General features: G+C 42.7%; 2 protein-coding genes and 1 long non-coding RNA gene across 7 annotated transcripts; 2 read left to right on the forward strand and 1 right to left on the reverse strand.

Annotated features, from left to right (window-relative positions):
• Window positions 1-30253: 30253 nt before the first annotated feature.
• On the reverse strand, window positions 30254-31984 carry LOC145421399 (uncharacterized). Its single transcript, XR_013902747.1, has 2 exons — window positions 31739-31984; window positions 30254-30969 (listed from the first exon to the last, which is right to left on the reverse strand). It is a non-coding gene; the product is annotated as an uncharacterized LOC145421399 (long non-coding RNA).
• Window positions 31985-36187: 4203 nt separating this feature from the next.
• Window positions 36188-53365, forward strand: LOC113009818 (plexin-C1-like). 2 transcript variants are annotated; one of them, XM_080291448.1, is made up of 16 exons: window positions 36188-37242; window positions 39314-39436; window positions 41593-41727; window positions 41802-41902; window positions 41979-42084; window positions 42163-42328; window positions 42592-42694; window positions 42870-42945; window positions 43400-43441; window positions 43562-43695; window positions 50731-50910; window positions 51770-51917; window positions 52085-52255; window positions 52332-52499; window positions 52850-52949; window positions 53122-53365. In XM_080291448.1, exons 1-16 carry the CDS (start codon window positions 36238-36240, stop codon window positions 53178-53180), a joined length of 2817 nt encoding a protein of 938 aa, XP_080147574.1. In that variant the 5' UTR covers window positions 36188-36237; the 3' UTR covers window positions 53181-53365. The 2 variants fall into 2 exon arrangements, with proteins under 2 accessions (XP_080147574.1, XP_026004176.2); XM_026148391.2 differs by having other exon boundaries at window positions 36189-37242; window positions 51809-51917.
• Window positions 53366-56590: 3225 nt separating this feature from the next.
• Window positions 56591-60722, forward strand: LOC145421330 (uncharacterized). 4 transcript variants are annotated; one of them, XM_080291507.1, is made up of 6 exons: window positions 56591-58268; window positions 58389-59275; window positions 59443-59613; window positions 59689-59856; window positions 60207-60306; window positions 60479-60722. In XM_080291507.1, exons 2-6 carry the CDS (start codon window positions 59189-59191, stop codon window positions 60535-60537), a joined length of 585 nt encoding a protein of 194 aa, XP_080147633.1. In that variant the 5' UTR covers window positions 56591-58268; window positions 58389-59188; the 3' UTR covers window positions 60538-60722. The 4 variants fall into 4 exon arrangements, with proteins under 4 accessions (XP_080147633.1, XP_080147635.1, XP_080147634.1 ...); XM_080291509.1 differs by having other exon boundaries at window positions 59128-59275; XM_080291508.1 differs by having other exon boundaries at window positions 59167-59275.
• The last annotated feature ends 11367 nt before the right edge of the window (window positions 60723-72089 follow it).

The following is a 72089-nucleotide window of genomic DNA, read 5'->3' on the forward strand; positions in this document are numbered from 1 at the left end:
TTTCAGGCGAGTTTCCCATTCAAATGCATGTAACAGTGAGAAACGCATTGTCTTGGCGAAATAAAGCGTTTTTGAACAACTTCATATAAATCGCTGTAACTTTTGATAGAAGACTCAGACAAACATGTTTATGGCTTTATCTTATAGAACTCAATATCCCCGTGCTGGGCAAACAGGTTTTGCAGCCGTTTGAGCTAAGATTTTAAAATTATTCACATAATGAAAACCTATACTTTGTTTCAGGCGAGTTTCCCATTCAAATGCATGTAACAGTGAGAAACGCATTGTCTTGGCGAAATAAAGTTTTTTTTGAACAACTTCATATAAATCGCTGTAACTTTTGATAGAAGACTCAGACAAACATGTTTATGGCTTTATCTTATAGAACTCAATATCCCCGTGCTGGGCAAACAGGTTTTGCAGCCGTTTGAGCTAAGATTTTAAAATTATTCACATAATGAAAACCTATACTTTGTTTCAGGCGAGTTTCCCATTCAAATGCATGTAACAGTGAGAAACGCATTGTCTTGGCGAAATAAAGCGTTTTTGAACAACTTCATATAAATCGCTGTAACTTTTGATAGAAGACTCAGACAAACATGTTTATGGCTTTATCTTATAGAACTCAATATCCCCGTTCTGGGCAAACAGAACAGGTTTTGCAGCCGTTTGAGCTAAGATTTTAAAATTATTCACATAATGAAAACCTATACGTTGTTTCAGGCGAGTTTCCCATTCAAATGCATGTAACAGTGAGAAACGCATTGTCTTGGCGAAATAAAGCGTTTTTGAACAACTTCATATAAATCGCTGTAACTTTTGATAGAAGACTCAGACAAACATGTTTATGGCTTTATCTTATAGAACTCAATATCCCCGTGCTGGGCAACCAGAACAGGTTTTGCAGCCGTTTGAGCTAAGATTTTAAAATTATTCACATAATGAAAACCTATACTTTGTTTCAGGCGAGTTTCCCATTCAAATGCATGTAACAGTGAGAAACGCATTGTCTTGGCGAAATAAAGCGTTTTTGAACAACTTCATATAAATCGCTGTAACTTTTGATAGAAGACTCAGACAAACATGTTTATGGCTTTATCTTATAGAACTCAATATCCCCGTTCTGGGCAAACAGAACAGGTTTTGCAGCCGTTTGAGCTAAGATTTTAAAATTATTCACATAATGAAAACCTATACGTTGTTTCAGGCGAGTTTCCCATTCAAATGCATGTAACAGTGAGAAACGCATTGTCTTGGCGAAATAAAGCGTTTTTGAACAACTTCATATAAATCGCTGTAACTTTTGATAGAAGACTCAGACAAACATGTTTATGGCTTTATCTTATAGAACTCAATATCCCCGTGCTGGGCAAACAGGTTTTGCAGCCGTTTGAGCTAAGATTTTAAAATTATTCACATAATGAAAACCTATACTTTGTTTCAGGCGAGTTTCCCATTCAAATGCATGTAACAGTGAGAAACGCATTGTCTTGGCGAAATAAAGCGTTTTTGAACAACTTCATATAAATCGCTGTAACTTTTGATAGAAGACTCAGACAAACATGTTTATGGCTTTATCTTATAGAACTCAATATCCCCGTTCTGGGCAAACAGAACAGGTTTTGCAGCCGTTTGAGCTAAGATTTTAAAATTATTCACATAATGAAAACCTATACGTTGTTTCAGGCGAGTTTCCCATTCAAATGCATGTAACAGTGAGAAACGCATTGTCTTGGCGAAATAAAGCGTTTTTGAACAACTTCATATAAATCGCTGTAACTTTTGATAGAAGACTCAGACAAACATGTTTATGGCTTTATCTTATAGAACTCAATATCCCCGTGCTGGGCAACCAGAACAGGTTTTGCAGCCGTTTGAGCTAAGATTTTAAAATTATTCACATAATGAAAACCTATACTTTGTTTCAGGCGAGTTTCCCATTCAAATGCATGTAACAGTGAGAAACGCATTGTCTTGGCGAAATAAAGCGTTTTTGAACAACTTCATATAAATCGCTGTAACTTTTGATAGAAGACTCAGACAAACATGTTTATGGCTTTATCTTATAGAACTCAATATCCCCGTGCTGGGCAAACAGGTTTTGCAGCCGTTTGAGCTAAGATTTTAAAATTATTCACATAATGAAAACCTATACGTTGTTTCAGGCGAGTTTCCCATTCAAATGCATGTAACAGTGAGAAACGCATTGTCTTGGCGAAATAAAGTTTTTTTTGAACAACTTCATATAAATCGCTGTAACTTTTGATAGAAGACTCAGACAAACATGTTTATGGCTTTATCTTATAGAACTCAATATCCCCGTGCTGGGCAAACAGGTTTTGCAGCCGTTTGAGCTAAGATTTTAAAATTATTCACATAATGAAAACCTATACTTTGTTTCAGGCGAGTTTTACATTCAAATGCATGTAACAGTGAGAAACGCATTGTCTTGGCGAAATAAAGCGTTTTTGAACAACTTCATATAAATCGCTGTAACTTTTGATAGAAGACTCAGACAAACATGTTTATGGCTTTATCTTATAGAACTCAATATCCCCGTGCTGGGCAAACAGGTTTTGCAGCCGTTTGAGCTAAGATTTTAAAATTATTCACATAATGAAAACCTATACTTTGTTTCAGGCGAGTTTCCCATTCAAATGCATGTAACAGTGAGAAACACACTGTCTTGGCGAAATAAAGCGTTTTTGAACAACTTCATATAAATCGCTGTAACTTTTGATAGAAGACTCAGACAAACATGTTTATGGCTTTATCTTATAGAACTCAATATCCCCGTGCTGGGCAAACAGAACAGGTTTTGCAGCCGTTTGAGCTAAGATTTTAAAATTATTCACATAATGAAAACCTATACTTTGTTTCAGGCGAGTTTCCCATTCAAATGCATGTAACAGTGAGAAACGCATTGTCTTGGCGAAATAAAGCGTTTTTGAACAACTTCATATAAATCGCTGTAACTTTTGATAGAAGACTCAGACAAACATGTTTATGGCTTTATCTTATAGAACTCAATATCCCCGTGCTGGGCAAACAGAACAGGTTTTGCAGCCGTTTGAGCTAAGATTTTAAAATTATTCACATAATGAAAACCTATACTTTGTTTCAGGCGAGTTTCCCATTCAAATGCATGTAACAGTGAGAAACGCATTGTCTTGGCGAAATAAAGCGTTTTTGAACAACTTCATATAAATCGCTGTAACTTTTGATAGAAGACTCAGACAAACATGTTTATGGCTTTATCTTATAGAACTCAATATCCCCGTGCTGGGCAAACAGGTTTTGCAGCCGTTTGAGCTAAGATTTTAAAATTATTCACATAATGAAAACCTATACGTTGTTTCAGGCGAGTTTCCCATTCAAATGCATGTAACAGTGAGAAACGCATTGTCTTGGCGAAATAAAGCGTTTTTGAACAACTTCATATAAATCGCTGTAACTTTTGATAGAAGACTCAGACAAACATGTTTATGGCTTTATCTTATAGAACTCAATATCCCCGTGCTTGGGCAAACAGGTTTTGCAGCCGTTTGAGCTAAGATTTTAAAATTATTCACATAATGAAAACCTATACTTTGTTTCAGGCGAGTTTCCCATTCAAATGCATGTAACAGTGAGAAACGCATTGTCTTGGCGAAATAAAGCGTTTTTGAACAACTTCATATAAATCGCTGTAACTTTTGATAGAAGACTCAGACAAACATGTTTATGGCTTTATCTTATAGAACTCAATATCCCCGTGCTGGGCAAACAGGTTTTGCAGCCGTTTGAGCTAAGATTTTAAAATTATTCACATAATGAAAACCTATACTTTGTTTCAGGCGAGTTTTACATTCAAATGCATGTAACAGTGAGAAACGCATTGTCTTGGCGAAATAAAGCGTTTTTGAACAACTTCATATAAATCGCTGTAACTTTTGATAGAAGACTCAGACAAACATGTTTATGGCTTTATCTTATAGAACTCAATATCCCCGTGCTGGGCAAACAGGTTTTGCAGCCGTTTGAGCTAAGATTTTAAAATTATTCACATAATGAAAACCTATACGTTGTTTCAGGCGAGTTTCCCATTCAAATGCATGTAACAGTGAGAAACGCATTGTCTTGGCGAAATAAAGCGTTTTTGAACAACTTCATATAAATCGCTGTAACTTTTGATAGAAGACTCAGACAAACATGTTTATGGCTTTATCTTATAGAACTCAATATCCCCGTGCTGGGCAAACAGAAGAGGTTTTGCAGCCGTTTGAGCTAAGATTTTAAAATTATTCACATAATGAAAACCTATACGTTGTTTCAGGCGAGTTTCCCATTCAAATGCATGTAACAGTGAGAAACGCATTGTCTTGGCGAAATAAAGCGTTTTTGAACAACTTCATATAAATCGCTGTAACTTTTGATAGAAGACTCAGACAAACATGTTTATGGCTTTATCTTATAGAACTCAATATCCCCGTGCTGGGCAAACAGAAGAGGTTTTGCAGCCGTTTGAGCTAAGATTTTAAAATTATTCACATAATGAAAACCTATACGTTGTTTCAGGCGAGTTTCCCATTCAAATGCATGTAACAGTGAGAAACGCATTGTCTTGGCGAAATAAAGCGTTTTTGAACAACTTCATATAAATCGCTGTAACTTTTGATAGAAGACTCAGACAAACATGTTTATGGCTTTATCTTATAGAACTCAATATCCCCGTGCTGGGCAAACAGAAGAGGTTTTGCAGCCGTTTGAGCTAAGATTTTAAAATTATTCACATAATGAAAACCTATACTTTGTTTCAGGCGAGTTTCCCATTCAAATGCATGTAACAGTGAGAAACGCATTGTCTTGGCGAAATAAAGCGTTTTTGAACAACTTCATATAAATCGCTGTAACTTTTGATAGAAGACTCAGACAAACATGTTTATGGCTTTATCTTATAGAACTCAATATCCCCGTGCTGGGCAAACAGGTTTTGCAGCCGTTTGAGCTAAGATTTTAAAATTATTCACATAATGAAAACCTATACGTTGTTTCAGGCGAGTTTCCCATTCAAATGCATGTAACAGTGAGAAACGCATTGTCTTGGCGAAATAAAGCGTTTTTGAACAACTTCATATAAATCGCTGTAACTTTTGATAGAAGACTCAGACAAACATGTTTATGGCTTTATCTTATAGAACTCAATATCCCCGTGCTGGGCAAACAGAAGAGGTTTTGCAGCCGTTTGAGCTAAGATTTTAAAATTATTCACATAATGAAAACCTATACGTTGTTTCAGGCGAGTTTCCCATTCAAATGCATGTAACAGTGAGAAACGCATTGTCTTGGCGAAATAAAGCGTTTTTGAACAACTTCATATAAATCGCTGTAACTTTTGATAGAAGACTCAGACAAACATGTTTATGGCTTTATCTTATAGAACTCAATATCCCCGTGCTGGGCAAACAGAAGAGGTTTTGCAGCCGTTTGAGCTAAGATTTTAAAATTATTCACATAATGAAAACCTATACTTTGTTTCAGGCGAGTTTCCCATTCAAATGCATGTAACAGTGAGAAACGCATTGTCTTGGCGAAATAAAGCGTTTTTGAACAACTTCATATAAATCGCTGTAACTTTTGATAGAAGACTCAGACAAACATGTTTATGGCTTTATCTTATAGAACTCAATATCCCCGTGCTGGGCAAACAGGTTTTGCAGCCGTTTGAGCTAAGATTTTAAAATTATTCACATAATGAAAACCTATACGTTGTTTCAGGCGAGTTTCCCATTCAAATGCATGTAACAGTGAGAAACGCATTGTCTTGGCGAAATAAAGCGTTTTTGAACAACTTCATATAAATCGCTGTAACTTTTGATAGAAGACTCAGACAAACATGTTTATGGCTTTATCTTATAGAACTCAATATCCCCGTGCTGGGCAAACAGAAGAGGTTTTGCAGCCGTTTGAGCTAAGATTTTAAAATTATTCACATAATGAAAACCTATACGTTGTTTCAGGCGAGTTTCCCATTCAAATGCATGTAACAGTGAGAAACGCATTGTCTTGGCGAAATAAAGCGTTTTTGAACAACTTCATATAAATCGCTGTAACTTTTGATAGAAGACTCAGACAAACATGTTTATGGCTTTATCTTATAGAACTCAATATCCCCGTGCTGGGCAAACAGAAGAGGTTTTGCAGCCGTTTGAGCTAAGATTTTAAAATTATTCACATAATGAAAACCTATACGTTGTTTCAGGCGAGTTTCCCATTCAAATGCATGTAACAGTGAGAAACGCATTGTCTTGGCGAAATAAAGCGTTTTTGAACAACTTCATATAAATCGCTGTAACTTTTGATAGAAGACTCAGACAAACATGTTTATGGCTTTATCTTATAGAACTCAATATCCCCGTGCTGGGCAAACAGAACAGGTTTTGCAGCCGTTTGAGCTAAGATTTTAAAATTATTCACATAATGAAAACCTATACTTTGTTTCAGGCGAGTTTCCCATTCAAATGCATGTAACAGTGAGAAACGCATTGTCTTGGCGAAATAAAGCGTTTTTGAACAACTTCATATAAATCGCTGTAACTTTTGATAGAAGACTCAGACAAACATGTTTATGGCTTTATCTTATAGAACTCAATATCCCCGTGCTGGGCAAACAGAACAGGTTTTGCAGCCGTTTGAGCTAAGATTTTAAAATTATTCACATAATGAAAACCTATACTTTGTTTCAGGCGAGTTTCCCATTCAAATGCATGTAACAGTGAGAAACGCATTGTCTTGGCGAAATAAAGCGTTTTTGAACAACTTCATATAAATCGCTGTAACTTTTGATAGAAGACTCAGACAAACATGTTTATGGCTTTATCTTATAGAACTCAATATCCCCGTGCTGGGCAAACAGAAGAGGTTTTGCAGCCGTTTGAGCTAAGATTTTAAAATTATTCACATAATGAAAACCTATACGTTGTTTCAGGCGAGTTTCCCATTCAAATGCATGTAACAGTGAGAAACGCATTGTCTTGGCGAAATAAAGCGTTTTTGAACAACTTCATATAAATCGCTGTAACTTTTGATAGAAGACTCAGACAAACATGTTTATGGCTTTATCTTATAGAACTCAATATCCCCGTGCTTGGGCAAACAGGTTTTGCAGCCGTTTGAGCTAAGATTTTAAAATTATTCACATAATGAAAACCTATACTTTGTTTCAGGCGAGTTTCCCATTCAAATGCATGTAACAGTGAGAAACGCATTGTCTTGGCGAAATAAAGCGTTTTTGAACAACTTCATATAAATCGCTGTAACTTTTGATAGAAGACTCAGACAAACATGTTTATGGCTTTATCTTATAGAACTCAATATCCCCGTGCTGGGCAAACAGAACAGGTTTTGCAGCCGTTTGAGCTAAGATTTTAAAATTATTCACATAATGAAAACCTATACTTTGTTTCAGGCGAGTTTCCCATTCAAATGCATGTAACAGTGAGAAACGCATTGTCTTGGCGAAATAAAGCGTTTTTGAACAACTTCATATAAATCGCTGTAACTTTTGATAGAAGACTCAGACAAACATGTTTATGGCTTTATCTTATAGAACTCAATATCCCCGTGCTGGGCAAACAGAACAGGTTTTGCAGCCGTTTGAGCTAAGATTTTAAAATTATTCACATAATGAAAACCTATACTTTGTTTCAGGCGAGTTTCCCATTCAAATGCATGTAACAGTGCGCATTGTCTTGGCGAAATAAAGCGTTTTTGAACAACTTCATATAAATCGCTGTAACTTTTGATAGAAGACTCAGACAAACATGTTTATGGCTTTATCTTATAGAACTCAATATCCCCGTGCTGGGCAAACAGGTTTTGCAGCCGTTTGAGCTAAGATTTTAAAATTATTCACATAATGAAAACCTATACGTTGTTTCAGGCGAGTTTCCCATTCAAATGCATGTAACAGTGAGAAACGCATTGTCTTGGCAAAATAAAGCGTTTTTGAACAACTTCATATAAATCGCTGTAACTTTTGATAGAAGACTCAGACAAACATGTTTATGGCTTTATCTTATAGAACTCAATATCCCCGTGCTGGGCAAACAGAAGAGGTTTTGCAGCCGTTTGAGCTAAGATTTTAAAATTATTCACATAATGAAAACCTATACGTTGTTTCAGGCGAGTTTCCCATTCAAATGCATGTAACAGTGAGAAACGCATTGTCTTGGCGAAATAAAGCGTTTTTGAACAACTTCATATAAATCGCTGTAACTTTTGATAGAAGACTCAGACAAACATGTTTATGGCTTTATCTTATAGAACTCAATATCCCCGTGCTGGGCAAACAGAACAGGTTTTGCAGCCGTTTGAGCTAAGATTTTAAAATTATTCACATAATGAAAACCTATACTTTGTTTCAGGCGAGTTTCCCATTCAAATGCATGTAACAGTGAGAAACGCATTGTCTTGGCGAAATAAAGCGTTTTTGAACAACTTCATATAAATCGCTGTAACTTTTGATAGAAGACTCAGACAAACATGTTTATGGCTTTATCTTATAGAACTCAATATCCCCGTGCTGGGCAAACAGAACAGGTTTTGCAGCCGTTTGAGCTAAGATTTTAAAATTATTCACATAATGAAAACCTATACTTTGTTTCAGGCGAGTTTCCCATTCAAATGCATGTAACAGTGAGAAACGCATTGTCTTGGCGAAATAAAGCGTTTTTGAACAACTTCATATAAATCGCTGTAACTTTTGATAGAAGACTCAGACAAACATGTTTATGGCTTTATCTTATAGAACTCAATATCCCCGTGCTGGGCAAACAGGTTTTGCAGCCGTTTGAGCTAAGATTTTAAAATTATTCACATAATGAAAACCTATACTTTGTTTCAGGCGAGTTTCCCATTCAAATGCATGTAACAGTGAGAAACGCATTGTCTTGGCGAAATAAAGCGTTTTTGAACAACTTCATATAAATCGCTGTAACTTTTGATAGAAGACTCAGACAAACATGTTTATGGCTTTATCTTATAGAACTCAATATCCCCGTGCTGGGCAAACAGGTTTTGCAGCCGTTTGAGCTAAGATTTTAAAATTATTCACATAATGAAAACCTATACTTTGTTTCAGGCGAGTTTCCCATTCAAATGCATGTAACAGTGAGAAACGCATTGTCTTGGCGAAATAAAGCGTTTTTGAACAACTTCATATAAATCACTGTAACTTTTGATAGAAGACTCAGACAAACATGTTTATGGCTTTATCTTATAGAACTCAATATCCCCATGCTGGGCAAACAGGTTTTGCAGCCGTTTGAGCTAAGATTTTAAAATTATTCACATAATGAAAACCTATACTTTGTTTCAGGCGAGTTTCCCATTCAAATGCATGTAACAGTGAGAAACGCATTGTCTTGGCGAAATAAAACGTTTTTGAACAACTTCATATAAATCGCTGTAACTTTTGATAGAAGACTCAGACAAACATGTTTATGGCTTTATCTTATAGAACTCAATATCCCCGTGCTGGGCAAACAGGTTTTGCAGCCGTTTGAGCTAAGATTTTAAAATTATTCACATAATGAAAACCTATACGTTGTTTCAGGCGAGTTTCCCATTCAAATGCATGTAACAGTGAGAAACGCATTGTCTTGGCGAAATAAAGCGTTTTTGAACAACTTCATATAAATCACTGTAACTTTTGATAGAAGACTCAGACAAACATGTTTATGGCTTTATCTTATAGAACTCAATATCCCCATGCTGGGCAAACAGGTTTTGCAGCCGTTTGAGCTAAGATTTTAAAATTATTCACATAATGAAAACCTATACGTTGTTTCAGGCGAGTTTCCCATTCAAATGCATGTAACAGTGAGAAACGCATTGTCTTGGCGAAATAAAGCGTTTTTGAACAACTTCATATAAATCGCTGTAACTTTTGATAGAAGACTCAGACAAACATGTTTATGGCTTTATCTTATAGAACTCAATATCCCCGTGCTGGGCAAACAGGTTTTGCAGCCGTTTGAGCTAAGATTTTAAAATTATTCACATAATGAAAACCTATACTTTGTTTCAGGCGAGTTTCCCATTCAAATGCATGTAACAGTGAGAAACGCATTGTCTTGGCGAAATAAAGCGTTTTTGAACAACTTCATATAAATCGCTGTAACTTTTGATAGAAGACTCAGACAAACATGTTTATGGCTTTATCTTATAGAACTCAATATCCCCGTGCTGGGCAAACAGGTTTTGTAGCCGTTTGAGCTAAGATTTTAAAATTATTCACATAATGAAAACCTATACTTTGTTTCAGGCGAGTTTCCCATTCAAATGCATGTAACAGTGAGAAACGCATTGTCTTGGCGAAATAAAGCGTTTTTGAACAACTTCATATAAATCGCTGTAACTTTTGATAGAAGACTCAGACAAACATGTTTATGGCTTTATCTTATAGAACTCAATATCCCCGTGCTGGGCAAACAGAACAGGTTTTGCAGCCGTTTGAGCTAAGATTTTAAAATTATTCACATAATGAAAACCTATACGTTGTTTCAGGCGAGTTTCCCATTCAAATGCATGTAACAGTGAGAAACGCATTGTCTTGGCGAAATAAAGCGTTTTTGAACAACTTCATATAAATCGCTGTAACTTTTGATAGAAGACTCAGACAAACATGTTTATGGCTTTATCTTATAGAACTCAATATCCCCGTGCTGGGCAAACAGGTTTTGCAGCCGTTTGAGCTAAGATTTTAAAATTATTCACATAATGAAAACCTATACTTTGTTTCAGGCGAGTTTCCCATTCAAATGCATGTAACAGTGAGAAACGCATTGTCTTGGCGAAATAAAGCGTTTTTGAACAACTTCATATAAATCGCTGTAACTTTTGATAGAAGACTCAGACAAACATGTTTATGGCTTTATCTTATAGAACTCAATATCCCCGTGCTGGGCAAACAGGTTTTGTAGCCGTTTGAGCTAAGATTTTAAAATTATTCACATAATGAAAACCTATACTTTGTTTCAGGCGAGTTTCCCATTCAAATGCATGTAACAGTGAGAAACGCATTGTCTTGGCGAAATAAAGCGTTTTTGAACAACTTCATATAAATCGCTGTAACTTTTGATAGAAGACTCAGACAAACATGTTTATGGCTTTATCTTATAGAACTCAATATCCCCGTGCTGGGCAAACAGGTTTTGCAGCCGTTTGAGCTAAGATTTTAAAATTATTCACATAATGAAAACCTATACGTTGTTTCAGGCGAGTTTCCCATTCAAATGCATGTAACAGTGAGAAACGCATTGTCTTGGCGAAATAAAGCGTTTTTGAACAACTTCATATAAATCGCTGTAACTTTTGATAGAAGACTCAGACAAACATGTTTATGGCTTTATCTTATAGAACTCAATATCCCCGTGCTGGGCAAACAGAAGAGGTTTTGCAGCCGTTTGAGCTAAGATGTTAAAGTTAGTCACATAATGAAAACCTATACTATGTGTCGGGAAGAGAACTCCATTCAAATGCATGTAATAGCGAGAAAGGCACTAACGTGGTGAAATAAAGCGTTTTTCATGGTCTTCATAAAGACAGCTGTAACTTTTGATAGAAGACTCACATATACATATTTATGGCTTTATCTTATAGAATTCAATTTCCCCGTGCTGGGCAAACAGGTTTTGCAGCTGTTTGAGCTAAGATTTTAAAATTATTCACATAATGAAAACCTATACGTTGTTTCAGGCGAGTTTCCCATTCAAATGCATGTAACAGTGAGAAACGCATTGTCTTGGCGAAATAAAGCGTTTTTGAACAACTTCATATAAATCGCTGTAACTTTTGATAGAAGACTCAGACAAACATGTTTATGGCTTTATCTTATAGAACTCAATATCCCCGTGCTGGGCAAACAGAAGAGGTTTTGCAGCCGTTTGAGCTAAGATTTTAAAATTATTCACATAATGAAAACCTATACGTTGTTTCAGGCGAGTTTCCCATTCAAATGCATGTAACAGTGAGAAACGCATTGTCTTGGCGAAATAAAGCGTTTTTGAACAACTTCATATAAATCGCTGTAACTTTTGATAGAAGACTCAGACAAACATGTTTATGGCTTTATCTTATAGAACTCAATATCCCCGTGCTGGGCAAACAGAACAGGTTTTGCAGCCGTTTGAGCTAAGATTTTAAAATTATTCACATAATGAAAACCTATACTTTGTTTCAGGCGAGTTTCCCATTCAAATGCATGTAACAGTGAGAAACGCATTGTCTTGGCGAAATAAAGCGTTTTTGAACAACTTCATATAAATCGCTGTAACTTTTGATAGAAGACTCAGACAAACATGTTTATGGCTTTATCTTATAGAACTCAATATCCCCGTGCTGGGCAAACAGGTTTTGCAGCCGTTTGAGCTAAGATTTTAAAATTATTCACATAATGAAAACCTATACGTTGTTTCAGGCGAGTTTCCCATTCAAATGCATGTAACAGTGAGAAACGCATTGTCTTGGCGAAATAAAGCGTTTTTGAACAACTTCATATAAATCGCTGTAACTTTTGATAGAAGACTCAGACAAACATGTTTATGGCTTTATCTTATAGAACTCAATATCCCCGTGCTGGGCAAACAGAACAGGTTTTGCAGCCGTTTGAGCTAAGATTTTAAAATTATTCACATAATGAAAACCTATACTTTGTTTCAGGCGAGTTTCCCATTCAAATGCATGTAACAGTGAGAAACGCATTGTCTTGGCGAAATAAAGCGTTTTTGAACAACTTCATATAAATCGCTGTAACTTTTGATAGAAGACTCAGACAAACATGTTTATGGCTTTATCTTATAGAACTCAATATCCCCGTGCTGGGCAAACAGGTTTTGCAGCCGTTTGAGCTAAGATTTTAAAATTATTCACATAATGAAAACCTATACTTTGTTTCAGGCGAGTTTCCCATTCAAATGCATGTAACAGTGAGAAACGCATTGTCTTGGCGAAATAAAGCGTTTTTGAACAACTTCATATAAATCGCTGTAACTTTTGATAGAAGACTCAGACAAACATGTTTATGGCTTTATCTTATAGAACTCAATATCCCCGTGCTGGGCAAACAGGTTTTGCAGCCGTTTGAGCTAAGATTTTAAAATTATTCACATAATGAAAACCTATACGTTGTTTCAGGCGAGTTTCCCATTCAAATGCATGTAACAGTGAGAAACGCATTGTCTTGGCGAAATAAAGCGTTTTTGAACAACTTCATATAAATCGCTGTAACTTTTGATAGAAGACTCAGACAAACATGTTTATGGCTTTATCTTATAGAACTCAATATCCCCGTGCTGGGCAAACAGAAGAGGTTTTGCAGCCGTTTGAGCTAAGATTTTAAAATTATTCACATAATGAAAACCTATACGTTGTTTCAGGCGAGTTTCCCATTCAAATGCATGTAACAGTGAGAAACGCATTGTCTTGGCGAAATAAAGCGTTTTTGAACAACTTCATATAAATCGCTGTAACTTTTGATAGAAGACTCAGACAAACATGTTTATGGCTTTATCTTATAGAACTCAATATCCCCGTGCTGGGCAAACAGAACAGGTTTTGCAGCCGTTTGAGCTAAGATTTTAAAATTATTCACATAATGAAAACCTATACTTTGTTTCAGGCGAGTTTCCCATTCAAATGCATGTAACAGTGAGAAACGCATTGTCTTGGCGAAATAAAGCGTTTTTGAACAACTTCATATAAATTGCTGTAACTTTTGATAGAAGACTCAGACAAACATGTTTATGGCTTTATCTTATAGAACTCAATATCCCCGTGCTGGGCAAACAGGTTTTGCAGCCGTTTGAGCTAAGATTTTAAAATTATTCACATAATGAAAACCTATACTTTGTTTCAGGCGAGTTTCCCATTCAAATGCATGTAACAGTGAGAAACGCATTGTCTTGGCGAAATAAAACGTTTTTGAACAACTTCATATAAATCGCTGTAACTTTTGATAGAAGACTCAGACAAACATGTTTATGGCTTTATCTTATAGAACTCAATATCCCCGTGCTGGGCAAACAGGTTTTGCAGCCGTTTGAGCTAAGATTTTAAAATTATTCACATAATGAAAACCTATACGTTGTTTCAGGCGAGTTTCCCATTCAAATGCATGTAACAGTGAGAAACGCATTGTCTTGGCGAAATAAAGCGTTTTTGAACAACTTCATATAAATCGCTGTAACTTTTGATAGAAGACTCAGACAAACATGTTTATGGCTTTATCTTATAGAACTCAATATCCCCGTGCTGGGCAAACAGGTTTTGCAGCCGTTTGAGCTAAGATTTTAAAATTATTCACATAATGAAAACCTATACTTTGTTTCAGGCGAGTTTCCCATTCAAATGCATGTAACAGTGAGAAACGCATTGTCTTGGCGAAATAAAGCGTTTTTGAACAACTTCATATAAATCGCTGTAACTTTTGATAGAAGACTCAGACAAACATGTTTATGGCTTTATCTTATAGAACTCAATATCCCCGTGCTGGGCAAACAGGTTTTGTAGCCGTTTGAGCTAAGATTTTAAAATTATTCACATAATGAAAACCTATACTTTGTTTCAGGCGAGTTTCCCATTCAAATGCATGTAACAGTGAGAAACGCATTGTCTTGGCGAAATAAAGCGTTTTTGAACAACTTCATATAAATCGCTGTAACTTTTGATAGAAGACTCAGACAAACATGTTTATGGCTTTATCTTATAGAACTCAATATCCCCGTGCTGGGCAAACAGGTTTTGCAGCCGTTTGAGCTAAGATTTTAAAATTATTCACATAATGAAAACCTATACGTTGTTTCAGGCGAGTTTCCCATTCAAATGCATGTAACAGTGAGAAACGCATTGTCTTGGCGAAATAAAGCGTTTTTGAACAACTTCATATAAATCGCTGTAACTTTTGATAGAAGACTCAGACAAACATGTTTATGGCTTTATCTTATAGAACTCAATATCCCCGTGCTGGGCAAACAGAAGAGGTTTTGCAGCCGTTTGAGCTAAGATGTTAAAGTTAGTCACATAATGAAAACCTATACTATGTGTCGGGAAGAGAACTCCATTCAAATGCATGTAATAGCGAGAAAGGCACTAACGTGGTGAAATAAAGCGTTTTTCATGGTCTTCATAAAGACAGCTGTAACTTTTGATAGAAGACTCACATATACATATTTATGGCTTTATCTTATAGAATTCAATTTCCCCGTGCTGGGCAAACAGGTTTTGCAGCTGTTTGAGCTAAGATGTTAAAGTTATTCACATAATGAAAACCTATACTTTGTTTCAGGCGAGTTCCCCATTCAAATGCATGTAATCGTCAGAAACGCACTGTCTTGGCGAAGTAAAGCGTTTTTGTACAACTTCATGAAGACAGCTGTAGTTTTTGATAGAAGACTCAGAAATACATATTTATGGCTTTATCTTATAGAATTCAATATCCCCGTGCTGGGCAAACAGGTTTTGCAGCTGTTTGAGCTAAGATTTTCAAGTTATTCACAAAATGAAAACTACTTTGTGTCGGGCGAGAACTCCATTCAAATGCATGTAATAGCGAGAAACGCACTAACGTGGTGAAATAAAGCGTTTTGCAGCTGTTTGAGCTAAGATTTTCAAGTTATTCACAAAATGAAAACTACTTTGTGTCGGGCGAGAACTCCATTCAAATGCATGTAATAGCGAGAAACGCACTAACGTGGTGAAATAAAGCGTTTTTCATGGTCTTCATAAAGACAGCTGTAACTTTTGATAGACGAATCAGACACACATGTTTATGGCTTCATCTTATAGAATTCAATATCCCCATGCTAGGCAAACAGGTTTTGCAGCTCTTTGAGCTAAGATGTTAAAGTTATTCACATAATGAAAACCTATACTTTGTTTCGTGCGAGTTCCCCATTCAAATGCATGTAATCGTCAGAAACGCACTGTCTTGGCGAAATAAAGCGTTTTTGTACAACTTCATGAAGACAGCTGTAGTTTTTGATAGAAGGCTCAGAAATACATATTTATGGCTTTATCTTATAGAATTCAATATTCCCGTGCTGTGCAAACAGGTTTTGCAGCTGTTTGAACTAAGATTTTCAAGTTATTCACATAATGAAAACCTATACTTTGTTTCAGGCGAGTTCCCCATTCAAATGCATGTAACAGTGAGAAACACACTGTCTTGGCAAAATAAAGCGTTTTTGTACAACTTCATGAAGACAGCTGTAGTTTTTGATAGAAGACTCAGAAATACATATTTATGGCTTTATCTTATAGAATTCAATATCCCCGTGCTGGGCAAACAGGTTTTGCAGCTGTTTGAGCTAAGATTTTCAAGTTATTCACAAAATGAAAACTACTTTGTGTCGGGCGAGAACTCCATTCAAATGCATGTAATAGCGAGAAACGCACTAACGTGGTGAAATAAAGCGTTTTTCATGGTCTTCATAAAGACAGCTGTAACTTTTGATAGAAGACTCACATATACATATTTATGGCTTTATCTTATAGAATTCAATATCCCCGTGCTGGGCAAACAGGTTTCGCAGCTGTTTGAGCTAAGATGTTAAAGTTATTCACATAATGAAAACCTATACTTTGTTTTGGCGAGTTCCCCATTCAAATGCATGTAATCGTCAGAAAAGTATTGTCTCGGCGAAAGAAAGCATTTTTGCACAACTTCATATAAATCGGTGTAACTTTTGATAGAAGATTCATTAATACATATTTATGGCTTTATCTTATAGAATGCAATATCCCCGTGCTGGGCAAACAGGTTTTGCAGCTGTTTGAGCTAAGATGTTAAAGTTATTCACATAATGAAAACCTATACTTTGTGTCGGGCGAGAACTCCATTCAAATGCATGTAATAGCGAGAAACGCACTAACGTGGCGAAATAAAGCGTTTTAGCACAACTTCATATATATAGCTGTAACTTTTGATAGAAGATTCAGACTCACATATTTATGGCTTTATCTTATAGAATTTAATATCCCCGTGCTGGGCAAACAGGTTTTGCAGCTGTTTGAGCTAAGATGTTAAAGTTATTCACATAATGAAAACCTATACTTTTTTTCAGGCGAGTTCCCCATTCAAATGCATGTAATCGTCAGAAACGCACTGTCTTGGCGAAATAAAGCGTTTTTGTACAACTTCATGAAGACAGCTGTAGTTTTTGATAGAAGGCTCAGAAATACATATTTATGGCTTTATCTTATAGAATTCAATATCCCCATGCTGGGCAAACAGGTTTTGCAGCTGTTTGAGCTAAGATGTTAAAGTTATTCACATAATGAAAACTACTTTGTGTCGGGCGAGAACTCCATTCAAATGCATGTAATAGCGAGAAACGCACTAACGTGGCGAAATAAAGCGTTTTTGCACAACTTCATATAAATCGGTGTAACTTTTGATAGACGACTCAGACACACATGTTTATGGCTTCATCTTATAGAATTCAATATCCCCGTGCTGGGCAAACAGGTTTTGCAGCTGTTTGAGCTAAGATGTTAAAGTTATTCACATAATGAAAACCTATACTTTGTTTCAGGCGAGTTCCCCATTCAAATGCATGTAATCGTCAGAAACGCACTGTCTTGGCGAAATAAAGCGTTTTTGCACAACTTCATATAAATCGGTGTAACTTTTGATAGACGACTCAGACAAACATGTTTATGGCTTCATCTTATAGAATTCAATTTCCCCGTGCTGGGCAAACAGGTTTTGCAGCTGTTTGAGCTAAGATGTTAAAGTTATTCACATAATGAAAAATTATACTCTTTTTTTCGTGCGAGAAAAGCACTGGCCCTGGTGTAATGTGGATGGCATCAGCAAGCAGCACAGGCCTTTGTGTATTGTGGATGGGATTAGCCAGCAACAAAGGCCCTGGTGAAATGTTGTTGGCCTCAGCCATGAACACAGGCCCTGGTGAAATGTAGTTGGCCTTAGCCAGTAGCACAGGCCCTGGTGTAATGTGGATTTCCTCATCTAACAACACTGGCCCTGGTGAAATATAGATGGTATTGGTCAGCACCACACACTCTGGTGTAATGTGGATGGAATCAGCCAGTAGCACAGGCCCTCGTGTAGTGAAGATGGCCTCACAAGGACCGCTGGCCCTGGTGAAATGTAGTTGTTCTCAACCTTTTGAAATCTAGTTGGCCCAATCCAGAATCACAGGCGCTGGTTTAATTTGGATGGCATCAGCCAACACCACTGGCCCTGATGTAATGTGGATGGCATCAGCCAGTAGCACAGGCACTTGTGTATTGTGGATGACCTCAGCCAGCACCACAGGTCCTGGTGAAATGTAGATGCTATCAGCCAGCAACGCAGGCCCTGGTGTGGCGAAGATGGCCCCACAGGTAGAACTGTCCCTGGTTTGGTGAAGATTGCCTCACAGGGAGAACTGGCCCTGGTGTGATGTGGATAGCATCAGCCAAGTAGCACAGGCCTTTGTGTATTGTGGATGGCATCAGCCACCAAGACAGGACCTGGTGAAATGTAGTTGGCCTCAGCCACTAGCACAGGCCCTGTTATAATGTGGATGGCCTCATCTAACAACACTGGCCCTGGTGAAATGTGCATGATATCGGCACATGTAACAGTGAGAAACGTACTGTCTTGACGAAATAAAGCGTTTTTGTACAACTTCATATAAATAGCTGTAACTTTTGATAGAAGACTCAGACACACATATTTATGGCTTTATCTTATAGAATTCAACATCCCTGTGCTGGGCAAACAGGTTTTGCAGCTGTTTGAGCTAAGATTTTCAAGTTATTCACAAGATGAAAACTAATTTTTTTTTTCGTGCAAGAAAAGCACTCGCCACGGTGTAATGTTGATGGAATCAGCCAGCAACGCAGGCCCTGGTGAAATGTTGTTGGCCTCAGCCATGAACACAGGCCCTGGTGAAATGTAGATGACCTCAGCTGGCAACATACCCCCTGGTGAAATCTAGTTGGCCTCAGCCAGTAGCACAGGCCCTGGTGCAATGAGGATTGCATCAGCCAGGAACGCAGGCCCTGGTGAAATGTAGATGGTATCAGCAAGCAGCCCAGGCCCTGGTGTGGTGAAGATGGCCTCACAGGGACTACTGGCCCTGGTGTAATGTGGATGCATCAGCCAGTAGCACAGGCCTTTGTGTATTGTGGATGGCATCAGCCTCCTCAGTTCCCTCATAACCTGGGTGGTTGAGACAGACAGGCTGGAGCCTTGTGTTGAATGTGTATTGGATGCTGTTGTTGGGGGTGGGGAGGAGTGAGCAGGGTGAATAGAGGAGGTGTGAAGTGTCTGAGGTGTCAGAGGTGGAACAGCAGCAGTGGGGGTGGGTGAGTCTGCAGCCGATGTTGGAGACTGCCTCATGGCTGAATCAAATCTGTTGAAGAAATGATTCAGTTCATTTGCCCACCCAGGCAGAGAGTTCTGATGTTTGTGGCCTGAGATGGTTCTGAGGCCTCTCCAGACTTCACCAACGTTGTTTTACTGAAGGTGGTTCTCCATCTTCTGTCTGTAGCTGTCCTTCCCATTCCTTATCAGTCCCCTCAGCTCTCTCTGCACCCTTTTCAACTCCTCTTTGTCTCTGGATTTGAAGGACCTTTGCTGTCAGTTTGCTGCCAGTAGCACAGGCCCTTGTGTATATTGTACCACTGGCCCTGGTGTTGTGAAGATCGCCTGACAGGGAGTACTCGCCCTGCTGCAATGTTGATTGCATCAGCCAGTAACACAGGCCCTTGTGTATTGTGGATGGCATCAGCCAGCAACACAGGCCCTGGTGAAATGTGGATGGTAACAGCCAAAACCACAGGCCCTGTGCATGGGATCAACGAGTAGCACAGGCGCTGATGAAATGTAGTTGGTCTAAACCAGAAACACGTGGCCTGGTGAAATGTGGATGGCCTCAGCCAGAAGCAAAGGCCCTGGTGTGGTGAAGATAGCCTCACAGGAAGCACTGGCCCTGGTGAAATGTGGACGGTATTGGCCATCACCACAGGCCCTGGTATATTATGAATGTCCTCAGTTGTAATGTGGATGGCATCAACGAGTAGCACAGGCCCTGCTGAAATGTAGTTGGCCTCAGCCAGCAGCACAGGCCCTGGTGTAATCTGGATGGCTTCAGAGGGCAGCACAGCCCCTGGTGAAATGTAGTTTGCCTCGGCCAGAAGCACAGGCCCTGGTGTGGTGATGATGGCCACACAGGAAGCACTGGCCCTGGTGAAATGTGGACGGTATTGGCCATCACCACAGGCCCTGGTGTAATATGAATGTCCTCAGCCAACACCACTGGCCGTGGTGTAATGTGGATGGCATCAGCCAGTAGCACAGGCCCTTGTGTATTGTGGATGGCATCAGAAAGCAACACAAGCCCTGGTGAAATGTGGATGGTTTCGGACAGCACCACAGGCCCTGTTGTAATGTGGATGGCATCAACGAGTAGCACAGGCCCTGCTGAAATGTAGTTGGCCTCAGCCAGTAGCACACACCCTGGTGCAATGTGGATGGCCTCATCTAACAACACGGGCCCTGGTGAAATATGGATGGTATTGGTCAGCACCACGTACCCTGGTGTAATGTGGATGGCATCAATAAGCAGCACAAGCCCTGTGTGTGGTAAGATGGCCTCCCAGGAACCAATGGCCCCGGTCTAATGTGGATGGTATAAGCCAGCATCACAGGCCCTGGAGTTATCTGGATGGCCTCAGCCAGCACTACAGGCCCTGTTGTGGTGATGATGGCCTCACAGGAAGCACTGGCCATGGTGTAATGTGGATGGAATCAGCCAGTAGCACAGGCCCTTGTGTATTGTGGATGGCATCAGCAAGCACCACACGCCCTCGTCAAATGTAGTTGGCCTCAGCCAGTAGCACAGGCCCTGGTGCAATGTGGATGGCATCAGCCAGCAACGCAGGCCCTGGTGAAATGTAGATGGTATCAGCTAGGCAGAACAGGCCCTGGGGTAGTCAAGATGGCCTCACAAGGAGCGCTGGCCCTGGTGTATTGTGGATGTCATCAGCCAGCAGCACAGGCCCTGGTGTGATGTAGATGGCCTCTACCAGCATCAGCACCGGACATGGTGCAATGTAGATGGCCTCCGTCGGAAGCACAGGACCTAGTGTGCTGGTGATTGTTTAAGCCAGCAGCACATGCCCTGGTGTGCTGTTGATGGCCTCCACCATCAGAAGATCAGGCCCTGGTGAGATGTAGATTGCCTAAGACAGTAGCACAGGGCAAGGTGTATTGTTGGTGGTATCAATGATCGACACAGGCCCTGGTGCCATTAAAATGGCCTCAAGCAGCAGCACAGGCCCTAGTCTAGTGTAATGTAGATGGCCTAAGCCAGAACCACAGGACCTGGTGTCATTTAGAAGGCTTCAGCCAACAGCACACACCCTGGTGTGCTGTAGATGGCTTCAGCAAGCAGCACCAGCCCTGGTGTTCCTTAGATGGACTCTACCAACTGCAGCTAAGGCCCTGATGTAATGTAGCGGGTGATGTTAATGGCCTAAGACAGCAGCACAGGCCCTGGTGTAATATAGATGGTCTAAGACAGCAGCACAGGCCCTAGTGTAATGTGAATGGCCTTAGTTAGCAGCACCGGCCCTGGTGTGATGTAGATGGCATCAGCCAGCAGCACATGCGCTGGTGTGCTGTAGATGGCCTCTACCAACAGCAGCACCGGCCCTGGTGTCCTGTAGATGGCCTCTACCAACAGCAGCTCAGTCCATTGTGTACTGTAGATGGCCTCAGCCAGCAGCACATGTGCTGGTGTGCTGTAAATGGCCTCTACCAACAGCAGCACCAGCCCTGATGTAATGTAGCGGGTGATGTTAATGGCCTAAGACAGCAGCACAGGCCCTGGTGTAATATAGATGGCCTCACCCTGCAGCACAGGCCCTAGTGTAATGTGAATGGCCTTAGTTAGCAGCACCGGCCCTGGTGTGATGTAGATGGCCTCAGCCAGCAGCACATGCGCTGGTGTGCTGTAGATGGCCTCTACCAACAGCAGCTCAGTCCATTGTGTACTGTAGATGGCCTCAGCCAGCAGCACATGTGCTGGTGTGCTGTAAATGGCCTCTACCAACAGCAGCACCGGCCCTGGTGTCCTGTAGATGGCCTCTACCAACAGCAGCTCAGTCCATTGTGTACTGTAGATGGCCTAAGCCAGCAGCACATGTGCTGGTGTGCTGTAAATGGCCTCTACCAACAGAAGTTCAGGCCCTGGCGTGATGTAGATGGCCTTAGCTATCAGCACCGGCCCTGGTGTGATGTAGATGGCATCAGCCAGCAGCACATGTGCTGGTGTGCTGTAGATGGCCTCTACCAACAGAAGCTCAGTCCCTTGTGTACTGTAGATGGTCTTAGCTAGCAGCACAGGCCGGGCTGTGATGTTGATGGCCTAAGACAGCAGCACATGCCCTTCTGTGCTGTAGATGGCCTCAGCCAGCAGCACAGGCCCTGGTGTACTGTAGATGGCCTCTACCAACAGCAGCTAAGTCCGTTGTGTACTGTAGATGGCCTCAGCCAGCAGAACAGGCCATGGTGTGCTTTAGATGTCATCAGCCAGCAGCACAGGCCCTGGTGTGATGTAAATGGCCTAAGAAAGCATCACTGGCTCTGCTGTAATGTACCTGGCCTCAGCCATCAACACAGGCCCTGGTGCAATTAAGTTGGCCTCAACCAGCAGCACAGGACCTGGTGTAATTTAGAAGGCTTCAGCCAGCATCAGAGGCTATCAACAACAGCTCAGTCCGTTGTGTACTGTAGATGGCCTCAGCCTGCAGCACAGGCCATGGTGTGCTTTGGATGTCATCAGCCAGTAGCACAGGCCCTGGTGTAATGTAGCTTTCCTCAGCCATCAACACATACTGTAGATGGCCTCTACCAACAGCAGCACAGGACCTGGGGTACTGTAGATGGCCTCAGCCTGCAGCACTGGCCCTGGTGAGCTGTTGATGGCCTCAGCCAACAGCACAGGCCATGGTGTACTTTGGATGTCGTCAGCCAGCAGCACAGGCCCTTGTGTAATGTTGATGGCCTAAGACAGCAGCCCAGGCCCTGTTGCAATGTTGACTGCTCATTGCTGCTCTTAGGAAAGTCCATCTTGAACTGCTGTTTCCATAGCTTGTCCAGTGTGACAGCAGAAACTCCGTTGGCAGTAACTGTTGCCAAACATCCTGGCCTTCCACAGCATTCTCGATTAAGTGGCCCATTCACTGTCTAGCCAAGCACAGTCCTAATGGCAAAAGGTCCATCACCTACACTCCGGATGACCTCCAAAGGTTTTAGAGCTCTGGGCATATTCATGCCAATCACAGGCTCCACACTGGCCTTATAGGGTTATAGGCTAAAAATAAAAAAAAAATAAAAAATGGGCGAGGATAAAATCGACTCACTTTTTCTGTGTTCCAGTCTCAGTAACTTTGACACAATAACATCTGCTTCAATATTAACACCTCAGCTGAAATTTCACAAATGTTAGCTTTATTTTGAAGCCAAGATTGTAAGGACAGAGTTTGTAATTGCAGAGAAATAATCAATTAAATTTGGGCATTACAGTTTCGAGCAGGAAGCTCAGAAACCCCCTTGGGGCTTAAGAGGACATCGGCAGGTATATTTAATTCAGAGAGATCAGTAATCTCTTCCATTGCATTGCAGCATCCACGTAGGAACAAACAATATGCCTGAAGAGCTTTTCCATCTTCCAATCTAATCAGTGGCCATGAGTGAATGTTGTTCAAATAAGCAGATTCAATCACATGTCCATTCCCGAAGTCTTTGCCTTTACATATCCAGCACTCTCAGACATATGTTGACAGCTTTTAACAAGTTCATTGGGCTGCCCCTTGGTGTACTGTGCAAGATAATGCAGGCAGGCGCCAGCATCGCCAGTCTTTGCTTCTATGACCTGTTCAAACAAGCGCATAAAAGCCTCAAAATGTAAAGGATCGCCATCAAAGGTCTGAATCTCCCTTTTGGGCAGTGAAGAAATGGACCAACATACAAGTTAATTCATTTTGTTTTTCCATAATGGACAACAGATTTTCATTGGGTACTGGATGAGCAGCTTGTGGCTTAGGCAAAGGTGGAATTGGTCTAAAAGCATCAGAAGGCCCCATAAGAGTGGGTGCAGGCCTTTCCCCTTTCATATTCTGTTGCACTGTTTTTACTTGAAGCTCTGCATTCCCAGTGATTGCATTTCCTTTTGTAAGCATCTGTGGAACAAAAGTCTCTACATCCGCATTAAGAATTTCCAGGCTGTTTCCTTTTGTTTTAAAATATGATTCCATTCCATTAGATCCACTGGATCCACTATGCGAAACAACACTTCACATACTGGATCCAGTTCTCAGCACATTCATCTTTGCAACAGTTGCAGCTATATCTGCTTCAAGCTGAAGGTGTTTCTCCTCAATTGCTAACCACCACCGTGCTGCCGCAAATTTAACCTTTTAGTTATAATTTTTCTGGATGTTTTTGAATTTACCATGGGTGTGTTATTCATGGGCATGTGTTGCTCACAAAGATTACTGTGAGAAAGAGTGTATACATCTATCATTTACATTTCTTTTCTACAGCAGGTGGTTAATCATGTGATTTGATCATGTGATTTATAGCAGGATACAACTTAATGTTTTTCTACCACAGGATTGCTGAGATTTTGTGTGAAGAAAACTGTGGTTACAGGCTATATGTTGATGATGAAATGTTGTTGAGAAAATGTTGGAGAAAATGTTGAAAATTACAGGGGGGAAGTGAATAAAGTGTGATACTGTGTTTGAAACCAGTGTTGCTTCTTTTTACAGCAGAGTGTTAACTTTATGACCTTTTACAGCACCTCTGGAATATGGGTGGCCGACGCCTGACCACCAGGATGATCCGCGTGTTTGGCTAATGTTTGTTTTTCTTTAAGAGTGCTTGTAAAGGATTCAGCACAGACAGACAAGTGACAATTGAACAGATGCGCAGTGGTTACTGAATAGTTACATGGGGCTCATTATCTGACCACTATTGGGCTCATGGTGAGTGACAAACTTAAGGAATGATTACAATGTGGAATGATGTTGAGATGTTCAATGATTTGGAGCAAACTATGGAAAAAAGTAGGAGTTAAATGAGTTTAGAATAGACCTGCAATGATACCTGTCTCTGGGATGCTGAATACTTTATTACACTTATGAGCTGCAGTTGGTTGCAAATGTGAAGTTGTTTTAACTTGAAGACTTTGTCTTCTAGGATACAGGCTCTGGGTGGAGCTGAGAGTTAAACAAGCTAAACATTTAATTGCTGACTAATGTTTTACACAGGGTTACAGGTTTGGAGTATGGCTGCTCCAAGTGGGAAACCCTGGAGATTGTTTTAGAGAGAATGTGGCAACATTCTTGTGCATGTCTCATTGGGGAGTTGACACATGGCGAGAGCCGTGCAGCAAGAGGAGTGTCATTTTTTAATTTGCAGATGTTGTGAGGTGCCATGACGAGAAGGAGTGACTGAGGGGATCGTCCACAAGATGGAAGCTGAGGCCAGGAGAGTGGCTTCAGGAGGATCAGAGATCATCTTCAGCACAGCAGACATCGGGCTTCCAGAAGATCATCGTGAGGAGATTTCGCAAAGCAAAATCTTAAATAAAATGAAAGAGTTTCGATGTTGATGTTGAGGAAGACAACTAAGGTGTACATGCTCTGCCTTAAATCTTCAGCAGCATTGGAACGTGTGAACCTGGAGGATGAAGGGAGCGTGCCAAGCTCCAAAAGAGACAGCGCAGAAGACGTTCAGCGGTGGGATTGTGATTCTGTGTGAAGCACAGATTCTAGAAGACTGGGAAATAGCTGACACCACTCTTCCCAAGGATGAAGATCACCTAAAGTGTGTCATTTTGCCATGCAGATTTGATGCACTGCAGAGAAGCCTTCTGCAAGGCTGGTTGAAGTTTTGAGCCAAGGGATTGATATGACTCAAAAAGGGGGGAGAAGATCATAAACAACTTGATCTAATTTCCTATTAGAAATCTTTTTCTGCTGTGACAACAGGACAGGAGAAGAGTTGTAAATGCAGATAATTATTCTCCTGAATTAGAAGAAGGTGATAACTATTACATTTGTTAAACTGATTTGTATTACATTGGACTGCTGATTTATTGTGAATGAATGATATTGTTTATGATACATTATACTGCTGAGTTATAAGAAATACTGTTTTCAGAGTCAGGACCTTGCTTTTTCTGATAATAGAGGAGACAGAGAGCACATTCCACGGGAGCTTCACCCCCACCATTGTTGAAGGTAGACGAAATAGGGAGCCAAGGCCATAAGTCAGGCTCGCTTTTGATTAGAGAGTCCCAAACATGATAGCTTGAACCAAGTTTGAAGAATTAAGAGACCAATTGAGGAGGTAAGTGTGGGAGGCGTAGTAGGGAAAGGTGTTTGTTTTTGTCTCATGTCTCAGAGGTTGTTGTCTCATTCCCTCGGCCAGAGGACGGGCAGTGTTGGGTAAGTTACTTTAAATTAGTAACTTAGTTACATTACTAGTTACTTCTATCAAAAGTAACTCAGTTACTTCAAGTTACTCGTTACTTTCAGAGTAACTAGTTACTAGGGAAAGTAACTTTGGTTTTACTCAGAATTCTCTTGTTAATGTGTTACTTCCGTAACTGGATACCCAGCAAGTTTGCCAGTCTTCTAGCTTGCTTACTTGCCACAAGTGCATTGTGCCACCTACCAATCGAAAGGAAAAAAATAATGTGCACATTTCCACAAGAGAAATTCTAGCCTGCTTTTTACATCCAACTCAAAAACTGCAGTCGAGGTGCTTTCGATTGTACTCAGAACTCGGAAATTCTGCCTTCTGAATAGGAAGATGCAGGTAACACCAGACTGCAGATGAGCTGCTTACAGGGCTGGACTGGGACAAAAAAAAAAATCATCCCAGGGAATATGACTATGGGAATATGATTTTTCCCACCATTATAGGAAAAATCATAAAGCCTTTGAATGAAAACAAACGCTGTTGTGACAGTGATGTACACTGTTCTGATGGTATATATGTATCAATCTATCATTGGCCTCATTCAAGATGGTGATGAGCCTGCATACCGGCAGGAAGTTGAGCGGCTGGTACTCTGGTGCAGTCAGCACAATCTGGAGCTGAACACTTAAGACTGTAGAGATGAAAGTGGACTTCAGGAGACATCCCTCAACTCTGCTCCCCCTCACCATATCAGACAGCCCTGTGTCAACTGTGAAGACCTTCAAGTTCCTGGGTACAACCATCTCCCAGGACCTGAAGTGGGAGACCAACATCAACTCCATCCTCAAAAAGACCCAGCAGAGGATGTACTTCCTGAGACAACTGGGGAAGTACAGTCTTCCACAGGAGCTTCTGTCACGGTCTGGAGGGCAGACCGTGGGGGATGTAGGAGAAAGGACCCAAAACGCAGACTTAATGGAATGAACAGTGGGTTTAATTACAGTGAGGTAATTGTACACCACACATTAAATCTCCAAAAGTGCTCCCTCGACTCCCGTGACGTGTCTTCTCCCAAGTGCTGGTATCCCGTGCTCTCTGCCCCTGTGCCTTCACACACCCCGTGTGTCTTGCAGTCCTGTGTTCCGCTGTCCTCCTGGGGAAAAACACAGACACAGCCGTTATGGCACCAACTCCGGCAGGCATACACTTTAACAACACTAGAAACACTGACATGGAGTCTAACTCAACGATCCTGCGCCGGAGGAAGCTCCATCGCTCTGTTAAGTAGCTCCCCCGACGATCCTGATCAGAAGCAGGTGTGTGGTAAGCTAGGCGTGACCAGCAGCTGGCAGGGCCACACCCATCAGGCCTGCAGGTGGCTGTCCTTCATCCTCCAGCCTCACACACACACACACACACACACACACACACACACACACACACACACACACACCAGCATGGAACACAAGAGCACAGTGCAGCAAACGTACATCCAATACACTAATAACAATAAAGGTCCACACTGTTCACGAACCCCGAGTCCCCGGCACCGGGTCCGTGACAGCTGCTGATCCAGTTCTACACTGCGGTCATTGAGTCTGTCCTGTGCTCCTCCATCACAGTCTGGTATGGAGCCACTAAACAGGACAGGAGCAGACTGCAGCGGACTGTACGGGCAGCAGAAAGGATCATCGGCACCCCCCTGCCCTCCATCCAGGATCTGTACCTCTCAAGAACCAGGGAACGGGCTGGTTTCCTCTTTCTGGCGCAAAGTGGGCGATAAACAAACAAGAGAGAAAAGCCGATCAGCTGATCATTGATCAGTTTTATGATTGAAGTAGAAACAGGAGAGGAGAGAATGAGAGAAGAAGAGGCAGCTGTGCAGCATAAACACAGAATAACTCCAGCTTTGTGTCTTTTTCATTGTAGCTGAAGTCCGGGACAAAATGTTCCTTTTCACCTCAACACGAAACCCGTAATATTTTCTCTGAATACGAGACGATTCCGTTTTTTACGGGACGGTTGGCAACTCTAATAATTAACCTTATGAACAAAATAAAGTTCAACATCAGTAACATAGCACCCACCCAGCTGTATAGAAACTCCGTCATGCTAGCTAGCACGCAGTACGAAAAAGTCAGCATAACGAAAATAAACTCCACCTAAACTTGGTTCATAATCTGACCCAGATGGACTGCAGGTTATAACTTCTTACCTGAAGTTCAGTTCACCTGACACTCTCGGACCAGCGGCCACTTCGGGTCTCTCCTCTTGCCTCCCTTTTCCTTCATCCACCTGCTGGCCTCCACCACTTGCTAATGTTATTGAATCTGTGGAAGCTCCGCGATAGCCACCACACGAAGTAACGAATAACGAGCATATTTAAATCCCAGTAACTAGTAACTCGTTCCTGGTTTTGGCATAATAACTAGTTACCGTGCTCGTTACCACAATAATAACGTAGTTACTGTAACGCGTTACTTAATAACGCGTTAGTCCCAACACTGAGGACGGGTAATAATAATAATGGATTGGATTCTATATAGCGCTTTTCAGGGCACCCAAAGTGTAAAGTGTAAAGTAAAGTGTGCGTGTTAGTCCCCATAGGGAAATAGTTCCTCTGCATTTAACCCATTCACCCAGTGAAGCAGTGGGCAGCCACCAGTGCAGCGCCCGGGGAGCAGTGTGTAGGGACGGTACCTTGCTCAGGGGTACCTCAGGGTAGCCGTTCAGTGGAGTCGAACCCCCGACCTTCCGATCATGGGGCCACCACTCTACCTACTGAGCTATCCCTGCCCAAAGCGCTTTACAATACCACTATTCATTCACTCTCACATTCACACACTGGTGGAGGCAGCTACAGTTGTAGCCACAGGTGCCCTGGGGCAGACTGACAGAAGCGAGGCTGCCATATCGCGCCATCTGCCCCTCTGGCCAACACCAGTAGGGTAAAGTGTCTTGCCCAAGGACACAACGACCAGGACAGAGAGCCCAGGGATCGAACCGGCGACCTTCCGGTTACAGATGTGATTCCCAACTCCCTGAGCCACGGGTAGAGAGGGTCAGAGCGATGGCAGTGGACCTGGGATCGGTGACCCGGGCCCATGATGCCATTGATGGACATGGAAGCAGCTGAGTTGGCTGAGGAGTGACACAGCGCAATGTATGGTGACCTCTTGTGGTCAAGAGAAGATGTCCTTTTAAATGTGTCAAAAGTTGTCAACAGAACATTTGTTGTTTTTGAAACTTATGCATGAATTGTATCTGTTTGACGCATGACGCATAAACAATACCCCGATGTTATAAAACAACTGCTTGTGTATTATCGGGCGGAGATCGATGCTGTCTGTGGGCAGTGTTCATCTCCCCACGCTTGTGTTCATTAAAATCATTGTTTGACCGAAGCTCTTCTGGACCATTATTGTTTTGTGCTCAACCTCAGTAATTGAACTCGTAACAGTCACCTACTGTACATCTGGGCCACGTTACATCTCAATTAATATTTATCAAAAATTGAAAGAACAATTATATGTCAAGGCTGGCTGTGTGCCTCCACCAGTGTGTGAATTAGGGCTGGGCAAAACGATTATTTTCCTAATCGATGAATCTAGCGATTAATTTTTCGATGCATCGATTAATCTAACGAGTCATTTTTCAAACCGATTCGATTTCGATTCGATTCGATTAATGATTTTTTCCCCCATTATTTGACTTGTATAGCAATTTCACATTTACTAATTTATGTATATAAATGAAAAACACAAATTTATTCATTTGAAGACCTTTTAATAAAAAAACAATTGCAAAATAAAGTTGTAGAGGTCGTACAATCAATACAATAGAGATAGCATTTAACAAGAAATGAAATGTGCAAACATATATAAAATTAAGGAAAAGTTAACAAAACATTTCAAATAAATAGCAACAATGGTGTCTTTAAACAAACAAAATGTAACATTCACTTTGCTTTCTGCCAAAAAGTGCTGTTCATTCACAAAATAAAATCCACAATAACATTGTGCTGCAATCTTCTGTTTTTAACAAAAAATTAAATGTTTTGCAAAACAAATATAACAAAGGAAATCATAGCAAAAAATTAATAATATACAAACAGCAGCAATGGCGTCTTTGAACAAATAATGAAATGACAAGTTACCCCTAAGTAGGACTCTGTGACCAGACTTGTCCAAGCATCAGTGGTAAGGGAGATTTTGGATGTGGCTTTTTTTAGTTCATTGCTTAGTTTCTCCACTGAAGTTTCATACTTTCTCTCCATCATGCTTGTAAAATGACGCTTAGACAGCAGAGTGTAACCTGGTTGGAAAGTGGTCAGCATTTCTTTGAATCCCTCACCCACAGCAAGTGGTCTCTTGTCTTTTAAAATCATAGCTAAGACGCTCTCAGTAAGTACAGCCACCTCCTGGGGGGTGCATGGTGTACTTCTTCTCTGACAGTAGTCCTCCAGACTTTTCTGTTTATTCCTGAAATCATAAATCACACACAGCACACAGATGAATTCGAATAATTACTAAATAATTATATGGAAAGCATAATATCAAAATAATTTGATAAGGATCTGGTTGAGATAGATAGATAGATACACACATACTGTTATGCCATGTGCTTTCATAGCATAACAGTAAGAGGTTAATGACAATCCCCAATGTTGAACATATGATATGCAGTAATCATGATGGCTGGAAAAGATAACGTTTAAATAGCCATAGCTGATGGCACCTTTACTGGTGCACTGCTTTCTAGTCATTAGATGGCATAACTTTGACCTATAAGATCAAGCTGGAGAAGCATTATGTATAAAAACAGCGTTCAAATAGGATGAAACACATTAAATTTGACAAATCAAGAGTTCATTGTCATTTTGCTTTTGCAAGCACTTTAACAATGTTGTAATAGTGTCCACGACGGCTACGTTTAGCAGGTGGTGCATTATCCTTGTTAACATTTCTCCTGCGGCCAATTCGCTGTCTCACATTTTTGTCTTTCGCCGATTCTGATAATCAGCCTGCGTGCATTCCGACTCATTTTGCCAGCATGGGCCACAAACAAAACAACAACAACTAAACAGCAGCTGCTGTATGTTACTGCTAAGCAGCTTAAATTAGTTTTGCATTTACGGAGGTTGGGTGTTTATCTCTGTGTCTATGAGTGAGTGTACGTCTACGTGGGGCGGGGGGGTCTGGATGAATTAACGGGTAAAAACTAGCGTTAGTAAAAAAGTTGAAAACTTACGGTGGTTTGTCCTTTGCAGAAGCTGCTCCTGGATGCAGTCGTTTGAGGTGCTGGTGCATAGCCGTCGTGCTTTTATGATAGGCCATTTCCACCTCACAAAGCCGGCAGACGACTGAATCACTTCCTTTTCTGTTAAAATATCCCCATACTGTAGAACTGCGTGTTCGGGTGGAGTGATTTAAGTTGACTGCAACTGCCTCACTCATGATTTCGCTACTCGCTGCCGCCATGTCTTTTTTTGAAAGTGACGACGCATCGACGCAGATTTTTTTACGTCGACGTATTTTTTGCGTCGACGTAATCGATTACGTCGACGCGTTGTCCCAGCCCTAGTGTGAATGTGAGAGTGAATGAATAGTGGTATTGTAAAGCGCTTTGGGTGCCCTGAAAAGCACTATATAAATCCATGTCATTAGTTTTTCTTCTTTTATACCCTTTCTTGCCAGCCACGCTGTGGAGTACTTGGACGCGTGTGATGGAGCATTGTCCTGCATGAAAATCATGTTTTTCTTGAAGGATGCAGACTTCTTCCTGTACCACTGCTTGAAGAAGGTGTCTTCCAGAAACTGGCAGTAGGACTGGGAGTTGAGCTTGACTCCATCCTCAACCCGAAATGGCCCCACAAGCTCATCTTTGATGATACCAGCCCAAACCAGTACTCCACCTCCACCTTGCTGGCGTCTGAGTCGGACTGGAGCTCTCTGCCCTTTACCAATCCAGCCACGGGCCCATCCATCTGGCCCATCAAGACTCACTCTCATTTCATCAGTCCATAAAACCTTAGAAAAACCAGTCCTGAGATATTTCTTGGCCCAGTCTTGACGTTTCAGCTTGTGTGTCTTGTTCAGTGGTGGTCATCTTTCAGCCTTTCTTACCTTGGCCATGTCTCTGAGTATTGCACACCTTTCGCTTTTGGGCACTCCAGTGATGTTGCAGCTCTGAAATATGGCCAAACTGGTGGCAAGTGGCATCTTGGCAGCTGCACGCTTGACTTTTCTCAGTTCATGGGCAGTTATTTTGCGCCTTGGTTTTTCCACACGCTTCTTGCGACCCTGTTGACTATTTTGAATGAAACGCTTGATTGTTCGATGATCACACTTCAGAAGCTTTGCAATTTTGAGACTGCTGCATCCTTCTGCAAGATATCTCACTATTTTTGACTTTTCTGAGCCTGTCAAGTCCTTCTTTTGACCCATTTTGCCAAAGGAAAGGAAGTTGCCTAATAATTATGCACACCTGATATAGGGGGTTGATGTCATTAGACCACACCCCTTCTCATTACAGAGATGCACATCACCTAATATGCTTAATTGGTAGTAGGCTTTCGAACCTATACAGCTTGGAGTAAGACAACATGCATGAAGAGGATGATGTGGACAACATACTCATTTGCCTAATAATTCTGCACTCCCTGTATTTCTGGCAGAAGAGGCTCACCATTGAGATGAATAAGCTCTGACCACCGACCAGCCGGAGTGTTCTTGGGAAGGAGTTCACTGTTTGTCTCAAAATATGCATCACAAAGCTTCCTGTAGAGTTTGCTTTGTTATATTTTTTTTCTTTCTCTGTTTAAGATTTTATTTTTTACTGCAAATGTGTTTTAGCTGAAGTCATATTATCAGGACACAAATAAAAAAAATATTTTATCTGTTGTATCCTTTGTCTTTTGTATATTTAGTGTAACAGGTTGTAATTATGTTCTTCTCACATGTAATACTGAGACATCTGTGTCCAAGTATTTGGACAAAGATGCAATTTTTGCTTCAGTTCATGGAGTTTAAGAAAATTATTACAAAGCTGTTTAGGAACTGAAACTATTTCTCTTTGTAGTTTCCATTTTCAAATGCTTTGGTTCTTCTTCATAAACGGGCCAAATAAATCAGTGACCCATGGTGGCTAAAATGAATTTGGAGGCTTTACGCCTCACAGGATTTGTGTTAATAAAATAATCACCGTAATTTAAAAATCACATTAACTCTTTTCTTCCGAACTGAAATTTGCATTATTATCAGCAGGAGAGCACTGAAGTGTGAAGTGATTTTAGACAAGGTCAGGCCGAAGTCTCCATGGACTATGATTTTCACAGATGACTATGTGATTTGCAGCGAGAGGTAGATAGAGGTATGTAGTGAAAGCAGATGAGTTAACTAAATACATGGGGTCAACCATCCAAAGCAATGGATAGTGTACAAGAGAGGTGAAGAGTGTAGGTAGGATGGAGTGGGAATAGACAGGTGTAAGAGATTTTGGTGGCATAGGCAGAGCAGCAAGCATGAAAGCTAAATTTTACTAAGATGGTAGTGAGACTTGCTATGATGTATAATCTGGAGACAGTAGCACAAATAAAAAGTTAAGTTAAAATCCTTGAAAAGGCCATACCAGTGATATTTCCTACCCATTCATTGAAATATGTCTCACGTGACATGTGTACCAAATGAAAATCCAGAAGTAGATCAGTATTATCATCAAAGAAAAAGATGAGGTTCCTGCGTTCCAGCCGATAAATATTACACCAGTGTAATAATTTGGGAAGATCACACATGAACTCGTAATCAGCCATTTTCCAATGCACATTTGGGCCTCTGGGCAGTGGCCATAAATTTGCAGCAGCCCATTTGTTCATTTCTTGTCCAGCGATCCATCATCATCTCGTTATCATCCTGGGCCACTTGGATGAAAAATGCCAGGGCCAATTGTTTTGTCCCAGTCCAGCCTGAGATAGACCTTGGTTGGTTGTCACACTTTGTCTTGCCTTACATGAATTAGTAATCACTGAAACATTCTTCAATATCAAATTGTTAAATTGAAGTTTAAATTGCTAAATCTTATAAAGCTCTATAGCTCTGTCTATAACCTCTATCTATAGTAAATTCTAATTCTAAGTCTATTATCAAGTCTATAACAAAAAAGAAATGTAAACCTAATCCAGTTGAATTACAAACACCATCAAGTGTGGTACAATTCCTTAATCTTCAAACCCCAAATTTACTGTTTGGGGTTTGAAGTTTACAAATTTACTTCTCCAAAAAAGGTGAATCAATATGCCTTTCTATTGCAAAGTGGGATGCAGATTTATCAGTGAGCCTAGACCAAAACTTCTAGTCTCAGAAATGCTTAAAAACATTTAAATTCATTTTAGATCATATTAGTCTTGATAAAGCTTCTGGGATGGGGGGGGGGGGGGGGGGGGTCGTGGTTTTGTCCTGACTTTATTATTGTGGTTGATATTGGGGCTAGGTATGGGCTTGGGGTGTCTGGGGATTCCCTAGGGACGGGTTTCTTGGGGGGCTCAACCCAGGGGCTGTGGTCATAACCTGGATGACGATCTGGTGGCTCTTTGGGTGGTGTTTTTCTAGTGAATGCATGGAGCAGGGCTGGGGATGGGTCTGTGCTGGCAGACATAGGTTACTGGCCTGGTAGCCTGGCTGCCCTGGCTTGGGGACTTGGGGTTCTGGGTGTGCTCTGCCTCCTGGCTGGGGCTCTGGTCCTGGTTGGTGTGTCGCAGTTGTGTTGTTACCATCACTTTGTTCAGACTAGCATCAGAAATAGGAATAAATAAAAAGGTTGTTATTACTGACATTTGTCGGTAATAACAGTCTGGTGGTCTCTGTCAGAGTAGAAGAAGTCATATTATCATATTATTGGTCGGTGATCAATAATATGATATAAGATGCCAGAAACTTGAGAAAATAATTTCACAGAGGTGACACTAGATGTCGCCTTAGTGGTTCTGTCATTAGAACTTGTAGGAAGTTCTGCGACTTTTCAAAGCCAGCACAGACTTCGTGATTGCATGGATCAGTGAGCCTGTGTTCAATGCAACTGATGTAAAGATTATGTTAAAAACACATCGAATGAAAATATTCTGTCTTCATTAAAACCATACAGTGTGTATCCTTTGACATCACAGTACAGAGTGAAAAAGCTCATTTGCTCTCACCTGATGTGGCTCTAAGGCGATTTTCAGTGTCTCCAGTAGGTGGCAGTGGCTGCTCAGACAAATGAGTGACTGATAAAGTAATCCCTTACAAAAGTAACGCAGGCCAGTCATGGTAATGGAAGTCAACAGCAACACAGAACTAGTATTCTGGTATGTTTCAGATTAATAAACCTCAGTGTGCACCTGCACGAACATTGTCTTCCTTCAGTGTGTGACAACTTACTGAAGGTTCAACAAACGCTTTCTCAGTAGCTGAGTGCTGTAACTGTTTTGATTTTGTTGAGGTTCTAATGAACACTAAACTGTACAGACTCTCAGAACATGGCAGAAAGTAGAGAAAACAGCTGAGAGAAAATATTAAATGTTAAATCCTAAAATTGGAATCTGATTTTTCTATTAGCTGGGCGGGCCTCCTTCCACTTTCAACACTTCTCTTCTCAGCAGAGGCGCACTGCGCTTTTACGCATGAGTCTAGAGGCACTGTGTCTCAGAGCAGAGTGCCGTGCAGACCTTCAGTGTATGACGGTGTCCCAGACACAAGTATCACTGCTGCTACAAGATGATCCTGCTGCTCGCTCTGCTTTCTGTTCTTTTGGGAAAACCGAGTTTGTGCCTGGTGGAGAATGGAGGCTTTACATTTGATGGAAATATCCGCCAATTAGCCGTGACCCGCAACACGGTTTACATCGCCACAGAGGAGAGGCTGTACCAGCTGAGCCACGACCTGACTCTGATCAACAGTCTGACCCAGAGGGGAATAATAAAGACCGGAAACCAGCAGGATGATGTGCAGTTTCACCGGGTTTCTGACACAGCTGAGGGGAACGCAACTTTCAGCATCAACGTGTTGTTGCCTTTTACAAGCAATGACTCTCTGATCAGCTGCGGTGTGACTGACGATAACTGCAGTTACTGCGAGGTTCTGGACCTGAAGAACATCTCCAACCTTCTGTACAGAGAACACATCCAGGTGGGACCTCTGAAAAGCAGCAGCAGGTCAGTCAGCTTTCTGGTGGATGTGAAGAAGAAAACTCAGACTGACACTTACATTCTGACCGCGATCAGACAAAACAGAGAAAAGCCCGAAAACAACAAGTGTGGTATCAATCAGAAGACTATCATACTTCATAATACAGATAACAAACAAGGTGGAGGTATATTTTCTCTAACTGATGGAGCTTCAGGCACACCTGGGATCACAAGTAAAGGTGATGTGGAGTTTGTTGACGGGTTTCAGCTTAATTCAACCATCTATCTGTTCTCCAACGCGCTCTCAGCTCAAACAAACAGAGTCCGTCTCATTTGGCTCAAAGGCGAAAAAAGCAAAACTGATACACTCAAGTCTCTGCGGGGCGCGACTCTCAGTGTCTCTGACGGTGACAGCAGCAGACTCGTGGCCTCCTCGGTCATCCCGGGGGAGCAGCCGGTGCTTTGGAGCGGCGTGTTCAGTGTGGATGGAGGAGATACCGACACCAAGCTGATGGTGTTTGACATCAGCCCTGATTACAGCAGGAACACCGACAGAGATCCAGACTTCTATACCTCTGTGCCATCAGAAGTGACGGTGGGTCGCTGTATAACTTCTAAACATGTTCTGAATGGTTCCTGAATGTAGTTTCCACCTGTGCCTCCACATTTTCACGTGGACAATCATGAAAGCAAAATGGTAAAAAATGGTAAATGGCCTGTATTTATATAGCGCTTTTCTAGTCCCTAAGGACCCCAAAGCGCTTTACATATCCAGTCATCCACCCATTCACGCACACATTCACACACTGGTGATGGTAAGCTACATTGTAGCCACAGCCACCCTGGGGCGCACTGACAGAGGCGAGGCTGCCGGACACTGGCGCCACCAGGCCCTCTGACCACCACCAGTAGGCAACAGGTGAAGTGTCTTGCCCAAGGACACAACGACCGAGACTGTCCAAGCTGGGGCTCGAACCGGCAACCTTCCGATTACAAGGCGAACTCCCAACTCTTGAGCCACGATCGCTAAAATGTTCACAGAGAGGCAGATTACTTTATCACACAGTGTGGTCACAAAACTAGAAACATCAATCGATTCAGACTCAGTCTGCTACTTCACATAAACAGTTAATGTTAGGCTCAAACTTTCCCGTAAAAAAAAAAAAAGAAATATATATATATATATATATATATATATATATATATATATATATATATATATATATATATATATATATATATATATATAAACCTATTATACATATATATATGTATAATAGGTTTATATAATGTAAAAATACATATAGTAAATGAATTCATATTTGTCTTTTTATGAATATAAAAAGGAGAAGCCAATAATTACCATAATAAAAAAAATAAGATAGATAGAAAATATGAGGCAAAAAGCGGTTTAAAAAACAATATCTCTGTTAATTTCTACACAAAATCAAAGAAATTCAAAAGTTTTACTGAAGACACAAGAAAAAGGAGTCTGAATTATTTAAGCTGCTGGTATGTCTGCTGGTGCATGTGACAAACAAACTGAGTTTCACTGAATGATGTTTGACTTCATCACTATTTGATCAACATCAGTTTCAAATCTTTTTATTTTATATTTTTAACAAAAAGAAATTAAAATCAACCATTGCACTGGAGGTTAGTTTTCTGTCCTACAATAAAGTTTTCTGATTTATGACAAACTTTGAAATGTAAAAAAATGTAATATTAGAAATATACAATGAAATAATATTTTAAAAATAGCACTTCACCATCCTGAAGCAAAATGCTGCTTGGTCTCAGTGATGCTAAACCTTCAGCTGAAACTGCTGAGAGTACAAATCATTACTTGGAAAAACTTCTATTTGCTTCTGTAGGAGTTCCCCTTGTGTTACAATATTTTGCCATCGTAACGGCTGCTGATCAGTTTGCTTTGACTTCTACTTTTTTTTTCTTTGATACCCAGATGTTGCTTTGTTTCTGTGATGTGGAGGCACATCCCACTACAAAATGGACTAAACTACTGTTTATCATTTGTAAAGGGTGAAGGCGGTATGAAAGAGCCGTTACCTTTTTGGAATTATAGTTCAGTCACTCCACCACGCCGTTCTAACCATAACAGTGATTACTTGGAAATAATTTTTAAAAATGCAAACAAAAAGACACTTTCCATCCCTACATTACCACGGTTCCTCATATCAATGGGTCTCTAAATTCTCAGTGCCACTGTCCCCACACTATCATGCTCCTAGTGAGAGGTCAGTTAATTAGTCACTAGCAGAGGTGCTGCTGTGGTGACAGATGTCAGTTGTGGTCATTGCTCTCATGTGACTTCATAAAGATTCATTATCTGTATAATAGTTACTCCCATACTTCATGAAATGCTGTGAACCCTTGAAATAGCACATTCTTTAATTATATATGAGAAAATTGCATCATAGTTGATTCAGTTTATTCACCATTAAATCATATTTGAATGATTTTCAAGCTGAGTATGTGATTTCTCAAGGTGTAAACACAATTAATGAATATGCTGTTTGGGTTCATAGATTTAAAGCACTTCATTAGGTTTGGAGGGAATACAACTTATTTCTATTTTAACCATCTTGAGTTCTAATCTTAACATATCTACAATATCAGATTTGATGATCAGTGTGTTTGTTTCTCAGCCAAAGATCCTAAAACCTAAGGCAGTCCTCTTCAGGCACAGCTACATGACCTCTGTGCTGGCAGTGAGGCAGAGAGGCTGGATGGTTTTCTTCACTGGGACAGGAGACGGCCAGCTCATTAAGGTGTGTATGAAATGAAACATCTAAAGTACTTAGTTTACCAGCCTGATTTTAAGATGCCATTTCATCATCCTGAAATGCACTGGCTTCCTCACATGAAACAAACATGAAAGATAGTTCTGTCACCAAAATATATTTGTTGAATTAGCATCTATTCATAAAATCACGAACAACCGTTGACCCAAGATAAATAAAAACCAAAACTTTTTAAGAGGCAAATTATTCATGATTTTTTAGCTTGCTTATTTGAACTAGTCTCATTTTATTTCATTGTTGAAGTCTGCTGCAAACTGCAGTCACTTGTGGTCCCTGTAGCTTCTTTGTGTGCTCTTAGTCTCACTGTGAGTTCATCTGCTCACACACTGCAAGGTTTTGTTTGTGGAGTGGAGAGATGAGAGCTGTGACCCTGAAAGCTCAAAAAGCTTCAACAAGTATTTTATTGAATATGACGAGAGCGAGGTTGCATGTTCTCCCCATGTTTGCGTGGGTTCCCTCCGGGTACTCCGGCTTCCTCCCACCGTCCAAAGACATGCAGCTTGTGGGGACAGGTTAATTGCATAATCCAAATTGTCACTAGGTGTGAATGTGCGAATGAAAGTGAGTGCGAATGGTTGTCTGTCCCTGTGTGTTGGCCCTGCGACCTGTCCAGGGTGTACCCGGCCTCTCGCCCTATGACAGCTGGGATAGGCTCCAGCGCCCCCCGCGACCCTGAAAAGGATAAGCGGAAGCGAATGGATGGATGGATGACGAGAGCAAGAGATAGAGAAACAAGCTGAGAGGGATGTTGTCATGGTTTGAGTTTTTCGGTCATATCGACTAGGGGTGGGTTTTTATAATCGATTCATCGATTAAAATCGATTCTGGCTTGGATAACGTAAAATCGATTCATTAAAATCCTGAATCGATTTTTTAATATAAATTTATTTTGTCCGAAATGCCAGAATCTCTGGTGACATCTCACAAAATTTCAAGAACCACCAAACAGTAAATGAGAGCAGGTACAGGGATTCTGCACATAGACTTAAACACACAGCGCGACCCGCGGATCAGAATCAGTTAGATGTCGCCTTTCTCACAGTCGGGGCTGAAAGCCGACAGCTCGCTGATCCGGGTCCGCGCTTTGTGTTCACGCCCTTTATGCGCTGATTCTAAAGCTGTTAGTTTGATCTCTCTCCAAACAATATTGACCGAATCAGCAGCAAAAGAAGATCCAAACGCTTCACATAAACATTGTCATGAATTCACTCTTTTACTGTTTTGCTTCCATTGCATGCGCAGCTCTCTCTCTCTCCCTCTCTCCCTCCCCCTCTCTCTCGAACAGTTTCGCTTTCTTCATTATTCGCTTGCTTGTTACACAAGTCTACTGTTGCTTACAGCGCTGTCGGCCGCTGTTTTTTTCCCCTTTTACATTCTTCCGAAAAGAAAACCTCATTTCTGCTGTTCAATACTGAACAAATTGAAACTTTTTAAAATTATTCAAAATGCAAAATGCTTAGCCATGTCTCTAATAAAACCGCTGTAACGTCAGAGGTAATGTTGATTAATTAATGGTTTTCTTTCGTTTTTGATGTACTGCAGAATATTTTTATAAAATCCCAGGCCAGGAAAATCACCTACATGTTTTTCTGTGTTTTATCTTCAGCTACTTTGACACAAAGGCATCTGCTGTGATGCTCACACCTTGGATAAAGTCTTGAGAGTGTCAGCTTCCTTTTTATAGATACAAAAATATGTAAATGTCCTGATCTGAATTATATCTCTGACTGTCAAAATTTCCCAGATTTAAATCGAATCGAATCGAATTAAATCGAATCGTGGATCGAATCGATTCGGGACCTTGTGAATCGGAATTGAATCGATTCTAGAAATCAGTGACGATACCCAGCCCTAATATCGACTCTTTGATCACAGTTTGTGATTAAGTCGGAAAGTTTGTTTTACAGATAAGAAATACCGACTGTTTCACAACATATACAGCAGATATCAGCATGACACTGAATCCAAGCAGCACAAACACATGAGAACTTCTTATGAACGAGGGAAAACTTAAAATAAACAGCCTTTCATTTGGAAGATAGTGGTCAGAGAAAAATAAGCAATTGAAATGTTCATTAAACATAAAAACGTGAATTCTTATTTTCACAAATTCTTGTTGTCAGCTGTCTGTGGACAGGAACTATCACGCTGCCTGTCCCACGGTGCTCTACAGGACAAGTGATGATCGCAAAGTGTTTCCCAAATTACATCTGGATCCAGTGGGTCATAAACATGTGTATGTGCCATTTAGAAACCAGGTACTTAAATTATTTACTGATTATCTTAATGTCACATGTACCTGTGCTGCATTTTAAAGTGTTTGTTGTTCTAGATAAGGCGAGTTCCTGTGTCAAAGTGCAGCACGTACACAAATGTGCAGGAGTGTTGGTCTGCACAGGATCCATACTGTGGTTGGTGTGGCTCTAAAAGCAGGTGAGAGAAACAACATCTGCAGCTGATGTCTCCAAACTATTCTGAACTTGGTGATCATTTCTCCTTCTTCTCCTAGCTGCACATTTGAAGATGACTGCACAGATTCAGACTGGCTGTCCATTCCTGATGAGTCCCAGCACAAAATGATTTCCCACAAAGTTGAAAAGGACACAAACGGACAGGTACAGCTTACAAACACACTCGGGACTGTGATCATTTGTGGCTTTCAGGTATTTCTCACACATGTTCTTCATTTTCAGATTTTACTAAAAATCCACACACACTTGACTGTGGGCCAGGAAGTGTCGTCCAACTTTACCTGTCAGTTCACTGCAAGGTCCAGCTCGATTTGTGCTTTGAATAACCCTCCTCCACAGTTCCCACAATGCACCTGCATCCTGTCTGATCGTACACTTCCTGCTGATGGTCAGTGAGTTTTCATAAATAATCCAACGAATGAAATACTTTGCAGTCAGACCTGCTTACTGATCTGCAACACTTCCCAAAAAGCAAAATAGAAACATTACAGAGCTGACTCTGACAGATGAAATATTCTTTACTAGTTGACAAATCTGAGTTGTTCGTTATTACAAACTGTTGCAACTCATTAAACATATATGTCTAAAAATTAGCAATTGAAGGCTATGACACTGATCGTGTTTTTTTTATTTTTTTATTTTATTTAACAGGTCTGCATGTCACAGTGAAATTTAGACTTGGTTCAACACAACTGTCAGAACAGCTGAGGTTGACTAACTGCTCTGACATCAGTGGACCACCAAGTTCAGTCTTGTAAGTCCAATCAATTATAAAGATTATGAAGATGGATCACTAATAACACAACATTATGTGTCATCACCAAGTAAAATGTATTACTACTGAGGAGTCTCTTTGTTTTATGTTGTATTTTTGGACATTATCGTTTTCTTGATGATTTCAACACTAATATGTGATTGTTTCTCTTCAGGTGTCAGCAGTGCATCAAAGCTGGTTGTGGATGGAACACAAACAGATGTTCCTGGGCCGATCAAACAGAGATCAATGTAATAATTCATGCCTTTAGTTTACCTAGTTCAGGTTTTTCCTCATTAACATATTTGTTTTAATTTTATTTCGCTGATACCATTCTACATGTTTAGGCTATTTTGATGTATCTTTTTTAAATCTACTTTTGGGAATAAGAAAGTCTATCTTATCATATAATTAAGTCTTCCACTTTAAGTTTATATTACTTTTGAGATTTTTCAATCATTATTAAGGGTGGGTTGGTCTAATGTTCAAATATCTATTGCTTCTCAAAAGCAGCAATATTATATGCAATAATATGTTAAGTGATTATGACAACTCACAAATACCAATTCAGTTGCTTGACAAAAATCGTGATTAAATTCTTTCCTTGTAAATAAGACAGAACTTCCATTCTCATCAGTCCTACATAGTTTCTTTAGACAATGACAGTAAACCTGCCATATTGATTCCCTCTGCTTCCTCCTGCAGGACAGCGTTTGCCAAAATGTGCAGTCTGGGAAGAACTTCTCTGTGAGTCTGAACCTCAGTCCTCAAACTCATTGTTCCTCTGACACCTTATTCGTGTTCAAAGCTTCCAACATCAGCTGATGGCCGTGGATTAAAGCTGATCATTTTTTGTCTTACTGTCAGATCCCAGAGATCTCCTCCATCACTCCCAGTGTGGTGTCTTTCTACGGTAGAAACCACGCAGTGCTGTCAGGTCGTAACCTCGATAATGTGACTGCAGTGAGGATGCAGGCCGATACTGACTGTACTCCAAAAGAGTGAGTCACTTTACATTAGTGATGTGTCAGTCGCGAACGAAATGGCTCTTAGAGCCGGCTCTTTGACGTGAACGACGCGAGCCGGCTCCTTATTGCAAGCCGTGTTTTTTTGTTTTTCCCTTCTCTCACCCTCTCTCACACCATCTCTCTCTCTCGCACTTTTTTTCCACTTCACTCCGCATGCGAACCTTGTGCTTTCCGCTGGGATGAGGGGGGAGGGGTGGTAGTTACACTCGCAGTAGCGCAGGAACAGAGCAGGAGGGAAAGAGAGAAAGAGAGCCAGGGACAACAACGTCACATTAGAAAGGTATAGTAATCATAGTTGTGGATGTTAAAGGATTCAGAAAGTTTATTCATGCAGGCCCATATGACAGAGAATGTGCATCTTCTTTTTGTTTTCATATTTTAATTTATATTTAATGGTGTTGTGGTTTGCAGTGTTTTTTGTTGTTTCATTTTAAATTTGTTTAAAAGGAAAAAGCTGAAAATTTAAGTAGTTAAAAGTTGAAATGTGAATAGTTGGTTTCTGTATTAAATGATTTATTTATTACATTTTATGTGGAGTGAATAAATAAAAGTATATTTACGGTGGCCCCTAGAGACAAAGCACGTACAAACTCCAAAACAAAAGACAACAGAAGTGCTCCAGGATGCTAGGCGCAGTGTTGAGCTTTTGTTAGCTAGAGGCTACACAAGCCAGCAATTAAGAACGACCGGATTTGGTGTGTGGTAGTAACAGGTAAATGAACATGTTTTTTTTTAAATTATTTGAATATATATGAGTGCTTGTGTAATTTAAGTGATCTATGTAGCTGAAGCCGCTGGACCAGGCGAGGCGCAAGAGGCTGCCGCTGGACCAGGCGACAGCGTGGGTGAAGCTGATGGTAGAGCAGCTGGTGGCTGGACGGGCTCCTCGGGCCCCCCAGCTGACGAGGCAGGTTGCTGGACGGGCTCCTCGGGCCACTCAGCAAAAACAGTCCCAAAACCAGTGGGCACAGGGGCCCCTGGCACACGCAGGGCTGAACCAGCAGGCACGGTGGCCTCTGGCAAACACATAGCAGACTGCAGCTGCGCAGAGCATTGACTCTGCTCAGGCAGCGACAGCCGGGTGCAGTCCTCAGCTGGCTTCTTAACCTCCAGGGGTCCAGAGTCTGCTGGGGCTGAACCCCAGCTTCTGGGGAGGCCCTGGAGTGCATCATAGTCTCAGAACTGGACAGCTTTTGAGGAATGATAAGTTTTAATGGGTTTGTCTCTCTGCTTAGAATGGATGGATGAAAAACAATTCACTTCAGGTTGAATTGACTTGAATTGTTGTACAGGAGGGCTAGTGGCTGCTGAACATGAGGCTGAACTGAGGGCGACTGAAATAATGGTTGGGATGACAACGGTGGTGGAGTTGGAGACTGAGCTTCTGGCCGGGCGGCTAACTGAGCTGCAGACATTGAAGAACCAGTCTTTGTGGGAAGAGTTCCACGCTCTGACTGAGCAGTCAGTAGATAGTCCTTCTCATTTTCAGATTTCGGACTAAAAGTCCTGGTTAGCATAACACTGGACTCGGAAGAAGCAAAATGAAAGTAGTCCTTTAAATCCTCAGAGCGGGTGTTAACAGACTTTGAAGTGTTTGACAAAGTATTAACTGTTTCTAAATTAATCTTTTCAAATTTGAATAAACCTGAGTTAACTGGCATTGAATTTCTAGACTCAGGAATAACTGACAGTGTTCGTGAATGCAGGCTCAGATGGAGCAGAAAAAAACAAAAACACTGTTCTTGACTCACTGAATCTGCCGGTAACTGACGGCAGTGTGGACGTCACTTCCGCCTGGGAGAAGGGGCGACTAGTGATGGGATTTCCGGCTCTTTTTAGAGATCCGGCTCTTTCGGTTCAGCTCACTAAAAAGAGCCGGCTCTTTCGGCTCCGAACCGGCTCTTCAGGTTGTTTTGTTGCTTTAATTAATTTATTATTAACAATAATATAAAATTGTGCACAAAAGGAATTACTAACGTAAAAAAAGTGGTTTTATTTATATATGTTTATATATAAATATAAAACACATTTCTAGCATGAACTGAACTTCCAAAGCAGAGCTACTAGATCACTTAAATTACACAATTGAAAGCATGTGTGTATTGTTTGTGTATTTATACACAGGCACTCATATATGTTCAAATAATTTAAAAAAAAAAAAAAAAAAAGGTCATTTACCTGTTATTACCACACACCAAATCTGGTCATTGGTACTTGCTGGCTTGTGTAGCCACTAGGTAACAAAAGCTCAACACTGCGCCCAACATCCAGGAGCACTTCTGTTGTCTTTTGTACGTGTTTTGAGTTTTTATGTGCTTCTGAGTTTTTACGTGTTTTGGAGTTTGTACGTGTTTTGGAGTTTGTACGTGCTTCAGGGTTTGTATGTGCTTCAGAGTTCGTACGTGTTTTGGAGTTTTTACGTGCTTCAGGGTTTGTATGTGCTTCAGAGTTGGTACGTGTTTTGGAGTTTGTACGTGCTTCAGGGTTTGTATGTGCTTCAGAGTTGGTACGTGTTTTGGAGTTTGTACGTGCTTCAGGGTTTGTATGTGCTTCAGAGTTCATACGTGTTTTGGAGTTTGTACGTGCTTCAGAGTTCGTATGTGTTTTGGAGTTTGTACGTGCTTCAGAGTTCGTATGTGTTTTGGAGTTTGTACGTGCTTCAGAGTTCGTACGTGTTTTGGAGTTTTTACGTGCTTCAGGGTTTGTATGTGCTTCAGAGTTCGTACGTGTTTTGGAGTTTTTACGTGCTTTGTCTCTAGGGGCCACCGTAAATATACTTTTATTTATTCACTCCACAAAAAAAAAAAAAAAAAAAAGTAGTAATAAATAAATCATATAATACAAAAATCAACTATTCACATTTCAACTTTTAACTATTTCAATTTTCCGCTTTTTCCTTTTACAAATTTAAAGTGAAACAACACAAAACACTGCAAACTACGACACAATTAAATATAAATTATAATATGAAAACAAAAAGAACATGCATATTCTCTGTCATATGGGCCCGCATGAATAAACTTTCTGAATCCTTTATCATCTGCAACTGAAAATAGTTGTGGATGATTACTATACCTTTCTAATGTGATGTTGTTGTCCCTGGCTCTCTTTCTCGGTCTCTCCCTCCCGCTCTGTTCCTGCACTATTGAGTGTAACTACCACCCCTCCCCCCTCTGCCCAGCATAAAGCACAAGACTCGCGTGCAGAGTGAAGCGGAAAAAAGTGCGAGAGAGAGGGTGAGAGAAAGAGGGGGGGAAAAAAAAATAAAAAATGCGACGGTCGCGATAAGGAGCCGGCTCGCGTCGTTCACGTCAAAGAGCCGGCTCTAAGAGCCATTTCGTTCGCGAACGACCCATCACTATCTGGTGGACTGGGGAGAGAATCTTGTGGTAAGCCGGGCAGGCCAGCTGTCACATTTGGGGGATGAAGGTGAAGTGTTTTGAGGATGAAGTCCTGTAGGAGTGGGTGAAGGGAATCCAGCAGCCAGGGGTGATTGGAAACTAGCCGCTGTAGTCGGGCCTCCAGAGCATGACGAAATTCCTCCCCCTCATGCTCTAGCCACAGATTAGTCCATCTTGAGACTGAATCAATTAATTCCTCCCTAAGCTCCTTGGAAGGTGCGAATGCCGCTGGGTCCATGTTTGGCCGGTTCGTACTGTCACGGCTGCCGAGGCGAGCAGTGTGGTGTTGAGGGAAAAAGGACCCAAAATGCAGGCAGTCGATGATAATGCTAGTGATGTTTATTTACACGGTGGTATAGTGGCAAAACAGGCAATGAGGGATGACAAAACTAAAGAAACCTAAATTGGGAAAGCTAAATAACAAACCTGAGATGATACCAGAACGGGGTGAGCGGCAGAGCATCGCAGACGAGGAACAGGACACCGTGGAACACAGACAAACCAGCAACAGGCCGGAGAACACACAGGGTTTAAATACACATAGCAGCAATCAAGGGATGAGCAACAGGAGGGGAACACACCTGGGAGAAATCAAAGCTGACAGGACAGGGGAAATGTAAACTGAACACACTCGCATGAGACAGAGACCTTCAGAATAAAACAGGAAACTCACAGACACAGAACCAGACAAGACACTGAACTAAACAGACAGATTCACAAGAAAGACAGTGTGACACCATGGACAGACGGAGGGAACACAGAGAAGTGGGAGCAGGCAGGCACAGAACATAACCTTAACAAATGGCAAATTATAACAGAATACATACTCAGAATAAACAAAAGCATAAAGAAACACAAAACACTGAGTCGGCAGACTCAGGACCATGACATGAGGAGGTCCTCAAAGTATTCCTTCCACCACCACCTGACGATTTTCTCAGTCGCAGTCAGCAGCACTCCACTATACACAGTGCAGGTAGAACACCGCTCCTCCCACACCCGAATTTTTGCTTCCGCCACCGCCTGCGCCGCATTCCGCTTGGCCTGTCGGTACCTATCAGCTGCCTCCGGAATCCCACAGGCTAACCAAGCCCGGTAGGACTCCTTCTTCAGCTTGGTGGCTCCCCTCACCTCAGGTGTCCACCATTTGGTTCGGGGGTTACCACCACGACAGGCACCAACTACCTTGCGGCCGCAGCTCCATGCAGTGTCTTCGGCAATGGAGGTGCTGAACATGGTCCATTCGGACTCAATGTCTCCAGTCTCCCGCGGAATGCTGTTGAAGCTCTGCTGGAGGTGTGTGTTGAAGATCTTGCGGACCAGGGCCTCTGCTAGACGGTCCCAGCACACCCTCACTGTACGTTTGGGTGCACCAACTCCTCAACTTTTCAACTCCTCACTGCAGGCATGTCATGTGCCTGCCTGCTTCAAGTCCTCTACCATAATCCCTGTCCCCAAGAAACCTAGGATCACTGGACTAAATGACTACAGACCCGTGGCTCTGACATCTGTGGTCATGAAGTCATTTGAGCGCCTAGTTCTCTCCCATCTCAAGACCCTCACGGCCCCCCTCCTGGACCCCCTGCAGTTTGCATATAGAGCCAACAGGTCTGTGGACGACGCCATCAACATGGCCCTACACTTCATCCTGCAGCATCTGGACTCCCCAGGAACCTACGCCAGGATCCTGTTTGTGGACTTCAGCTCTGCCTTCAACACCATCCTTCCAGACCATCTCCGAGGCAAGCTTTCCCAGATGAATGTGCCTGATCCCATCTGTCGGTGGATCACTGACTTCCTGACGGACAGGAAGCAGCATGTGAGGCTGGGAAAGAATGTCTCGGACTCCCGGACCATCAGCACCGGCTCCCCTCAGGGCTGTGTTCTTTCTCCTCTGCTCTTCTCCCTGTACACCAACTGCTGCACCTCCACCCACCAGTCTGTCAAGCTAATCAAGTTTGCAGATGACACCACCGTTATTGGGCTCATCTCGGACGGGGATGAGTCTGCCTACAGGAGGGAGGTTGAACGTCTGGTGTCTTGGTGCAGCCACAACAACCTGGTGCTGAATGCCCAGAAGACAGTGGAGATTATTGTGGACTTCAGGAAGCACACAGCCCCACTCCCCCCCATCATCCTGACTGACACCCCCATCACCTCTGTGGACTCATTCCGCTTCCTGGGTACCACCATCACCCAGGACCTGAAGTGGGAGCCCACCATCACCTCCGTCATCAAGAAAGCCCAGCAGAGGATGTACTTCCTGAGGCAGCTGAAGAAATTCAACCTGCCAACACGGACGATGATGCAGTTCTACACTGCAATCATCGAGTCCATCCTCACCTCCTCCATCACCGTGTGGTACGCTGGAGCCACTATCAGGGACAAACAGAGACTGCAGCGTGTTGTGCGCTCTGCTGAGAAGGTGATTGGCTGCAGACTCCCATCTCTGCAGGACCTGTACACCTCCAGGACATTGCGGCGTGCAGCTCGGATCTCAGCTGACCCTTCTCACCCTGGACACAGTCTGTTTGACCTGCTCCCCTCAGGCAGGAGGCTCCGGTCCATTCGCACCAGAACCTCACGCCATAAGAACAGTTTCTTCCCCTCTGCTGTTGGACTCATGAACAATAACCGTATGACTGTTCCTGCCACTAACACATGACCCTACGCTGTGTCACTGCATCATTCCATGTTTGTCACTGATCACCACCTGCACTCATGTATATATCTATCTACTTAGCACTCTTAATTCTTATTCTCATGTATATATCTCATGTATATCTCATGCACATATCTTTCTACATAGCACTTTTAATTCTTATTCCTACTTTTATTTTCTCATGTCTATTTAAGTGCTATTTATGACACTATGTTTGCACTGAAGCACCGCAGCAATTTCCTAATGTTGTAAACCTGCTCAACATTTGGCAATAAACCCCATTCTGATTCTGATTCTGATTCTGATTCTGACCAGGTCTGTCCAGCGTCCTCCCTCACAACCTGATCCAACTCACCACCAGGTGGTGATCAGTTGACAGCTCAGCCCCTCTCTTTACCCGAGTGTCCAAAACATATGGCCTCAGGTCTGGTGATACGATTACAAAATCAATCATTGACCCGTTTTTGCATGAATTATGACAACCACAATTAGGATTTTTTTCTTAAGTATTTTTATTCATCATTAGACATGGAAAAAAAGACTTTTGAACTTCATTTTTCTAAACATGTACTTTTCAAAGAGTTCTTTACATGTCCACTTAGGTGGACAACATACATTTTGATTCATGAATTTGACAAACAAATAAATAATATGCACTGTCTGTTGTGTTTATGTGCAAGTATACCATAAACACTGAAACAAATACAAAAAAAACCAGCCTTTGACTAGCTGTCCACTGTAGTGGCCACTGTGTGTGAAAGGGTTAAATCTGGTTTACTGTTTACTTTGTAATCCAAATGAAATCAAAGACGTGTTAAACTCATAAAAACACACAATTTGATAATTTTAAGGAAGACCTTGCTGCTCAGCTTTAGTCTTTCTTGGGGTTTTCTGCATGTTGTGATGATGTTAGTGACTCTGTTTCTCTCTTTGTGCTCTGGTCAGATCTTCCATTTGGGACAACACTGGTTTCAGTCTGACGTTCCACATTCCCAGTTCAAATATCAAAGGCGTGGTCAACGTATGTCTTCTCCTCCCAGATGGTCGTTGCCATGGCAAAGCTAAAATCACCTACAGCTCATTACCATCATGCACCAATATTACTCCAAGCAGCAGCTGGATCAGGTATGTTCAGTTTTGCTGAAACCTAAAAAACACAGAAGATACAGAACGTTTATCTGCTAATGTCTCAGAAAGTGTTTTGACCAAAGAAACAGTACATGTGTGTGTGTCTTTTGTGTGCAGTATCACGTGCTGCTACATCCTGCTGTGAGAGAACAGAGATATTTATCATAAGAGGAAGGAAGCTTTTGCATTGGTTTGACCTCTGCCGCTTTTACTGAACCTCATGGTTGAGAAAGCAGTATCTGTCACCCGACTACTTCCTGTTGGAGTCCACACCTCTGAGCTCTGCAGCCTCAGTCACCAGCCTTTTTTCTTTTTTTTTTGCTCTGCTGTCTGCAGAATGAATACGTGGGGTACTTTTTAGCTTCTGAGTCCATCACACACTTTAGTTTACAGGCATATTATCTATGCTAAAATAATGATTCAGTGTTCAGACTGCAGCCTACGTGTGGAGAGCTCTTAATTTTCCAGTGAAATATTTTTACTAGTATAAAACTGGCATCTTCTTTACCTCCTACAACTCCTTCCCCTACCTGTGCACGTATGTGAATGATCGTGCCTTCATTCTCATCCAGACCTTGCTTATGCTTTCATGTTGGATCAGTCCCAGATAGCAATAACTCCTATTAGTGAGCTTTTAATCAAGCTGAAAACAACAGTAACATCTAAACATAAAAAGATCTTTATTAAATGAAAACTGTTAAATCTGGAGGAAATGTTTTTGGACATCTCTCACTACTCTATCAAATCATGTTTAAAACACAGTTTGAATAATTCACACTGTTGAGAATTGACAAAAATGTGGGTTATGCTAACTGTTTGAAAGGAGTGTGGGATCAGATGATTTTTTTCCTTGCAGTCCCTCTGCTCTGACTAAAGCCCGCTTCCTGTCCTGCAGTGGGAAGAGGAAGATCACACTCATGGGGTCTCACCTTAACTTTGTTGAAGGGGTCTTCCACAGCCACGCAATGCAGGATGTCAGACTTCCCAGAAACATCAGCTCTGAGGTTGGTCTGTAGACACAAACAATGTGCCTTTGAAATGACATCAAGATGTTTTTATACATGAGCTCTGAACATTTCGGATGTGGACATCTGACACACGCATGTCATAATCTTATGTCCTGCTTTAGTCATGTCATGCTGTCTTTTCTGTTTATTTAATTTCATTGCAGTATCTCACCTACAATTCACCTGCAGCTGGGAGCATTTCTAGCAGCACTATGTTTGTCAAAGTAGCCAATGAAACCTTGGCCTGCTCCATTAAACTCCCCTACTATCCAGACCCTGAGTTTACCAGCTTCACAGTTATAAGGACAGGGGAAGATGTGCGCATCACCATTCAGGTTAGTTTTTTTTTTTTTTTTAATTTTCATACATATACAAACATGTGACAGCTAGCCTTTGTTTTTCTTCATTTAGAAAAAGACAGACAAGCTGGAGATGATGATAGATGAGTTATCAGTGTGGGGCGTTCAAGACAATACGGAATACCAGTGCATCATGAAAGCCAAAGAAACCAGTAACAACTCTGACTCTTTCATCTGTGAGATTAAAAGACTAACCAACCCTGAATTTGAGGAGTTGCTGGTAAATCTTTCTTTCATGCTACCCCCAGCTAGATAAGTATCACCGGAAAAAAACAAACCGAACTTGTTGACGCTATATAAATAAAATTGAATTGAAATGTATGGTGAGGTGAGGTGAGGTGTTCTTTAGAAAACATCCTTTCTTTGTGGAGATGACAACATCAAAGTTCTCAGTTTGATGTTTTCTAGAGGAGAAACCTGAAACTGAGGGCAAACAGACTTTTTCATCTGTATTGGTAACAAACAGTTGCCTTTCAAACTTCAAAATGATATTTATGCATACAATAACAATTTTTGGCCTGTTGCTCTGGTGAGAACTCTCTCTGTAAAATGTTTCTCTTTATTTTGTAGATAAATTATGGTGACAGGACAGTAAGTCTTGGGCTTGATTCCCAGTTACACGAAGCCCTGCAGATATTACGTTTCATGCTGATACCCTGTGTTATTGCAGGTAAGTGAGAGAATTGTTTCTTTTCTACATTTACGGATTATTAGACAATCTTAGGCAAAATGATGGTTTTACACCACTTTCCACTTTGATTTCAGCAGAAATAATAGAAAATCTTTCTTCTCCACTTTATGGATGGTGTTTCAGTTTAAGTGAGTTACTGTTTGTCTTTCAGTGTTGGTGATCATCTATTTCTGGCAGAAGAGACTCACCATTGAGATGAATAAGCTCTGACCACTGACTGGCCTGAGTATTCTTAGGAAGAAGTTTGTCTCAAGATAGGCATTATAAAGCTTCCTGCAGAGTTTGCTTTGTTTTATTTTTTCTTTCTGTCTTTACGATGTTAATCATATTGCAAATGTGTTTTAGCTGAAGTCATATTATCAGGACACAAATAAAAAAATATTTTATCTGTTGTATCCTTTGTCTTTTCCATGTTTAGTGTAACAGGTTTTAAATCGGATAGGGGGGGGTTCAGATGTAAAAATGAGACATCTGGGTCCATAAGTATTGGGATAAAGAAACAATTTTTGCTTCAGTTCATGAAGTTTAACAAAATTATTACGAAGTTATTTAGGAATTGAAACTATTTTTCTTCGTAGTTTACATTTTCAGATGCTTTGGTTCTTCTTCATAAAGAGAGCAAAACAAAACTTTTATTTCATGCTAAATGTTGTATTGAAGCCAACAGTGACCCCTGGTGGCAAAAATAAATTAGGAAGTTTTACACCTCACAGGATTTGTGTTAATAAAATAATCATCATAAATTAAAAATCACAAAACTGGCAGAACCAGGCTCAGTAAGGGATGGGGCCATCTGCTGTGACCAGTTGGGGTAAGAGAAGGAAAACAGGATATAGACATGCTGTGGAAGAGAGACAGAGATTAATAACAGGTACGATTCAATCCAGAGAGGTCTATTATAATATAGTGAGTGAGAAAGGTGACTGGAAAAGAAAAACTCAATGCATCATGGGAATCCCCCAGCAGCCTACGTCTATTGCAGCATAACTAAGGGAGGATTCAGGGTCACCTGGTCCAGCCCTTTAGCAAAATGCTTTAGCAAAAGGGAAAGTTTTAAGCCTAATCTTAAGAGTAGAATCAAATCTAAATCCAAACTGGAAGCTGGTTCCACAGAAGAGGGGCCTGAAAACTGAAGGCCCTGCCTCCCATTCTACTTTTAGACACTCTAGGTACAACAAGTAGTTCTGCAGTGCGAGAGCGAAGTGCTCGAATAGGGTGATATGGTACTACAAGGTCATTAAGATAAGATGGGGCCTGATTATTTAAGACCTTGTATGTGATTTTGTATTCAATTCTGGATTTAAAGGGGGGGGGGCAATGAAGGGAAGCCAATACAGGAGAAATCTGCTCTCTCTTTCTAGTCCCTGTCAGGACTCTTGCTGCAGCATTTTGGAATAACTGAAGGCTTTTTCAGGGAGTTTTTAGGACATCCTGATAATAATGAATTACAGTAATCCAGCCTGGAAGTAATAAATGCATGAACTAGTTTTTCAGCTTCACTCTGAGACAGGATATTTCTAATTTTAGAGATGTTGCACAAATGGAAGAAAGCAGTCTTACATATTTGTTTAATATGTGCATTGAAGGACATGTTCATCATGTTGATTAAAAATGACTCCAAGGTTCCTCACAGTGTTACTGGAGGCCAAGGTAATGCCATCCAGAGTAAGAATCTGGTTAGATACCATATTTCTAAGGTTTTCAGGGCTGAGTACAATAACCTCAGTTTTATCTGAATTAAGAAGCAGAAAGTTAGCGGCCATCAAGGTCTTTATGTCTTTAAGACATTCCTGCAGTTTAACTAATTGGAAAAGTTAAACTTGTGTGTTATCTGGCTTCATGGACAGATAAAGTTGGGTGTCACTGGCATAGCAGTGAAAATGCTATGCCGGTCTTCTTATGATACTGCCTAAGGGAAGCATGTATAATGTAAACAGAATTGGTCCTTGCACTGAACCCTATGGAACACCATAGTTGACCTTAGTGTATGAAGAGGACTCTCCATTTACATTAACAAATTGGAGTCTAATATATAGATATTATTGGCGACTATCAAGCCTTTGAGTCGCCGAGCAGCTGAATGGGGGAATAATGTTGACGCACCCCCTGTTCAAAACGCAAGTCAAAGTTCCAGTTTAAAAACTCCTTTATTTATTATCAAAATCCTTAAAACCCATAGAAAAACAGTGATAAAAAACATTCCAGGCTTGAGCGGTCAGCAAAAGTCGACTTCCAACTCATTCACAAAAATTCCCTCGGGCCGTGAACAGATGATATAGCAATCACTAGTACTATTACCAACACCACATGACCCAAAGCTACGCCTATCCACAATATTCCGGCCCCTAATTATTACATTCTTACAATGACAATTACACATCCAACACCATAACTCAAGACATACACTTCATTATATCACAGACACCCAGTGAGACAGCATAACATACTCAAAAAAAAAGCTATTTTCTCATTTCTTCTCTTCTTTTCTTCTGTCTGCACATGGACGGTCAGTCATAGGCCAAAGGTTACCAGCACTTAGCCTAAATATAGTCAGTCTGTGATGTACATCTCATAACATTAAAGTCAATTCAAAGTTAGTTATGTCACGCTGTGCCAAATTGTCATCGTCATGGGTCAGAGGCCTCCTGAAGAAGGCATATCTTTGTGACGGGTCTGCACACATGGCTGGTTGGGGTCTTAATCCAGACATGACGTACAAGGCCCCTTTTGTCAGGCACAGCTGCTGTGACTCTGCCAATGGTCCAAGAACCACGAGGTGCAGAGTCATCCACTATGAGAACCACATCTCCAGGAACAAAGTTGCGTTTAATCCTTCCCCATTTCTGGCGCTGCTGAAGTTGTGGTAAGTATTCTTTAGTCCATCTTTTCCAAAACAGGTCAGATATATATATTGGACTTGTCTCCATCGTTTATGTGTGTAGCGATCATCTCTTTGGAACAGGCCAGGTGGTAAACACGGGTTGGACTTGAGAAGGAGGAGATGGTTTGGTGGTAAGGCTTCTAAATCATTTGGATCGGTGGATTCCACAGTAATGGGTCTACTGTTGAGGACTGACTCCACTTCACAAAAAGCAGTGGAGCCCTTCTTCATCCAAACGGTGTGTGTGCAGAGTGGAATTAAGGACCTTTCTGACAGAATGAATCAACCTCTCCCATGCGCCGCCATGATGCGATCCAGGTGGAGGACTAAAGATCCATTTCACTCCCTTCAAAGACAGAGCATCAGAGATCTTTTCCTGATTCCACTCTACCATAGCTTGTCTCAGCCCACAAAGTTGGTCCCACTGTCGGAGCGCAGGACCAGATATCCATTCAGTGTCACGTGAAAAGGTCTCTGCCTTCATACCTCTGTAGGAAAGGTCCGCAGGATTATGTGTGGTGCTCACATACCTCCATTGGGAGGCACTTGAAGCCTTGAGGATTTCTGACACTCTGTTTGCCACAAAAGCATGGAACCTAGAAGTCTCATTGTTTATATATTTCAACACTGTGGTGCTGTGCCTCCAAAACACAGAGTTTAGGAAAGGTAGTCTCAATTCCCTCTTCCACATTCTATCCATGCGAACTGCTACCACTGCTGCCGTCAATTCCTTGACTTCAGGAAGCACACAGCCCCACTCCCCCCCATCATCCTGACTGACACCCCCATCACCTCTGTGGACTCATTCCGCTTCCTGGGTACCACCATCACCCAGGACCTGAAGTGGGAGCCCACCATCACCTCCGTCATCAAGAAAGCCCAGCAGAGGATGTACTTCCTGAGGCAGCTGAAGAAATTCAACCTGCCAACACGGACGATGATGCAGTTCTACACTGCAATCATCGAGTCCATCCTCACCTCCTCCATCACCGTGTGGTACGCTGGAGCCACTATCAGGGACAAACAGAGACTGCAGCGTGTTGTGCGCTCTGCTGAGAAGGTGATTGGCTGCAGACTCCCATCTCTGCAGGACCTGTACACCTCCAGGACATTGCGGCGTGCAGCTCGGATCTCAGCTGACCCTTCTCACCCTGGACACAGTCTGTTTGACCTGCTCCCCTCAGGCAGGAGGCTCCGGTCCATTCGCACCAGAACCTCACGCCATAAGAACAGTTTCTTCCCCTCTGCTGTTGGACTCATGAACAATAACCGTATGACTGTTCCTGCCACTAACACATGACCCTACGCTGTGTCACTGCATCATTCCATGTTTGTCACTGATCACCACCTGCACTCATGTATATATCTATCTACTTAGCACTCTTAATTCTTATTCTCATGTATATATCTCATGTATATCTCATGCACATATCTTTCTACATAGCACTTTTAATTCTTATTCCTACTTTTATTTTCTCATGTCTATTTAAGTGCTATTTATGACACTATGTTTGCACTGAAGCACCGCAGCAATTTCCTAATGTTGTAAACCTGCTCAACATTTGGCAATAAACCCCATTCTGATTCTGATTCTGATTCTGACCAGGTCTGTCCAGCGTCCTCCCTCACAACCTGATCCAACTCACCACCAGGTGGTGATCAGTTGACAGCTCAGCCCCTCTCTTTACCCGAGTGTCCAAAACATATGGCCTCAGGTCTGGTGATACGATTACAAAATCAATCATTGACCCGTTTTTGCATGAATTATGACAACCACAATTAGGATTTTTTTCTTAAGTATTTTTATTCATCATTAGACATGGAAAAAAAGACTTTTGAACTTCATTTTTCTAAACATGTACTGTTCAAAGAGTTCTTTACATGTCCACTTAGGTGGACAACATACATTTTGATTCATGAATTTGACAAACAAATAAATAATATGCACTGTCTGTTGTGTTTATGTGCAAGTATACCATAAACACTGAAACAAATACAAAAAAAAACAGCCTTTGACTAGCTGTCCACTGTAGTGGCCACTGTGTGTGAAAGGGTTAAATCTGGATTTACTGTTTACTTTGTAATCCAAATGAAATCAAAGACGTGTTAAACTCATAAAAACACACAATTTGATAATTTTAAGGAAGACCTTGCTGCTCAGCTTTAGTCTTTCTTGGGGTTTTCTGCATGTTGTGATGATGTTAGTGACTCTGTTTCTCTCTTTGTGTTCTGGTCAGATCTTCCATTTGGGACAACACTGGTTTCAGTCTGACGTTCCACATTCCCAGTTCAAATATCAAAGGCGTGGTCAACGTATGTCTTCTCCTCCCAGATGGTCGTTGCCATGGCAAAGCTAAAATCACCTACAGCTCATTACCATCATGCACCAATATTACTCCAAGCAGCAGCTGGATCAGGTATGTTCAGTTTTGCTGAAACCTAAAAAACACAGAAGATACAGAACGTTTATCTGCTAATGTCTCAGAAAGTGTTTTGACCAAAGAAACAGTACATGTGTGTGTGTCTTTTGTGTGCAGTATCACGTGCTGCTACATCCTGCTGTGAGAGAACAGAGATATTTATCATAAGAGGAAGGAAGCTTTTGCATTGGTTTGACCTCTGCCGCTTTTACTGAACCTCATGGTTGAGAAAGCAGTATCTGTCACCCGACTACTTCCTGTTGGAGTCCACACCTCTGAGCTCTGCAGCCTCAGTCACCAGCCTTTTTTCTTTTTTTTTTGCTCTGCTGTCTGCAGAATGAATACGTGGGGTACTTTTTAGCTTCTGAGTCCATCACACACTTTAGTTTACAGGCATATTATCTATGCTAAAATAATGATTCAGTGTTCAGACTGCAGCCTACGTGTGAAGAGCTCTTAATTTTCCAGTGAAATATTTTTACTAGTATAAAACTGGCATCTTCTTTACCTCCTACAACTCCTTCCCCTACCTGTGCACGTATGTGAATGATCGTGCCTTCATTCTCATCCAGACCTTGCTTATGCTTTCATGTTGGATCAGTCCCAGATAGCAATAACTCCTATTAGTGAGCTTTTAATCAAGCTGAAAACAACAGTAACATCTAAACATAAAAAGATCTTTATTAAATGAAAACTGTTAAATCTGGAGGAAATGTTTTTGGACATCTCTCACTACTCTATCAAATCATGTTTAAAACACAGTTTGAATAATTCACACTGTTGAGAATTGACAAAAATGTGGGTTATGCTAACTGTTTGAAAGGAGTGTGGGATCAGATGATTTTTTTCCTTGCAGTCCCTCTGCTCTGACTAAAGCCCGCTTCCTGTCCTGCAGTGGGAAGAGGAAGATCACACTCATGGGGTCTCACCTTAACTTTGTTGAAGGGGTCTTCCACAGCCACGCAATGCAGGATGTCAGACTTCCCAGAAACATCAGCTCTGAGGTTGGTCTGTAGACACAAACAATGTGCCTTTGAAATGACATCAAGATGTTTTCATACATGAGCTCTGAACATTTCGGATGTGGACATCTGACACACGCATGTCATAATCTTATGTCCTGCTTTAGTCATGTCATGCTGTCTTTTCTGTTTATTTAATTTCATTGCAGTATCTCACCTACAATTCACCTGCAGCTGGGAGCATTTCTAGCAGCACTATGTTTGTCAAAGTAGCCAATGAAACCTTGGCCTGCTCCATTAAACTCCCCTACTATCCAGACCCTGAGTTTACCAGCTTCACAGTTATAAGGACAGGGGAAGATGTGCGCATCACCATTCAGGTTAGTTTTTTTTTTTTTTTAATTTTCATACATATACAAACATGTGACAGCTAGCCTTTGTTTTTCTTCATTTAGAAAAAGACAGACAAGCTGGAGATGATGATAGATGAGTTATCAGTGTGGGGCGTTCAAGACAATACGGAATACCAGTGCATCATGAAAGCCAAAGAAACCAGTAACAACTCTGACTCTTTCATCTGTGAGATTAAAAGACTAACCAACCCTGAATTTGAGGAGTTGCTGGTAAATCTTTCTTTCATGCTACCCCCAGCTAGATAAGTATCACCGGAAAAAAACAAACCGAACTTGTTGACGCTATATAAATAAAATTGAATTGAAATGTATGGTGAGGTGAGGTGAGGTGTTCTTTAGAAAACATCCTTTCTTTGTGGAGATGACAACATCAAAGTTCTCAGTTTGATGTTTTCTAGAGGAGAAACCTGAAACTGAGGGCAAACAGACTTTTTCATCTGTATTGGTAACAAACAGTTGCCTTTCAAACTTCAAAATGATATTTATGCATACAATAACAATTTTTGGCCTGTTGCTCTGGTGAGAACTCTCTCTGTAAAATGTTTCTCTTTATTTTGTAGATAAATTATGGTGACAGGACAGTAAGTCTTGGGCTTGATTCCCAGTTACACGAAGCCCTGCAGATATTACGTTTCATGCTGATACCCTGTGTTATTGCAGGTAAGTGAGAGAATTGTTTCTTTTCTACATTTACGGATTATTAGACAATCTTAGGCAAAATGATGGTTTTACACCACTTTCCACTTTGATTTCAGCAGAAATAATAGAAAATCTTTCTTCTCCACTTTATGGATGGTGTTTCAGTTTAAGTGAGTTACTGTTTGTCTTTCAGTGTTGGTGATCATCTATTTCTGGCAGAAGAGACTCACCATTGAGATGAATAAGCTCTGACCACTGACTGGCCTGAGTATTCTTAGGAAGAAGTTTGTCTCAAGATAGGCATTATAAAGCTTCCTGCAGAGTTTGCTTTGTTTTATTTTTTCTTTCTGTCTTTACGATGTTAATCATATTGCAAATGTGTTTTAGCTGAAGTCATATTATCAGGACACAAATAAAAAAATATTTTATCTGTTGTATCCTTTGTCTTTTCCATGTTTAGTGTAACAGGTTTTAAATCGGATAGGGGGGGGTTCAGATGTAAAAATGAGACATCTGGGTCCATAAGTATTGGGATAAAGAAACAATTTTTGCTTCAGTTCATGAAGTTTAACAAAATTATTACGAAGTTATTTAGGAATTGAAACTATTTTTCTTCGTAGTTTACATTTTCAGATGCTTTGGTTCTTCTTCATAAAGAGAGCAAAACAAAACTTTTATTTCATGCTAAATGTTGTATTGAAGCCAACAGTGACCCCTGGTGGCAAAAATAAATTAGGAAGTTTTACACCTCACAGGATTTGTGTTAATAAAATAATCATCATAAATTAAAAATCACAAAACTGGCAGAACCAGGCTCAGGGAGGGATGGGGCCATCTGCTGTGACCAGTTGGGGTAAGAGAAGGAAAACAGGATATAGACATGCTGTGGAAGAGAGACAGAAATTAATAACAGGTACGATTCAATCCAGAGAGGTCTATTATAATATAGTGAGTGAGAAAGGTGACTGGAAAAGAAAAACTCAATGCATCATGGGAATCCCCCAGCAGCCTACGTCTATTGCAGCATAACTAAGGGAGGATTCAGGGTCACCTGGTCCAGCCCTTTAGCAAAATGCTTTAGCAAAAGGGAAAGTTTTAAGCCTAATCTTAAGAGTAGAATCAAATCTAAATCCAAACTGGAAGCTGGTTCCACAGAAGAGGGGCCTGAAAACTGAAGGCCCTGCCTCCCATTCTACTTTTAGACACTCTAGGTACAACAAGTAGTTCTGCAGTGCGAGAGCGAAGTGCTCGAATAGGGTGATATGGTACTACAAGGTCATTAAGATAAGATGGGGCCTGATTATTTAAGACCTTGTATGTGATTTTGTATTCAATTCTGGATTTAAAGGGGGGGGGGCAATGAAGGGAAGCCAATACAGGAGAAATCTGCTCTCTCTTTCTAGTCCCTGTCAGGACTCTTGCTGCAGCATTTTGGAATAACTGAAGGCTTTTTCAGGGAGTTTTTAGGACATCCTGATAATAATGAATTACAGTAATCCAGCCTGGAAGTAATAAATGCATGAACTAGTTTTTCAGCTTCACTCTGAGACAGGATATTTCTAATTTTAGAGATGTTGCACAAATGGAAGAAAGCAGTCTTACATATTTGTTTAATATGTGCATTGAAGGACATGTTCATCATGTTGATTAAAAATGACTCCAAGGTTCCTCACAGTGTTACTGGAGGCCAAGGTAATGCCATCCAGAGTAAGAATCTGGTTAGATACCATATTTCTAAGGTTTTCAGGGCTGAGTACAATAACCTCAGTTTTATCTGAATTAAGAAGCAGAAAGTTAGCGGCCATCAAGGTCTTTATGTCTTTAAGACATTCCTGCAGTTTAACTAATTGGAAAAGTTAAACTTGTGTGTTATCTGGCTTCATGGACAGATAAAGTTGGGTGTCACTGGCATAGCAGTGAAAATGCTATGCCGGTCTTCTTATGATACTGCCTAAGGGAAGCATGTATAATGTAAACAGAATTGGTCCTTGCACTGAACCCTATGGAACACCATAGTTGACCTTAGTGTATGAAGAGGACTCTCCATTTACATTAACAAATTGGAGTCTAATATATAGATATTATTGGCGACTATCAAGCCTTTGAGTCGCCGAGCAGCTGAATGGGGGAATAATGTTGACGCACCCCCTGTTCAAAACGCAAGTCAAAGTTCCAGTTTAAAAACTCCTTTATTTATTATCAAAATCCTTAAAACCCATAGAAAAACAGTGATAAAAAACATTCCAGGCTTGAGCGGTCAGCAAAAGTCGACTTCCAACTCATTCACAAAAATTCCCTCGGGCCGTGAACAGATGATATAGCAATCACTAGTACTATTACCAACACCACATGACCCAAAGCTACGCCTATCCACAATATTCCGGCCCCTAATTATTACATTCTTACAATGACAATTACACATCCAACACCATAACTCAAGACATACACTTCATTATATCACAGACACCCAGTGAGACAGCATAACATACTCAAAAAAAAAGCTATTTTCTCATTTCTTCTCTTCTTTTCTTCTGTCTGCACATGGACGGTCAGTCATAGGCCAAAGGTTACCAGCACTTAGCCTAAATATAGTCAGTCTGTGATGTACATCTCATAACATTAAAGTCAATTCAAAGTTAGTTATGTCACGCTGTGCCAAATTGTCATCGTCATGGGTCAGAGGCCTCCTGAAGAAGGCATATCTTTGTGACGGGTCTGCACACATGGCTGGTTGGGGTCTTAATCCAGACATGACGTACAAGGCCCCTTTTGTCAGGCACAGCTGCTGTGACTCTGCCAATGGTCCAAGAACCACGAGGTGCAGAGTCATCCACTATGAGAACCACATCTCCAGGAACAAAGTTGCGTTTAATCCTTCCCCATTTCTGGCGCTGCTGAAGTTGTGGTAAGTATTCTTTAGTCCATCTTTTCCAAAACAGGTCAGATATATATATTGGACTTGTCTCCATCGTTTATGTGTGTAGCGATCATCTCTTTGGAACAGGCCAGGTGGTAAACACGGGTTGGACTTGAGAAGGAGGAGATGGTTTGGTGGTAAGGCTTCTAAATCATTTGGATCGGTGGATTCCACAGTAATGGGTCTACTGTTGAGGACTGACTCCACTTCACAAAAAGCAGTGGAGCCCTTCTTCATCCAAACGGTGTGTGTGCAGAGTGGAATTAAGGACCTTTCTGACAGAATGAATCAACCTCTCCCATGCGCCGCCATGATGCGATCCAGGTGGAGGACTAAAGATCCATTTCACTCCCTTCAAAGACAGAGCATCAGAGATCTTTTCCTGATTCCACTCTACCATAGCTTGTCTCAGCCCACAAAGTTGGTCCCACTGTCGGAGCGCAGGACCAGATATCCATTCAGTGTCACGTGAAAAGGTCTCTGCCTTCATACCTCTGTAGGAAAGGTCCGCAGGATTATGTGTGGTGCTCACATACCTCCATTGGGAGGCACTTGAAGCCTTGAGGATTTCTGACACTCTGTTTGCCACAAAAACATGGAACCTAGAAGTCTCATTGTTTATATATTTCAACACTGTGGTGCTGTCCCTCCAAAACACAGAGTTTAGGAAAGGTAGTCTCAATTCCCTCTTCCACATTCTATCCATGCGAACTGCTACCACTGCTGCCGTCAATTCCATGCGAGGGAATGTGACTGGTGTGACACACGCTAGGCACAGATACACCCACACACAGGTCGTTGTCATCAGATCCCACATTTATTAAGAGTGTGCACTGAATCACAACAGAACACCGTCTGACAGCGGTCGGTTTCCCCAGCGTCTCTCCCCTCCGCTCCTCTCCACCTCACTATATAAAGGAAAGGAAAACCACCATCAGTCCAAAATCGCCATCAGCTGTTCTTACCAGCACCGCCCCGTTGAGCTCACTGCACCACTCCTCCCCTGCAGCCGCGCCCCGGACCACACCTCCGCCACACACCCCCACCGCCCGACTGAGGCCGGGAAGCCCACCAGCCGAACCTACTCCCCCCCCCCCCCGGCCCATGGACCACCTTGAACTTAAAAGGCTGCAAAGCCAGATACCACCGGGTGATCCGGGCGTTGGCATCCTTCATGCGGTGGAGCCACTGTAGCGGGGCGTGGTCCGAGCAGAGGGTGAATGAGCGCCCCAGGAGGTAATAGCGAAGGGAGTCGACCGCCCACCGGATAGCCAAGCACGCCTTCTCCACGGTGCTGTACCGTCTTTCGCGCTCTGCCAGCTTCCGGCTGATGTAAAGAACGGGACGGTCAGCCCCCCTCACCTGCTGGGACAAAACGGCCCCCTACCCTCTGTTCGAGGCGTCAGTCTGCAGAACAAAAGGGAGGGAAAAGTTAGGGGTGTGAAGCAGCGGCTCCCCACAGAGAGCCTTTTTCACCTGCACAAACGCCGCCTGGCACGGCCCCGTCCACTGAACCAGATCTGGAGCACCCTTCCGGGTAAGATCGGTTAAGAGGCTGGTCAGCTGCGCAAACCCTGGCACGAACCGGCGATAGTAACCCGCCAGCCCCAGAAACCGTCTCACCTCCTTTTTAGTCTTGGGGCGCGGGCAGGATGCGATAGCCGCCGTCTTTTCCACCTGTGGACGCACCTGCCCGCCCCCCAAGTGGTACCCCAGATACTGTCCAACCGCACACTTCTTCGGGTTGGCCGTGAGCCCCGCCTGCCTCAGGGACTCCAGGACCGTGGCCACCCGCTGCACATGCTCCGCCCAGGTGTCGCTGTGGATGATCACGTCATCCAAGTAGGCAGCAGCATACGCAGCGTGCGGGCGCAGCACCCGGTCCATGAGGCGCTGGAAGGTGGCAGGGGCCCCGAACAAGCCGAACGGAAGCGTAACGAATTGGTACAAACTGTACGGAGTGGAGAAGGCCGTTTTCTCCTTGGACTCGGCAGACAAGGGAATCTGCCAATAGCCCTTGGTTAAATCCAGGGTCGTGAAAAAACGGGCCGTGCCCAGCCGATCCAGGAGCTCGTCGACCCAGGGCATGGGATAAGCATCAAAACGTGACACTTCATTCACCTTGCGATAGTCGACACAGAACCGTATAGACCCATCCTTCTTCACCACCAGAACGATGGGGCTACACCAGGCGCTGTGCGACTCTTCTATCACTCCCACTCTCAGCATTTCAGCCAATTCCCTCTGCACGATTTGCCGTTTATGCTCAGGAAGCCTGTAGGGCCGTGAACGCACTGTCACGCCAGGCTGCGTTACAAAATGATGCTCAATGAGAGACGTCCGGCCGGGCAGGGGGGAGAACACGTCAGCAAAACGCTGTTGTAACGCGACAACGTCCGCTCTCTGGGCCTGTGTGAGATGGTCATCACAAGGGAGGGAGGCGGGGATGATGGAATTTGGCACCTCCGGCCCCAACTCATCTCTCTCCTTAACCAGGCTCACCAGAGAAGCGGTTTCAACCTCCCTCCACGCTTTAAGGAGATTGAGGTGATAAATCTGCGTGGCCCCTCCCCTGTCCAACCAAGCAACCTCATAGTCAACATCCCCGACTCGCCGTGTGACCACAAAGGGTCCTTGCCACTTGGCGAGCAACTTTGAGCTAGAAGAAGGGAGTAATACAAGCACTTTGTCTCCCGGTGAAAATTGCCTGAGTCTAGCCCCTCTGTCATACAGGCGTTGCTCACGCTGCTGAGCCTGGAGCAAATTCTCCCGTGACAACCTCCCCAAAGTGTGGAGTTTTGCTCTCAGGTCCAACACGTACTGAATCTCATTCTTGGCGGGGCTCGGACCGTCCTCCCAGCTTTCTTTAATCAGGTCGAGCACCCCACGTGGCCTCCTGCCGAACAGCAGTTCAAAGGGAGAAAATCCCGTGGAGGCCTGGGGCACCTCCCGCACTGCGAATAACAGAGGGTCTAGCCAGTGATCCCAATTGCGTTCATCCTCGTTAATGAACTTACGAATCATGGACTTTAAGGTCTTATTCAGCCGCTCCACCAGCCCGTCCGTCTGAGGGTGGTAGACCCTGGTCCGAATAGATTTAATGCCCAGTAATTTGTACAGTTCCCGCAGTGTACGAGACATAAACGACGTGCCCTGGTCAGTCAGTATCTCTTTCGGGATTCCGACTCGGGAGATGACCTGAAACAGTGCCTGCGCCACACTCTTTGCAGAGATGGTGCGCAGCGGGACTGCTTCCGGGTACCGCGTTGCATAATCCACCAGGACTAATACAAAGCGGTAGCTGCGTGCACTCCGGTGAAACGGCCCGATGAGGTTCATGCCAATGCGCTCGAACGGGACCTCTATGAGTGGAAGCGGACGCAAAGGTGCTTTTGGTATGGCCGGCTGATTAACAAGTTGGCAGTCCGGGCAGGACGCGCACCAGCGGCGCACATCCGCTCGGATGCCCGGCCAATAAAATCGGGCCGTTATTCGCTCCAGAGTTTTTTCGTATCCCATATGCCCTGCCATGGGGTTATAATGAGCCGCCTGGAAAATCGTTTCCCGGCGGCCCTGCGGCACCAACAGCTGGGTGTGTGTCCCCTCCGTGCGAGCGTCACGACTCACTCGATATAACCTGTCTTTCGATAAAATGAAGCGTGGGTAGGTCCGCACGGCTTCGGGGCGCACCACGTGACCATCAATCTCAATCACTTGGTCAAAGGCTGAGCGTAGGGTGTCGTCACGAGACTGTTCCAGTGGAAAATCACCCGTGGGGGGAACTTCCGGAGCCGGCAGGGCTACCTGTGAAGGACCCGCCGTCTCCCCCTCCCCAGAGTCAGTGTCGGACGACCCCGCGTCACCACTGAGCGCCGCGCAGACACTACATGCTACTAGCGGTCGTGACCGCACCCCCGCATACTGTCCCAACAGATGATGAAACCCCGGCCAATTCGTACCCAGAATTAGGGGATGCGACAGGCGCGGGCTAACCGCAGCCGTTACTCTATGCGTTTTGCCCTTATACTTTAATAACAGCGGCACTATGGGATACCTGTGAACATCACCATGCACACACCTCACCACCACCCATTCTGCCTCCAGCAATGCCCCGGGGCGAACCAAGCTTTGGTGCACGAGGGTCTGCGTGCAGCCCGTGTCCACCAAAGCATGGCGTATACCCCCTCGAGTCCTTACCGGAATGCTGTATGTCCCTCCCGGGCCGGGAGAGGGTGCTGGAGCACCGGCAACGCGGAACACCTGCCCCACCTCCATCAAAGGACAGTCCCTCCTCAGGTGTCCCAGCTGTCCGCACTTCCAGCACTCTGTGCTGCTCTCCGTGGCTCAGGGGCGGCACTGCTCAGGTCCGATCCCTGGGAAGGCACAAACGCAGCAAAAGGATTAGTGGGGCCCAACGCCAGCGTCCGCTGGCGCAGGCACCCGGCGCCTCAGTGCCGGTACCGGGGCTTGTCTGTTCGGCCTCCGGCCGCTGTCCCCGGGCTCCCCCGCTCTAGCGGCAAGGTGGTCCTCCGCCAACGTAACCGCCACCTCCAGACTCGCGGGACGGTGGCACCTGACCCATCTCGCCGTCTCCGCAGGCAGCCCCTCCACGAACTGCTCCAGCACCACTTTGTCCACCAGCAGCGTCTCGCCCTCTGACGATCCCGGCTGCAGCCAGCGTACGGCCGCGTCATGCAGCTTCCGGGCCCAAGCAAACGGCCGATCCGCCACGGCCAGCCGACAGGCCCGGAACCGCCGGCGATGATCTTCAGCGGTGAGCCCCAACCTGTCCACCACCGCCCGGCTCACGTCCTGGAAGCTGCCCCTCGAAGCCGGCGGCAGACTCAGGGCCGCCGTCCGAGCCTCCCCCGACAGCAGAGGAAGCAAACGCGGAGCCCACTCCACCTGCGGCCACTGGCAGGCCTCCGCCGTGGCACGAAAAGTCTCCAGAAAAACCTGGGGGTCGTCCCCGTCCCCCATCCGGGGCACCGCCACCAACAGCGGTGGGGGCTTCGGCGGGGCAGCGGCGCCAACCAGCCGCTCCAGAACCAGAGTCTGCCGGTCCGTCTGCTCCTGCAGCGCAGCCAGGTGAGCCCGCTGGGCCGCCGCATGGTCGTGGCTCATCTTCGCCATCCCCGCCAGCATCTGCGCCAAAAACTGCAAAGGCTGGACGGGCGGCGCAGCCTGCGGGTCGGACATCCCCACACCGGCAGGCTCCTGGGTTTCGGCACCACTTGTGACACACGCTAGGCACAGATACACCCACACACAGGTCGTTGTCATCAGATCCCACATTTATTAAGAGTGTGCACTGAATCACAACAGAACACCGTCTGACAGCGGTCGGTTTCCCCAGCGTCTCTCCCCTCCGCTCCTCTCCACCTCACTATATAAAGGAAAGGAAAACCACCATCAGTCCAAAATCGCCATCAGCTGTTCTTACCAGCACATTGAGCTCACTGCACCACTCCTCCCCTGCAGCCGCGCCCCGGACCACACCTCCGCCACAACTGGTTTTAAAGGTCACACCCTGGATTTTCCCATTATGAAGGAACTGTGAGTCTGTGAGTGACTGTTGTGCAGCAACAAGTAGGTAACAGCACCATAGCCCTTCTCACTTGCATCTGCAAAGTGGTGCAACTGAGCAGTGGTCGTCTCTCCAAAATCAGGAGGTTTAGAGCATCGCCTGATGCTGATGTTGTTCAACAGATGCCATTCTTCTACCCAGCTTTCCCACTCTTGAGCAACTGCTGATGGTACAGCATCATCCCATCCTATCCCCCTCTGGCACAGATCTTGAACGATCCTCTTGTCTGTGAAGATAACAGGAGCAAGGAAACCCAGAGGGTCATAGAAGGAGCTTACTGTGGATAGGATCCCTCTCCGAGTCAATGGCCTGTTTGGGATGGGTATGAAGAACTTAAATGCATCTGACTGTAGGCACCACCTCACTCCCAATGCCAGCTCAACAGGTAAAAGGTCACAATCCAGGTCTAGGTCCTTAACTTCATTTGCTCTTTCCTCATCGGGCCACCAAAGAAACCTCAAAAGGTCAGCATCTTCTTCTGGCACACGCACCTGGTGAAACATAGCCTGGATGTCAAACATCAAAACAATAGGCTCTTTTCTGAACCTCGTCAGTACGCCAACCAAACCGTTTGTTAAGTCAGGACCACTCAGGAGCTGCGCATTAAGAGAGACACCCTGGAATGATGCTGCACAGTCAAAGACGACCCGCATCTTCCCCTTGGTAGGATGGTGAACCCCATGGTGAGGGATATACCAAAGCTTCCCATCACTGCGCTCTAATTCTGCGACTGGCACTCTCTTCGCATATCCTCTAGATATGAGATCTGTCATGAAGGCAGTGTAGTCTATGTGAAAGTCTTTATCTCTGATGAACCTTTTCTTCAAACCTAAGGCCCGTTGCTCAGCAATTGCACGGTTGTCAGGCATTCTTATGTCTCGGTCTTTCAGTGGCAGGGCAATGCTGTAGTGCCCATCCCCCAAGGTAACCATATTGCTGGCCAACACCAGGAACTTTAAGTCTTCCTTTGACAGCCCCATCTGTTCATCATTGCTGCTCTCAGGAAAGTCCATCTTGAACTGCTGTTTCCATAGCTTGTCCAGTGTGACAGCAGAAACTCCGTTGGCAGTAACTGTTGCCAAACATCCTGGCCTTCCACAGCATTCTCGATTAAGTGGCCCATTCACTGTCTAGCCAAGCACAGTCCTAATGGCAAAAGGTCCATCACCTACACTCCGGATGACCTCCAAAGGTTCTAGAGCTCTGGGCATATTCATGCCAATCAAAGGCTCCACACTGGCCTTAATTTCTGGCAAATGAACATGCCTCAATTATGGCCAGTCATCCAGGTCCTGTTGATTTGGGATGTTACCAATATCTACAGGCATTTTATGTTGAGTGAAGAGGTTAGGCATATCACAGTAGATGTCACTGTCCAATCCAGCAACTTCAAGTTCAGGTACAATGAAACTCCACCTCTTTCTCCTGTCCCATGGTGCGTAGGAGAATCTTTGTCTTCCTCCCAGCATGATTCAACTTGTCTGTATAAAACCCCTGTGATTTGTGTATATCAGGGGTAGGCAACCTTTTTCCGTCAACAACCTCCATTTTATACCCACCTACATACACGTTACTGGACAGATGCTACATGCAGTAAATTTTGGCCCACTTGGGGTTTTTTCATTGCAACGTCTGATTGGTTGAAGTGACGTGAACGTGACATCATTACTGTGATTCTATTGGCTCAAACGATTAAAAAGAGGTGTCAATCATGCAAATTGACCAAAAGAAACCAAAGTTACAACCCCTCAGAGTTTAAAGGCCCACAGGCCAATTAAATGCTCCATGCCCACGGCAGAAAAGGGCCGTGTGTATGGAAAAGGGTCATATGCTAAAAAAAAAAAAAAATAAAATAAAATCGACTCACTTTTTCTGTGTTCCAGTTTCAGTAACTTTGACACAGTAACATCTGCTTCAATATTTACACCTCAGCTGCAATTTCACAAATGTTAGCTTTATTTTGATACCAAGATTGTAAGGACAGAGTTTGTAATTGCAGAGAAATAATCAATTAGATTTGGGCATTACAGTTTCGAGCAGCTCAGAAACCCCCTTGGGTCTTAACCCTCCACTGCATAGCGTTGCCCTGAGGCAACAAACCACATTTTCATGCCTTACGGTGGCCCTTCAAAAAAAACAACTTTTTTTTTCAAACAATGCTACCAGGCACATCTCTTTCCAATAAAATGATGAGTTGAAGGTGGTGTGACTTTGATTTAGGGGGGGGGGGCAGGGCCCCTTTCTGCAAGCTGCACTACATGAGAGACATCTCCATTAGGAGGCAAGATAAAGATCACTATTTTGCATGTTTATAGTGAAATAAATGTATATTAAAAAATACTTGTATGTGCATGAATATGTTAAGAAGCATATTTGATTGTTTGTTCTACTTTTTAAAATTTATTTATACTGTAAAACTGTTCATTTTCATTCGTTGCCTCAAGGCAACACTGCGCAGTTAGCCCAATTTTTTTCAGGCAATATAATGCATTTGGATATGTGTGTAGAGATGTGTTTGTGTGCATTTATATGATCATACTCAATGTTTTTTACTTTACAATCTACTCATAATTACAGGACATGGATGTAAAAACCTTTTTATGCAAGGAAACCAAGGGAATGTGCACTTTCTGTCCTCAGAAAGTGAGGACAGTGAGCTTTCAGGGAGTGACAGTGAAGTAGAGGAATGGATCCCTGAATGAGATTTGAGGGACACTTAGGAGCTCAGGGGTCGGTTGGTAAAGTAACCGTGTCTGTGTGTGTGTTAGTGCCCACATAGCAAGCAGGTCTGGCCAGGATCTGGTATCAAGCCGGCACTTTGAGTAATCTGGGAGAGTAGAAAAGCGCTACATAAAAATCAGTCCATTCACTGTCTGAACAGAGTTTCGGCATGTTACTTTTGCACTGTTTTGCATGTTCCGGCACATGTTGTTATTGCATGGCTTGATTAAGGTACACATTATGCTGACATCTGGGGCCAGAGCTGAAACCGTTCTGGGCCAGCACAGGGCCAGCAGTGTGTCTACAACTGGCCCGTGGCTGCACACCACCTACAGATGGCCCACATACCGCAAGGAATTATGGCCCTTTGGTGGCCCAGATCAGGTTTGCCAGAGGTAATCCACACATGGGCCAGCACAGGACGACCAGGGTGTCTGGTCATGTATTACTTAATGTTGTGGGGACACAAATTTGTTTACACACTCATATTGTGAGGTCTCGCCTACTTTATGGGGACAAATTGCAAGGTATATCATTCAATATTAGGGTGAAGGCTTGAGTCAGGGTTAGGGTAAGGTT

This window comes from Astatotilapia calliptera, chromosome 17, assembly GCF_964374335.1.
Source record: "Astatotilapia calliptera chromosome 17, fAstCal68.1, whole genome shotgun sequence".
In the NCBI taxonomy this organism is placed as follows: domain Eukaryota; kingdom Metazoa; phylum Chordata; class Actinopteri; order Cichliformes; family Cichlidae; genus Astatotilapia; species Astatotilapia calliptera.

Excerpts from the sequence above, each read along its gene's own strand:
- LOC113009818 (XM_080291448.1), top strand. The coding sequence starts at position 36,238 with ATGATCCTGCTGCTCGCTCTGCTTTCTGTTCTTTTGGGAAAACCGAGT. Across the intron at positions 39,437-41,592 it reads GAGACGGCCAGCTCATTAAG|CTGTCTGTGGACAGGAACTA; the intron begins GTGTGTATGAAA and ends TCTTGTTGTCAG. Across the intron at positions 51,918-52,084 it reads CCAGAAACATCAGCTCTGAG|TATCTCACCTACAATTCACC; the intron begins GTTGGTCTGTAG and ends ATTTCATTGCAG.
- LOC145421330 (XM_080291507.1), top strand. The coding sequence starts at position 59,189 with ATGGGGTCTCACCTTAACTTTGTTGAAGGGGTCTTCCACAGCCACGCA. Across the intron at positions 59,276-59,442 it reads CCAGAAACATCAGCTCTGAG|TATCTCACCTACAATTCACC; the intron begins GTTGGTCTGTAG and ends ATTTCATTGCAG. Across the intron at positions 60,307-60,478 it reads GATACCCTGTGTTATTGCAG|TGTTGGTGATCATCTATTTC; the intron begins GTAAGTGAGAGA and ends TTTGTCTTTCAG.